This window comes from Loxodonta africana, unplaced genomic scaffold, assembly GCF_030014295.1.
Source record: "Loxodonta africana isolate mLoxAfr1 unplaced genomic scaffold, mLoxAfr1.hap2 scaffold_41, whole genome shotgun sequence".
In the NCBI taxonomy this organism is placed as follows: Eukaryota; Metazoa; Chordata; class Mammalia; order Proboscidea; family Elephantidae; genus Loxodonta; species Loxodonta africana.
This window is the reverse complement of record NW_026975124.1, coordinates 2,250,632-2,322,720: the sequence shown is the minus strand read 5'-3', so window position 1 is coordinate 2,322,720 and position 72,089 is coordinate 2,250,632. Positions and strand designations below refer to the sequence as shown.

The 72,089-nt window shown below is 41.8% G+C and overlaps 1 long non-coding RNA gene across 1 annotated transcript; it reads left to right on the top strand.

Moving 5' to 3' along the window:
• Positions 1-12,742: 12,742 nt before the first annotated feature.
• On the top strand, positions 12,743-55,007 carry LOC135229580 (uncharacterized). The gene is made up of 3 exons (XR_010320268.1): positions 12,743-12,854; positions 45,669-45,816; positions 52,884-55,007. It is a non-coding gene; the product is annotated as an uncharacterized LOC135229580 (long non-coding RNA).
• The last annotated feature ends 17,082 nt before the right edge of the window (positions 55,008-72,089 follow it).

The window sequence follows — 72,089 nt, the reverse complement described above, 5'->3', positions numbered from 1 at the left end:
TCCTTCCAGTCTCTTTTTTGGTGACCATTTTGTAAGCTTCTAACCGTCCCATCTTCCCTCCAAACAGGAGATGCCAACATAGTCTCAGGTGTCCACCTGATACAAGTAGCTCACTCCTCATCATCTCTCTCTCCAATCCATTGTCCAGTCCAATCCATGTCTAATGAGTCCAATGACATTTTTTAATGATAAGTAAAGCATTACTGGAAAAGAAGAATAAAGTGGGAGGCCTCACTCTACCTGATTTTAGAACATATTATACTGCCACAGTAGTCAAAACAGCCTGGTACTCCTACAACAACAGATTCATAGACCACTGGAACAGATTTGAGAATCCAGACATAAATCCATCCACATATGAGCAGTTGATATTTGACTAAGGCACCAAAACAGTTAAATAGGGAAAAGACAGTTTTTTAAACAAATGATGCTGGCATAACTGGATATCCATCTGCAAAAAAATCAAACAAGACCCATAACTCACCCCATGCACAAAAACAAACTCAAAATGGATCAAAGACCTAAATATAAAATCTAAAATGATAAAGATCATGGAAGAAAAAATAGGGACACTGTTCGGAGCCCTAATACATGGCATAAAGAGTATATGAAACATTATTAATAATGCAGAAGAAAAACCAGATAACTGGGGGCTCCTAAAAATCAAACACCTATGCTCATCCAAAGACTTCACCAAAAGAGTTAAAAGATTACCTAGACTGAGGAAAAGTTTTTAGGTATGACATTTCCAATCAGTGCCTGATCCCTAGAATCTACATGATACCGCAAAAATTCAACTACAAAAAGACAAATAACACAATTAAAAAATTGTCAAAAGATATGAACAGACACCTCACTAAAGAAGACATTCAGGTAGCTAACAGATACATGAGGAAATATTCATGGTCGTTAGCCATTAGAGAAATGCAGATCAAAACTACAATGACATTTCATCTCACTCCAACAAGGCTGGCATTAATCCAAAAAACACAAAACAAGAAATGTTGGGGAAGTTGTGGAGAGATTGGAACACTTACACACGGTTGGTGGGAATGTAAAATGGTACAACCACTTTTGAAATCAATTTGGCGCTTCCTTAAAAAGCTACAAATAGAACTACCATAAGATCCAGCAATCCCACTCCTTGGAATATATCCTAGAGAAATAAGAACTTTTACAGGAACAGATATATGCACCCTTATGTTCATTGCAGCACTGTTTAGAATAGCAAAAAGATGGAAGCAACCAAGGTGCCCATCAATGAATGAATGAATAAATAAACTATGGTATATTCACATGACAGAATACTGCGCATTGATAAAGAACAGTGATGAATCTGTGAAACATTTCATAACATGGAGGAACCTGGAAGGCATTATGTTGAGTGAAATTAGTTACAACAGAATAAGTATTGTATAAGACCACTACTATAAAAAAAAAGAAATAGTTTAAACAGAGAAGAAAATATTCTTTGATGGTTAAGAGAGATGGGAGGGAGGGAAGGAGGGAGGGAGGGAAGGAGAGGGATATTCACTAATTAGGTAGTAGAGAAGAACTACTTTAGGTAGTAGATAAGAACTACTTTAGGTGATGGGAAAGACAACACACAATACAGGGGAGGTCAGCACAACTGGACTAAACCAAAAGCAAAGAAGTTTCCTGAATAAACTGAACGCTTCGAAAGCCAGAGTAGCCGGGGCAGGGGTTTGGGGACCATGGTTTCAAGGGACATCTAAGTCAATTGGCATAATAAAATCTATTAAGAAAACCTTCTGCATCCCACTTTGGAGATTGGCATCTGGAGTCTTCGGCCCTAGCAAGCGGCCATCTAAGATGCATCAATTGGTCTCAGTCCACCTGGATCAAAGGAGAATGTAGAACACCAAGGACACAAGGTCATTAAGAGCCCAAGAGACAGAAAGGGCCACATAAACCAGAGACTACATCAGCCTGAGACCAGAAGAACTAGATGGTGCCCAGCTACAACTGATGACTGCCCTGACAGGGAACACAGAGAACCCCTGAGGGAGCAGGAGAGCAGTGGGATGCAGACTCCAAATTCTCGTAAAAAGACCAGACTTAATGGTCTGACTGAGACTAGAAGGACCCTGGTGGTCATGGCCCCCAGACCTTCTGTTGGCCCAGGACAGGAACCAACTCTTCAGACAGGGATTGGACTGGACAATAGGTTGGAGAGGGATGCTGGTGAGGAGTGAGCTTCTTGGATCAGGTGGACACTTGACACTGTGTTGGCATCTCCTGTCTGGAGGGAAGAGGAGAGGGTAGAGAGGGTTAGAAGCTGGAGGAATGGACATGAAAAGAGAGAGTGGAGGGAGGGAGTAGGCTGTCTCATTAGGGAAAGAGCAATTGGGAGTATGTAACAAGGTGTATATAAGTTTTTGTGTGAGAGACTGACTTGATTTGTAAACTTTCGCTTAAAGCACAACAAAAATTAAAAAAAAAAAAAGAAAGAAATCAAAAGACGCGTTGCATTGGGCAAATCTGCTGCAAAGGACTTCTTTAAAGTGTTGAAAAGCAAATATGTCACCTTGAAGACTAAGGTGTGCCTGACCCAAGGCATTGTGTTTTCAATCGCCCAATATGCATGTGAAAACTGGACAATGAATAAGGAAGACCAAACAAGAATTGACGCCTTTGAATTGTGGCGTTGGCAAAGAATATTGAATGCACTGCCAAGAGAAGGAACAAATCTGTCTTGGAAGAAGTACAACCAGAATGCTCCTTAGAAGCAAGGATGGCGAGACTGTGTCTTACATACTTTGGACATGTTGTCAGGAAAGATCAGCTCCTGGAGAAGCACATCATGCTTGGTAAAGTACAGGATCAGCGGAAAAAAAGGAAGACCCTCAAAGAGAGAGATTGACACAGTGGGTGCTACAATGGGCTCCAGGATAGTAACGATTTTAAGAATGGTACAGGACCAGGCAGTGTTTTGTTCTGTGATACATAGGTTGGCTATGAGTCAGAACAGACTTGATGGCACCTAACAACAACAATCAATTTGAAAATGATACCTTCAGTTCTTTTTTACTCCAATTTACTGAACGCTCTGTAATTCTGGTTGACTCATAGTGCCACAGTATTTCAAATTTATTTTCCTAACTTTTTTCAGATTCTTCGAAATCATCCTACTGAGTGATTTGGATAACTTTTATATACAACTTCCATCAACCTAGTTGCATGGTACATTCAAATATTAACAAAAAAAAAAATTAGTCAACCCATTTATTTCAGTCTGATTAGAGCCACTTCATTTCTCACAAAAAGATTTAATAAATATCGAATTATTTTACAAATAGTTGTGTTGACATTTGTAAACATATTCCATTTTCTCATGCTTTACTTGAGTCATATCAAGCCCTGATATCCTCCTTCCTTTTGGGAATGTGAGAGTGGAGAGGCAATTAAGAATAATCCACAGCTGGCTCCAGTCAGGCATCTCCTTTCCATGAACCCTTCCTTTATGATAAAAATCTCACATGAGATGATTCTAGATGATGTAATTATCAAGGAAGAGTAAAATTCCCATGTTTCCATATGAGGTTTCATTTCACTGAGAATTAAGTTACCTTGATTAGTGTTTATTTTCCTCGTGCCACACACAAGCAGTTGCACCTAGAAGATATTGCTTGTTTAAGATATTTCTGTTCATTTGTTTAACTTTAAGAGTCTTCTTTGTGACCCAGTCAAGACAGCCAAATTGCATTTGGTTCTTTTTCTGGTCTTTAGGAGCCAATGATGTAACCACCAGGAAGGTAAGTAGCTATAAAAATGAATGTTTCTGCACAAATGAGTTCAAATGCATGACTGCAGGACATCAGGAATGTTCTGGATGAAATATGATGAATATGTTGTTGCTTCTAAGATTTGGTGGAAACTCTGGTGACATAGTGGTTAAGTGCTATGGCTGCTAACCAAAGGGTCAGCAGTTTGAATCTGCCAGGCGCTCCTTGGAAACTCTATGGGGCAGTTCTACTCTGTCCTATAGGGTCGCCATGAGTAGGAATCACCTCGACGGCACTGGGTTTGGTTTGGTTTTTTGGTTCTAAGATTTTGCAGGTAAGGATAAATTTTCTTAATCTTTTTATTCCCATAAATGATTGTCTAATCAAATATACATTATTCTATTTTAAACACCATTGTAGAAGCAACCTTCTGTATGTTCCTGCTATGAACATATTTTACATTTTGTTTGATTATTACTGTTCTAGTCCTACCCTTCTGAGAACCAATCCTTTTGAAATCCTCACCTGCTCTTCATATTAGGTTTCTAACTTACTCTTCTTACATTAATAACAAAATATTAATATCTATATTTATAAATTTATCACTTCAACATGACAGTTAAATTATCTAGCCTGATGTATGGATTCAATAGATAATAAGTAACATATTTATATTTTCTTACTATTTTAAATAACTTTCGCATGCCATGTGAGGCAGGCAGTGCAGGAATTATCTATATTTTAATTTCAGGAAGGTAAATTGCTTACTTAGATGCATACCCCCAATAGCATATAAACACTGAAATTCAACCTAGCGTTTGTGAATTCACAATGAAACTGAAAGGGAAACAAAAAGAGGTAGCATAGAAAGAAAGAAGACGGGAAGGAAGGAAACGTATCTGAGCAAACTGTCTAGAAGCTTGGAGTGAGTAAAGAAGGCAGGTAGAAGAAATAGCAATATTTGTTAGTATTGGCTTTGTTTCATCCATTGTCAGAAGTAAGTTTCATACGTATGTATATATATATATATATATATATATATGTATGTATGTATATTCTTTCCAGATGAGGGTCATCATCCCATTTTGTGGGTGAGTAAATCAAGGCTACGGAAAGTAAAGAAGCATACTTAAAGTCATCAGCCGATTAAGGGCAGAGTGGGATTACAAATACAAATCTGCGTAATTAAAAAGCCAACATTGTATCAATGATATTTCCCTTAACGTTATAATGGCTCCCACTTTATACTTACAATGTAAGCATTGCTGGACAGTATAAAATACCTATTTGATTCCTGAGTTTCCTATACAAAAAAGTAATGATGAAAGTGGTGAGAAATTTAAAGTATTGAACACTACAAACACTCTGGGCTGTACCATACATAATACGACATCAACAATTGACTTCGTTCTCCAAAAGTAAAAGATAAGAAATATTAGACAGTAAAGATAATTTAAATCTATTAGCCAGCAAAACATGTGAAAATAGTAGCCCAACCACTCCTGACTGTCTACTATGTTAGTATCATAATCACTATTCAGAGACTGATGCTGAGTTTGTGCCATTGAGAATGGGTGAAAACAGGAGCACCAACTGGTCTCAAAGGCATTTAAACCCCTACTGAGAACTGGAGCTAATCATTTGATCTTACTTATTTGGAATTTATTATAATTTTTGATCAATTTACATTTAAAATTTTAAGCATTACATAATTCTCTTTGACATATTTCATGCACTAAATACATAGCTGGAATATAAGCTTATCAATTTATCTGACTTATTACAAGAAAGGAATCCTGGTGATGTAGCGGATTCCAACCTGGCTGCTAACCAAAAGGCCTACAGTTCAAATCCATCAGCCACTCCTTGGAAGCCCTTATGGGGCAGCTCTCCTCTGTCCTATAGAGTCGGTATGAGTTGGAATCAACTTGATGACAACAGGTTTGGTTTAGTTTTTTTTAACACAAGAAAAATCTAAATGTTAACATCATTTTTGGTGAATTTATATTTTGAAATTAAAAAGAAATGTATATATCTAAAAAAAGCATAGATAGATTGTAACCTGTTTTACAAATGTTGAAATTAAGTTTTATAGTCAGTAAGTATTGCCGATATACAGCTAGTCAATGAAGGAAGTAAAACCCAGGTAATTGAAACTTGATTCTAAATCCCATTCTGTCTCCACAAAAATGTAATTACTTTTTAATCATGCCTGAACTCTGAGTGGACAAGAATATAATAAAAGAAAACAACAACAGCAAATAAAATGAAACACTGTTTTAAGTGTTAAGGTAGAGAAATAAGAAAGACATTTAAAAGTAAATAACAAGGCTTCAACAACAGGTAAAGAGCGCAATAAGGCAGTAAACATGTTGAGTCGACAACAGTGACCACAGTGCTATAAAAAAATATATATATATTTAAAAAAAAAAAAAAGACTTCACAGGGACACACAGTGATCAGTATCACATAAAATGGTGGTGGGACTAGAACTTGGGTTTACAGCACTGTGAAGATTTTCACAGCTATTTAGGAAGTGGTAAAGGGAAAAGTAATGCATTCAGAATGGGAAGAGTTGTGAGCAAAGCTATGTTTATGTAATGATTTAAGCATTTTTTCTACAGCATGGGACTTGTAAAATGATTTATTGCATTAAAATAATACGTGAATGACATGGACAACTAGTTTAATTCCAATAAATCAGAAATTGCAATACCTGCTAAAGGGAAAAGCTGCTGGATGCACATTTTGAAGCATCTAGCTGCTTTATTTCGGTGTCAAGATGCTCCTCTCTTTCACATAACGCTGGTAACCTCTGCTGCACTTATTTTTTATTCTTTGTTTTCTGTTTGTATCTGTCATGACAATAGATATCTATTGACTTATTCTGCTGTTTAATGTGTTTTTATTTGTTTTTGTCTTTTTTAACCATCCGAATTATTACATTAAACATTTACCTAATAAAAAAAAAAATTTTTTTTTCACCTATAGTTATGGAACATATTTGTTGTTGAAACTTTCATGTCAAAATATTTTTTGATTCGGTATTCTCTAGCCACAATAGTCCCTCCAACTCTTTAAACCATTGGAACATCACTTTATAATTTGAAATGTAATGATATACACATTATTACACACCTGATTGTTGTCTTAAGCCACATAAAAAAAAAAACATAGTGGTGAAAAATTTATATAGAGACGATGATTTGATGAAATAGTGGTTTGCCTAATAATAAAACTTAACATTTTTATAAGATTTTTCACTGTACTTTTCAAGGAGAGATTTGGAGCCAATTCTTGAACAATGCTCTTGGCAGGCTGAAGAATTTTTACCTTAATAGAAGGTGAAGAGCACTTGCAAATATTGAGACAAAGCTGTCTTTCTTCCTGTGCTGAGTTGAAGGCCCGTGTTGCTGTGTGGAACTGCATCAGGTAGAGAATTTCTAGAGTGAGCCAAGACCCACTATGCAATTTCTTCATCCTTAGAGTTAAATAACCATAAGAATATTTCCTATACTTCAATTTACTCTTGAACACTGAGTGAATGGTCAAAAAAATGAATGACATTGGGTAATATTTGTGAGAAAACTACGTGTAGAATGTTCATTATATGTACACAGAACTCTGGGTATATGGAGCAAGAAAAATATCTACAAAAAATATGAATTAATTAAGAGAATTAGATTCTGGCAACCAGCACAGAACCAATATGCACTTATGTCTTTAGTGATGTTCAATATCCAATGCCTTTATTTTTAACTGACTTGCTTACAGAGCTGTGTTTTGTTCTAGAGATCAGTGTTATGGAGGCAAGTGGGACTTGCTGAGGCACCGCAAATGCAGTCAGTGTGATTGTGTGTATCCAACTGGGGATCCGTCACCAACACTGCTGGGAAACTGCTGGTAAGGAAGCACTTTTATTCTACCTGTTTCTGACTAAAAGAGCCAGTCCCCAAAATATACTAAAAGGTGGATGTCATGGATTGTATTACGTCCCCCCCGAAAAATGTGTGTATCAAGTTGGTGAGGCCATGATTCCCAGCGTTCTGTAGTTGTCCTCCATTTTGTGATTGTAATTTTACGTTAAAGAGGATTAGGGTGGGATTGTGACAAAAACATTACTAACAATGTACAAGTACCCAAAGAGAAATTAGGTAACTCCTAAAAGTCAGACACTTATGCTCATCCAAAGTCTTCACCAGGAGAGTAAACTGATTGCCTACAGACTGGGAAACAGTTTTTAGCTATAACATTTCCGATGATCCTCTGATCTCTAAAATCTACATGATATTGCAAAAACTCAATAACAAAAAGACAAATAATCCATTTAAAAAATGGGCAAAGGATAGGAACAGGCACTTCAACGAAGAAGACATTCGGGCAGGTAACAGATACATGAGGAAATGCTCACAATCATTAGCCATTAGAGAAATGTAAATCAAAACTACAATGAGATACCATCTCACTCCAACAAGGCTGCCATTAATCCCAAATCACAAAATAATAAATGTTGGAGAGGTTGTAGAGAGACTGGAACACTTATTCACTGCTGGTGGGAATTTAAAATGGTGCACCCACTTTGAAAATCAATCTGGCACTTCCTTAAAAAGCTAGAAATACAACTACCATAGGATATGGCAATCCCACTCCTTGGAATATATCTTAGAGAAATAAGAGCCTTTATATGAACAGATACTTGCACAACCATGTTCATTGCAGCACTGTTTACAATAGCAGAAAGATGGAAGTAACCAAGGTGCCCATCAACAGATGAATGGATAAATAAATTGTGGTACATTCACACGATGGAATACTTCACACAGATCAAGAACAATGATGAATCCGTGAAATATTTCATAGCTTGGAGGAATCTGGAGGGCATTATGCTGAGTGAAATTAGTCAGTTGCAAAAGGACGAATATTGTATGAGACCACTATTATAAGAACTCAAGAAATAGTTTAAACAGAGAAGAAAATATTCTTTGATGGTTATGAGGGTGGGGAGAAAGGGAGGGAGAAGGATATTTGCAAATTAGATAGTAGACAAGAACTATTTTAGGTGAAGGGAAAGACAACATACAATAAAGGAGAGGTCAGCATAACTGGACTAAACCAAAAGCAGTTTCCTGAATAAACCAAATGCTCCGAAGGCCAGAGTAGCAGGGGCAGCAGTTGGGGGACCATGTTTTCAGGGGACATCTAGGTCAATTGGCATAATAAAATCTATTAAGAAAACATTCTGCATCCCACTTTGGTGAGTGACATCTGCAGTCTTAAAAACACTATCAAGCGGCCGTCTAAGATGCATCAATTGGTCTCAACCTACCTGGAGCAAAGGAGAATGAAGAACACCAAAGATACAAGGTAATTATGAGTCCAAAAGACAGAAATGGCCACGTAAATCCAAGACTACATCAGCCTGAGACCGGAAGAACTAGATGGTGCCCGTCTACAACCGAAGACTGCCCCGACAGGGAACGAAACAGAGCATCCCTGACGGAGCATGAGAGCAGTGAGATGCAGACCTCAAAGTCTCATAAAAAAATTAGACTTAATGATCTGACTGAGACTAGAGGAACCCTGGAGGTCACGGTCCCCAGACCTTCTGTTGGCCCAAGACTGGAACCATTCCCAAAGCCAACTCTTCAGACAGGGATTGGACTGGATTATAGGATAGAATATGATAGTGGTGAAGAGTGACCTTCTGGTCTCAAGTGGACACATAAGACTATGTGGGCAGCTCCCGTTTGGAGGGGAGATGAGAAGGAAGAGAGAGACAGAAAGTGGCTGAATGGACACGGGGAATACAGGGCTGAGAGAAGGAGTGTGCTGTCTCATTAGTGGGAGAGGAACTAGGAGCACATAGCAAGCTGTATACAAGTTTTTGTATGAGAGATTGACTTGATTTGTAAAGTTTCACTTAAAGCACACACACACAAAAGATGCAAAGAATACACAGAGTCACAGTACCAAAAGAAATGGTCGACTCTCAGTTGCTTCATGAGGTGGCATATGATGAAGAACTGGTAGTAGTGAAGCAAGAAGTCCAAGCTACACTGAAGGCACTGGCGAAAAACAAGGCTCCAGGAGCTGACAGAATACCCACTGAGTTGTTTCAACAAACAGATGCAGCCCTCTACATGCCCACTCCACTATGCAAAGAAATTTGGAAGCTAGCTACCTGGCCAACAGACTGCAAGAGATGCACGTTTGTGTCCATTCCAAAGAAAAGTGATCCAACAGATTGTGGAAGTTATCAAAGGTAAATCATAGTATTAGTAAATATGGTAAACAAACAGACAAACTATCTACTCCACAGTGAATATGACATTCTATCCCCAGGAGATCTAGTGAGTTTATGATGTTGTTGTTAGGTGCTGTTGGGTCAGTTCCAACTCATAGAGACCCTGTGTACAACAGAACGGAACAGTGCCCAGGCCTGGGCCTTTCTCATTGCTATGTCTGAGCCCACTGTTGCAGCCACCGTCTCAATCTGTCTCATTGAGGATCTTTGTCTTTTTCACTGACCCTCTACTTTACCAAGCACGATGTCTTTTTCCAGGGACTGATTCCTCCTGATAATATGACCAGAGTACGTGAGACCAAGTCTTGCCACCCACCTTTCTAAGGAGCATTCTGGCTGTACTTCTTCCAAGACAGGTGTGTTCATTCTTCTAGCAGTCCATGGTATATTCATTATTCTTCACCAACAACATAATTCAAGTTTCAGTTCTTTTGTCTCCGTTATTCATTGTCCAGCTTTAGCTGCATATGAGGTGACTGAAAATATCATGGCTTGGTTCAGGCACACCTTAGTCCTCAAAGTGACATCTTCGATTTTTAACACTTTGAGGTCTTTTGTAGCAGATTTGCCCAATAAAATATGTCATTTGATTTCTCGAAGTCTGCTTCCATGGGTGTTGATTGTGGATCCAAGTAAAATGAAATCCTTGGCGACTTCAGTATTTTCTCTCTTTATTGTGATTTTTTTATTTTTCCAGTTGCGAGGATTTTTGTTTTCTTTATGTTGAAGTGTAATCCATACTGAAGGCTGAAGTCTTTGATCCTCATCAGTAAGTGCTTCAAGTCCTCTTCACTTTCAGTAAGCAAGGTTGTGTCATCTGCATGTCTAGGCTGTTAATGAGTCTTCCTCCAATCCTCGTGCCCCTTCTTCTTCATATGATCCAGCTTCTTGGACTGTATGGATTATATGTTTTTTTAAAGACACTCAGTTTTTGGTAATTTACTATGGCAGCCCTAGAAAATGAATACAGAGCTCTTCACCAAGGACAAGTCAAGTTAGCACCAAAAATGCTCCTGTAAGGGTGGCCACGTAACATGAGACATGGCAGTTTTCAAAAAGTATGAAGTAAAACTTTCAGCTTTGACAAAGAAAGGGCTCCTCTAAGTCCAAGTTCTAAGTCCATTGCTGTTGGGTCAATTCTATCTCATAGCGACCCTAAAGGACAGAGTAGAATTGACCCATAGGGTTTCCAAGGAGTGGCTGGTAGATTCGAACTGCTTGAATAATTATTGTGAAAAAATACAACCCTGACACACAACTTTTCTGAGCTTAGTGTTAAAACAAAACAAAACAAAACAAAAAAGTCGCTATTGAGTGGATTCTCACTCATAGGGACCCTATAGGACAGAGTAGAGCTTCCCCACAGGGTTTCCAAGGAGCGACTGGTAGATTCAAACTGCAGACCTTTTGGTAGCAGCCAAATGCATAACCACTGCACCACCAGTGGCTTTCAAATCAGCTATAGGCTGATGATCTTCAAATTCTTAGAACCCAGAAAACTACTCTACCTCAGAGTGGTATCCACAGCTGGGAACTGTTCTCCACACTTGGATGACCTCAGACATCCAAATCTAACATGTACAGAAAAAAATCTTTTGGTCATTTTCTCAAGCTTGTTCCTCCATGGTTTTCCACATGGTAGAGAATGGCTCTGGTGACCATGCGCTCATGGTAGCCTGAATTCTAGAAGTCACCTTTGATTCTCCATTCCCCTCATCCCATACGTCTGATTGACCAGCAATTCTTGGCAGCTCAAGCTCCAAAGTACACCTCAAGCCTGCCCACTGTTCCCACCTGCACTACCACCATCACTCCTCACCCTGACCACTGCAGACGCATCCTGACCGGTCCTCTGTATTTGCTGTCTTCAAGTTCTCCTGGGCTACAGTTAATTCCTGGGACACATTCTTTCTCAAGACCATTGAACAATAGAAGGAGAAGGGCATTTAGTTGTATGCTACCTCCTCCGCTTGAGCTGCATGCCCCTCAGAAATCACTTTTCAGTGTGCAGTCTATAATGTCTCTATTCCAATTTCCTGTCTTTGGCCACACTGCTTTGATAGCGTGCATGCATGTGTGCTTCAGGGGTCATGTAGGCAGATGCTTGGAGGAATTTTTCTTACTACAATCATGGTTGTGTGCCATCAAGAGATTCTGACTCATATCAACCCTGTATGACAACTTAGAACTGCCTCACAAGGTTTCCTAGGTTGCAGTCTTCATGGCGCAGCCCTGGTGGCACCGTGGTTAAGAGCTCGGCTGCTAACCAAAGGGTGGACAGTTCGAAGCCACCAGTTGGTTCTTTGCAGAAAGACATGGCAGTCTGCTTCTGTAAAGACTTATAGTCTTAGAAACCCTATGGGGCAGTTCTACTCTGCCCTATAGGGTCACTATGAGTCGGAATTGATTCAACAGCAACTGGTTCGGATTTTGTTTGGTTAGAATCTTTATGGGAGCCCATCTCCAGATCTTTTCAACCCCTTCGGTTGGCCAAGCACTTAACCGTTGCATCTCCAATACTTAACTCTGCAGGAGAGAGGGCCCTCTCCTGACGTCTCCCCTCTCCTCACCCCGCACACCTTGGCGTTGTCCTTGCTTCTAGACCCCACCCTCCCCTCTGGAGGCCCAACCCCCCCAAGCCCGCCCCACACCCGGGCCGCTGGGCGGGGCCGGCAGCCATGTTCCTCGCCGTCCAGCCAGTTACTCCCGGAAGCGCTGGGACGGGTGGTGAGGGGCCCATGCCGGATGGCGCGCCTTAGAGCGGACGGTGTTCGTGCTGCTTTCCGTGCCGTGGTTTCTGAAAGGTAGGAAACTGGGGCAGGTGGGTGGAGGGACCCGCTCCCAGACTGAACAAGCCCGGCCCCTCGAAGGTGTCGAGGGAAGGCGCCAGGAGGGCGGTTCCCAGTCCCAGCAGCCCGTGGGCTCCAGAGGTTGGGGAGTCCGGACGTTGGGTTAGCAGCTGGCATCGCCCCCTCCGGCGTACCCCGTCCCGAGTGATCCCCTGGGGCGGACGCGGCACGGGGCCGGGCGGACGCAGCCACTCTAGGGGCTGCGACAGGGAGCCTCTGGCCCGGGAGACGCAGCTGGTCTGCGAAATTTCATCCCCATGGATTTGTGGCGGGGGGGGGGGTCCAGCCGCGGGATCCAGCTGCGGAGTGCCCTCGGGCCTGGGGGCTTGAAGGGCTTGGGGAGAAAGGCCGTGTCCAGGGCTGCGCCCAGGTCCCTCCTCTGCCCGGGGCGGGTTTGCGGGCCAAGCTGGGGGATGGGCTCCTTCCCCCCCCCGCCCGCCACCTGCTCCCTGTGCCAGGGGGGGAAACCAAGGCCCAGAGTTCGCCCGGGGGGGGGGTGAGACTCCAGACTGAGGACGGGGCACTCGCCCCCGTTCGTCGTCCCACCCCCACCAGACTCCGTAGGGTGCCAGGGGCGGGGAGAGAGCGATCCCCCGCCCAAGGCCCCGCTGCCCCTTACTGTTTTGGGCGCTGTGCCTGGGAGGCTGAGGCACCCCGCGCCCGCGCCCGCGCCCGGCTGGTCTACTCTCGGGGCTGGGGCGTCGGCGCGGCCCCGGCCCCACCTGGAAAGGAAGGGGTCCTGGGAATCTGTGGAGCAGCGCGGGGATCCTACTCCTTGTGGAAGCAGCAGCGATTCAGTGTCTGTTAACAGTGTGGGTGCCGGGTCCCGCTCCCCCTCTGGGTGGCGGGGGTGGGGGTAGCAGGAAGGGGTCCTGAGCGCCCATGTTGTTTGTTAACTTAAACGTTTGTGCGGCGCTGTGTACGGGTCGCTGTGGACGCGGTCTCTGGTGCTGAGGGGATTTGAGGGTTCCTCAAACTGGCGGGATTTGGAGCCTCTACCCTGGTGGCAGTGGGTTACCCTGGTGGTGTAGTGGTTAAGTGCTAAGGCTGCTAGCCAAAAGGTTGGCAGTTTGAATCCACCAGGCGCTCCTTGGAAACTCTGTGGGGCAGTTCTACTCTGTCCTATAGGGTCGCTATGAGTCAGAATTGACTCGATGGCAACAGGTGTGGTTTTTTTTTTAGGTTGGAGATTAGGTGTCTCTCGGGCTGACATTTGAAGGTCTGGAGCTGACGGTTTATGAGGGCTTGTAAGGGTTTTAAGCGCTCCGGCCATGGGCACCAACCCAATCTTCCAGCCCCTGCGGACGGACCGCCCCCCCCCGGGGGGGATTGGCTGCTCTGGGACCCTGAGCCCAGAGGGCGGTGAGAAGCTGACAAACGTGAGTGATGCCCTGCAGGCTCCAGTCGGCGGGGCAGCCCTGCTCACACGGTCTCAATATGGGCAGTCAGCTTCGTGCCTGGGGAGTGGTTTCCGAATGTTTCCTCGTGGCCCCCCCCCCGTGCGGGGCGACAACTCTCCCCTGGGCGGGGACCTAGTAGAGGCCTGCAGGGCATCAGGGTGTGGAGGGGCAGAGCTTGGGCGGGGAGGGCGCGGCCCTGCAGGTTCCTGTACATGACCACGGCAGGGGGGTGCGGGTCGTGAAGGCTGGGCCTGGTCAAGGACCCACTAGGTCTCGCAGAAGGAGTGGGTTAGGATAATCATAGCATTAATGGGAGTATTGAGAGAGCGCCCTGGGGCGTTGGGTCCCTCGGGAAGAAAAGCTTCTGCTGTCGCCACTGGAGCGGTACCCAGTTCGTCCCGTCTTAGGTCCAGGAGGTTCCCATGCTCGGAGTGTCTGGTGGGCAGAACAGAACCGGCGGTGCGCACGCCCTCTCGCGGCCTTGCGCCGAATCGCTGAGGTTCAGTGTCAGGTGATTCTAAGCCATGGTTTTGGAACTCAATAGTGAAGCAGAGCAAATAAATGATGCAGTGCCTTGATGGGACCGGTGGAGACAACAAGAAGCAAAGCACAGCTGAAACTTCAAAATTCCACTGAGTGTTAGTAGGATTTGGAGGGAGAAAATAGACGGAGAGTCGAGAGGCCCAGAGATGCAGAAGGGTTAGAGGATTAGGGTTAGGGGTTAGGGTTTGGTGTTAGGGGTTCAGGTTGGGGGGTTAGAGGTTTGGGAGTTAGGTTGAGGGGTATAGGTTTTAGGTGGCTGGGGGTTGGGGTTAGGGCTGGGGTTACTAGGCTAGGGCACAAGTGGTTTAGGGTTATGGTTAGGGTTAGAGTGAGGCTGAGGTTGATTCCCAGTCTTGTGTACCGTCTCTTCCTTCACCAGAGTTACCACGTATCTGTCGTTTGGTTGGAAACCCTGATGGCATAGTGGTTAAGACCCACCAGTGCTAACCAAAGGTCTGCAGTTCGAATCCACCAGGTGCTCCTTGGAAACTCTATGGGGCAGTTCTAATCTGTCCTATAGGGTCTCTATGAGCTGGAATCGACTCGACGGCGGTGGGTTTGTTTTTTTTGGTTATTGTTTAGTTAGCTTTTCTCTACCCACTCTCCGTCTGCCTGGTGAACATCAAGGATTGTTTCTGTGTGTAAATGTTTTCATGAGTTTTTATGATAGTGGTCTCTTAGTGTATATGTCGTTTTGTGATTGACTTAGTCAGCATGATGCGCTCCAGATTCATCCATGGTGTGAGATGTTTCGGAGATTCATCATTGGTCTTCATTGTCGTGTAGTGTTCCACTGTGTGTATGTACCGTAGTTTGTTTATCCATTCCTCTGTGGACGAGCACTTAGGTTGTTTCCATCTTTTTGCTACTGTGAATAATGTCGCAGTGAACACGGGTGTGCATATGTCTATTCCTGTGACTGCTCATGGAAACCCTGGTGGCTAGTGGTTAAGTGCTACGGCTGCTAACAAAAAGGGTTAGGGTTTGAGGTTCGGGATGTTAGGGTTAGGGTTGTTAGAGTTCTGGTTGTTAGGGGTTGGGGTTAGGGTTTTGGGGTTAGGGATGTTAGGGTTAGGGTTGTTAGGGTTTGGGTTAGGGTTTTTCGGTTGGGGTTAGGTGTTAGGGTTAGGTTTAGGGTTTGAGGTTAGAGTTTGGATTTACAGGTTAGGTGTTAGGGGTTGCAGTTTGGGGTTTACAGTTTTGGGGTTTTAGGGTTTTGGGGTTTAGTCGGTAGGGTTTGGGCTAGGTTTTAGGGGTCAGGATTTAGGTTTAGGGTTGGGGTTGGTGTTGGGTTTGTTTGGGATATGTGGTTTGGGGTAAGAGGGTGGGTGTTAGAGGTTTGGGGTTAGAGATTGAGGGAGTTAGAGGGTGAGGGGGTTAGAGGTTGAGAAGATTATAGAGTGAGGGAGTGAGAAGGTGAGGGTGTGAGGGGGTGAAGGTCAGGGTTTAGGGTTAGAGGGTTTAGGCTTAGGGTTCAGAGGCTTAGGGTTAGGGGGTTAGGGTTTCAGGGTTCAGAGGTTGGGGTTGGTGTTGAGGTTAGGGTTAGATAGTTAGGGTTAGAGGGTTAGGGTTGGAGGTTTAGAGTTAGAAGATTAGGGGTATGGTTTAGAGGTTTAGGGTTAGGGGTTAGGGCTAGGGTTTAGGGGTTCAGGTTTAGGGGTGTGGGATGGGTCTGGGGTAAGGTTTTAGGGTTTAGGGTTAGAGGGTTATGTTTAGGGCTTAAGGCTTAGAGTTTAGGGTTTTAGGACTTAGGGTTTAGGGCTTAGGGCTTAGAGCCTAGGGTTTAGGACTTAAGGTTTAGGGTTTAAGGCTTAGAGTGAGGGTTAGGGCTGGGGGCTGGGGTTAGGGTTTAGGGTTTAGTGTTAGGGTACTAGGGTTAGAGGGTTAGATGGTTTAGCGTTTAAGTTTAGGGTTTAGGGGTTGGGGTTAAGGGTGTTAGTGTTTAGGGTTTTGTCATTTAGGGTGTTAGGGTTGAATGTGTTAGGGCTAAGGGTGTTAGGGTTTTGTGTGTTAGGGTTTTAAGTGTTACGGTTTACGGTTTAGGGTTAAGTGATAGGGTTAGGCTTAGACTCATTCTTAGGTTTAGGGCTAGGGATTTGAGGTTTAGGGTTTGGCATTGGGTTTGGGGGTTGGGGTTAGGTTTAGGGCTAGGATTAGAGGGCTAGGGTTAGAGGGTTAGAGTTAGAGGGTTAGGGTTTCAGGTTAGCATTAGAGGGTTAGGGTTTGAGGGTTAGGGTTAGGGTCGTTAAGGTTAGGGTGGTTAGGGGTTAGGTGTTAGGGTTTAGGGTTTAGGGTATAGGGGTTAGAGTTTGGGTTAGGGTTAGAGTTTAGGGCCTTAGGGGTTAGGACCTAAGGGGTTAGGGTCTTAGGGGCTTTGGGACTAGAGTTAGAGGGCTAAGGCCAGAGGGCCAGGGTTATGGTTTGATTCCTGGTTGGCAATTTTTTTCCTTCAATATTTTGTATAAGTCATCCCATTGCCTTCTTGCCTCCATGATTTCTGCTGAGTAGTCCAAGTTTATTATTATCTACTCTCCGTTTTTGGTGACTTCCTTTATCCCTAGCCTCTCTTAAAATTCTCTTTATGTTTGATTTTGGCAAGTTTGATTATTATATGTCTCGGTCACTTTCTTTTGAGATCACCTTATGTGGAATTTGATGAGCATCTTTCATGATATCAGGGAAGTTTTCTGCCAACAAATCTTCAACAGTTCCCTGTGTATTTTCTGTTAGCCCTCCCTGTTCTGGTACTGCAATCACTCATAGTTATTTCTCTTGATAAAGTCCCACATGATTCTTTGGATTTCTTCATTTAAAATTCTTTTATCTTTTATCTTTGGATTTCTTCATTTAAAATTCTTTTCAAATATATTGGTCCCAAGAGTTTTATCTTCTATCTCAGTAATTCTGCCTTCCAGTTCTTCAGTTGTGCTCTTCTTACTTTCTATTGAGTTTTCTAACTCTGTAATTTTATTGTTAATCTTCTGAATTTCTGCTTGCAGTCTCTCTATGGTTTCTTGCAGCTTATTAAATTTTTAATTATGTGCTTGAGTAACCTTTTTAATTTCTTCAGCTGCTTTATCTTTGTGTTCCTTGGCTTGTTCTGTATTTTGCCTCATTTCCTTCCTGATATCTTTGAGAGTTCTGTATATTAATCTTTTGTATTCTGTATCCGGTAATTCCAGGATTGCACCTTCATCGAGAAGATTCCTTGAGTCTTAGTTCTGAGAGCTTGTTGAAGCAATCATGGGTCAGCTTCTTTTTTTTTTTATTTTAATAATTTTTATTGTGTTTTAAGTGAAAGTTTACAAATCAAGCCAGTCTCTCACATAAAAACTTATACACAACTTGTTACATATTCCCAATTACTTTCCCCCCAGTGGGACAGCCCACTACCTCCTTCCACTCTTTCTTTCCGTGACCATTTTGCCAGTTTCTAAGCCCCTCTACCCACCCATCTCCCTTCCAGGCAGGAGATGCCAACATAGTCTCAAGTGTCCACCCAAACCAAGTAGCTCATGCCTCACCAGCATCCCTCTCCAACCCATTGTCTAGTCCAACCCATGTCTGATGAACTGGCTTTGGGGATGGTTCCCGTAGTGGGTAAACGGAAGGTGTGGGGGCCATGATCACTGGGGTCCTTCCAGTCTCAGTCAGACCATTAAGTCTGGTCTTTTTATGAGAATTTGGGGTCTGCATCCCACTGTTCTCCTGCTCCCTCAAGGGATCTCTGTTATGTTCCCCGTCAGGGCAGTCATTGGTTGTGGCCCGGCACTGTCTAGTTCTTCTGATCTCAGGATGATGTAGTCTCTAGTTCATGTAGTCCTTTCTGTTTCTTGGGCTCGTTATTATCTTATGTTCTTGGTGTTCTCCATTCTCCCTTGATCCGGATGGGTTGAGAATCATTGATGCATCTGAGATGGCTGCTTGCTAGCATTTAAGATCCCAGATGCCACTCTTCAAAGTGGGATGCAGAATGTTTTCTTAATAGATTTTATTATGCCAGTTGACTTAGATGTCCCCTAAAACCATGGTCCCCAAACCCCTGCCCCTGCTTTGCTGACCTTCGAAGCATTCAGTTTATTCAGGAAACTTCTTTGCTTTGGTTTAGTCCAGTTGTGCTGACCTCCACTGTGTTGAGTGTTGTTCTTCCATTCACCGAAAGTAGTTCTTGTCTATCTCTTTAGTAAATATCCCTCTCCTACCCTCCCTCCCTCCCCTCCTCATAACAACAAAGGAATATGTTCTTCTTAGTTTAAACTATTTCTCAAGATCTTATAATAGTGATCTTATACAATATTTGACCTTTTGCTACTAATTTCATTCAGCATAATGCCTTCCAGGTTTCTCCATGTTATGAAGTGTTTCACAGATTCGTCACTGTTCTTTGTTGATGTGCAGTATTCCATTGTGTGAATATACCATAATTTATTTATCCATTCATCCATTGATGGGCACCTTGGTTGGTTCCATCTTTTTGCTATTGTAAACAGTGCTGCAGTAAACGTGGAAGTGCATATATCTATTTGTGTAAAGGCTCTTATTTCTCTAGGATATATTCTGAGGAGTGGGATTGCTGGGTTGTATGGTAGTTCTATTTCTAGCTTTTTAAGGAAGCACCAAATTGATTTCCAACGTGGTTGTATACCATTTTACATTCCCACCAGCAGAGTGTAAGTGTTCCAGTCTCTCCACAGCCTCTCCAACATTTATTTTTTTGTGTGTTTTAGATTAATGCCAGCCTTGTTGGAGTGAGATGGAATCTCATTGTAGTTTTGATTTGCATTCCTCTAATGGCTAATGATCGAGAGCATTTCCTTATGTATCTGTTAGCTGCCTGAATGTCTTCTTTAGTGAAGTGCCTGTTCATATCCTTTGCCCATTTTTTAATTGGGTTGTTTGTCTTTTTGTGGTTGAGTTTTAGCAGAGTCATGTAGGTTTTAGAGATCAGGCACCGGGTGGAGATGTCTTAGCTGAAAACTTATTCCTAGTCTGTAGGTGGTCTTTTTACTCTTTTGGCGAAGTCTTTAGATGAGCATAGGTGTTTGATTTTTAGGAGCTCCCAGTTATCTGGTTTCTCTTCGTCATTTTTAGTAATGTTTTGTATTCTGTTTATGCCATGTATTAGGTCTCCTAATGTTGTCCCTATTTTTTCTTCCATGATCTTTATCGTTTTATATTTTATGTTTAGGTCTTTGATCCATTTGGAGTTAGTTTTTGTGCATGGTGTGTGGTAGGGGTCCTGTTTCATTTTTCGGAGGTGGCTATACAGTTACGCCAGCACCTTTTGTTAAAAAGACTGTCTTCTCCCCAATTAACTGACACTGGGCCTTTGTCAAATATCAGCTGCTCATATGTGGATGGATTTATATCTGGATTCTCAATATTGTTCCATTGGTCTATGTGTCTGTTGCTGTACCAGTACCAGGCTGTTTTGACTGCTGTGACAGTATAATTTGTTCTAATATCAGGCAGAGTGAGTCCTCCCACTTTGTTCTTTTTTAGTAATGCTTTACTTATCCGCGACTTCTTTCCCTTCCATATGAAGTTGGTGATTTGTTTCTCCATCTGTTTAAAAAATGTCATTGGAATTTGGATCGGAAGTGCATTGTATCTATAGATGGCTTTTGATAGAATGGACAATTTTACAATGTTGTCTTCCTATCCACGAGCAAGATATGTTTTTCCAATTACGTAGGTCCCTTTTGTTTTTTTTGCAGTAGTACCTTGTAGTTTTCTTGGTATAGCTCTTTTACATTTTTGGTAAGGTTTATTCCTAAGTATTTTATCTTCTTGGGGGCTGCTGTGAATGGTATTCATTTGATGATTTCCTCTTCAATGTTCTTTTTGTTGATATAGAGGAATCCAACTGATTTTGTGTGTTTGTATTGTAATCTGAAACTTTGCTGAACCCTTCTATTAGTTTTCTTGAGGATTCCTCAGGGTTTTCTGTGTATAAGATAATGTCTTTGGAAATAGAGATAATTTTATTTCTTCCTTACCAATCTGGATGCCCTTTATTTCTTTGTCTAGCCCAGTTGCTCTGGCTAGGACCTCTAGCACAATGCTGAATAAGAGCAGTGATAAAGGGGATCCTTGTCTGTTTGCCGTTCTCAAGGGAAATGCTTTCAGGCTCTCTCCATTTAGGATGATGCTGGGTATTGGCTTTGTATCAATACCCTTTATTATGTTGAGGAATTTTCCTTCTATTCCTATTTTGCTGAGAGTTTTTATCATGAGTGGGTGTTGGACTTTGTCAAATGCCTTTTCTGTATCAATTGATAAAATTATGTGGTTCTTGTCCTTTTTTTATGTGGTGGATTACATTAATTGTTTTTCTAATATTGAACCAACCTTGCATACCTGGTATAAATCCTACTTGGTTATGGTGGATTATTTTTTTTTGATATGTTGTTGAATTCTATTGGCTAGAATTTTCTTGAGGATTTTTGCATCTATGTTCATGAGGGATATAGGTCTGTAATTTTCTTTTTTTGTGTTGTCTTTAGCTGGTTTTGGTATCAGGGTTATGCTGGCTTCATAGAAGGAGTTAGGTAGTATTCCGTCCTTTTCTATGCTTTGAAATACCTTCAGCAGTAGTGGTAAGTCTTCCCTGAAAGTTTGGTAGAACTTTGCAGTGAAGCCATCAGGGCCAGGGCTTTTTTTTTGTTGGGAGTGTTTTGATTACCTTTTCAATCTCTTTTTTTGTTATGGGTCTATTTAGTTGTTCTACTTCAGTTTGTGTTAGTTTAGGTAGGTAGTGTGTTTCTAGGAATTCATCCATTTTTTTCTAGGTTTTCAAATTTGTTAGAATACAATTTTTGTAGTAATCTGATATGATTGTTTTAATTTCAGTTGGATCTGTTGTGATATGGCCCATCCCATTTCTTATTTGGGTTATTGGTTTCTTTTCCTGTATTTCTTTAGTCAGTCTGGCCAGTGGTTTATCAATTTTGTTAATTTTTTCAAAGAAGCAGTTTTTGGCCTTGTTAACTCTTTCAATTATTTTTCTGTTCTCTAATTCATTTAATTTTGCTGTAGTTTTCATTTTTTGCTTTCTTCTGGTGCCTGACAGTTCCTTTTGTTGCTCTCTTTCTGTTTGTTCAAGTTGTAGGGACAGTTCTTTCATTTTGGCTCTTCTTTAATATGTGTGCCTTTGTTGATATAAATTGACCTCTGAGCACTGCTTTCACCATGTCCCAAATGTTTTCACAGGAAGTGTTTTCAGTCTTATTGAATTCTGTGAATTTCTTTATTCCCTCCTTAAGGTCTTCCATAACCCAGTCTTTTTTGAGCAGGGTATTGTGCAGTTTCCAAGCATTTGATTTCTTTTCCCTGGTTTTTCTGTTATTGATTTTTACTTTTATGGTCTTTTGTTCAGAGAAGATGTTTTGTAATAATTTCAATGTTTTGGGTTCTGCAAAGGCTTGTTTTATGACCTAATATGTGATCTGTTCTAGAGAATGTTTCATGTGCACTAGAAAAGAAATTATAGTTTGCAGCTGTTGGGTGGAGTGTTCTGTATAAGTCTATGAAGTGAAGTTGTTTAATTGTAGCACTTAGATCTTCCGTGTCTCTGTTGAGCTTCTTACTGCATTTCCTATCCTTCACCAAGAGTGTTGTGTTGAAGTCTCCTGCTACAATTGTGGAGGTGTCTATCTCACTTTTTAATTCTGTTAACATTTGTTTTATGAATGTTGCGGCCCTATCATTGGGTGCATAAATATTTAATACGGTTATATGTACCTGGTAAATTGTCCCTTTAATCTTTATGTAGTGTCCTTCTTTATCCTTTGTGGTGGATTTAATTTTAAAGTCTATTTTGTTGGAAATTAATATTGCCTCACCTGCTCTTTTTTGATTGTTGTTTGCTTGATATATTTTTATCCATCCTTTCAGTTTTGGTTTATTTGTGTCTCTTAACTCTAAAGCGTGTCTCTTTTAGGAAGCATACAGACTGATCGTGTTTTTTATCCAGTCTGCAACTTTCTGTCTCTTTATTGGTGAATTTAGTCCATTTACATTAAGTGTAATTATAGATAAGTATGAGTTTAGTGCTGTGATTTTGATGCCTGTTTTTGACAATTTCATTTTCCATTTACTTTTTTGTGCTGAGTTTTTCTTTGTAGAATGTGTGTTCCTCCTTTTTATAGTAGTTGAATTTATTTTGGTGAGTCGTTATATTTATCTTGGTTTTTATTTTGAAGTATGGAATTGTTAGACCTTGTTGTGGTTACCTTAGTATTTACCCTGGTTTGAGTAAGTAAAAACCTAAGTTGTTTCGCCCTGTATTGCCTTGGTTTCCTCTCCATATGTAATTTCTAAGCCTCCTGTATTTAGTCCCTCTTTTTTCACTATCGTAATCTTTTACATAATCACATCAATGATTCCCTGTTTTGAGCAATTTTTTTAATTAATCTTATTTTGTTTTTGTGATTTCCCTATCTGGGTTGATATCAGGATGTTTTGTTCTGTGACCTTGTGTTGTGTTGGTATCTGATATTATTGATTTTCTGACCAAAGAATTTCCTTTAGTAATTCTTGCAGTTTTGGTTTGGTTTTTGCAAATTCTCTAAGCTTGTGTTTATCTGTAAATATCTTAATTTCACCTTCATGTTTTAGAATTTTGCTGGATATAGGATTGTTCGCTGACAGTTTTTCCTCTTTCAGTGCTCTATATATGTTATCCCATTGTCTTCTTGCCTGCATGGTTTCTGCCGAATAGTGCAAACTTATTGATTCTCCTTTGTAGGTAACTTTTCGTTTATCCTTGGGTGCTTCTGAAATTTCTCTTTATCTTTGGTTTTGGCAGGTTTGATGACATGTCTTGGTGATTTTCTTTTGGGATCTATTTTGTATGAGGTTCGATGAGCATCTTGGGTAGATATCTTTTCATCTTTCACAATGCCAGGGAATTTTTCTGCCATCAGATCTTCCACTGTTCTCTCTGTATTTTCTGTTATCCCTCCCTGTTCTGGAACTCCAATCACACGCAAATTATTCTTGATAGAGTCCCCCATGATTCTTAGGGTTTCTTCATAGTTTTAAATTCTATTTGATTTTTCTTCAACTATATTTGTGTCAATTGCCTTATCCTCCAGCTCCCCCACTCTGCATTCCAGTTCCTCGATTCTGCTCCTCTGACTTCCTATTGAGTTGTCTGATTCTGTGACTTTATTGTTAATCTTTTGGATTTCTGAATGCTGTCTCTCTATGGATTCTTACAGCTTATTAATTTTTTCACTATGTTGTTGAATAATCTTTTGGATATCTTCAACTGCTTTATCCGCGTATTCCTTGGTGTTTTCTGTAGATTGCCTTATTTCATTTGTGAGGTCATTCCTGATGTCTTGAAGCATTCTGTATATAATTTTTTTATATTCTACATTTGGCAATTCTAGGAATGTATCTACATCTGGGAATGATTTTGATTCTTTGATTTGGGGGTTTGTAGAAGCAATCATGGTCTGCTTCTTCATGTGATTTGATGTCGACTGCTGTCTCTGAGCCATCTATAAGATATTGTAATATTTTCTTTTATATTTGCTCACTGAGTCTTATCTTCTTATTTTGTTTTGTTACAATACACCCAGATGGGCTACTAGATTGTGGTATCGTGATTGATGTAGCTTTTGAATCACTTATGTCCTGTTACCAGCTTGCCTGAGCTGTTACCAGGTATATAAGTGTATGAGTCCATTCACTATTCTTGAATAGAATCAGCTCGGGTGTCCTGATAGCTGGTCACCTAGTGTGTGGTGTAGGCTCTCACCTATTATCTTAGAGGAGTAGTGGTGATGGTTGTATGCACCAGTTTCTATTAGTGGCATGGGGTCACATTTCGAGGAGGGCAGGATGCTGACAGTCTTCCTTCAAGTGTCAGTGAGGTAGGTGTGGCTCTATTCTCTAGAGTGCTCTGGTGGGTGGGCTTTGCAGCTGTATCTTAGGCACCCAATGCTTGGGTAGGCGTCACTATTCTCAGACCCCTCTAGCAGGTGGCTAGGTGATGTGGGTGGAGTCTCAGCCCTCAGTTCGCTGGTGCGGATCAGCGAGGGCTCTGTTTAATAGGTAGAGAGGTATCTGACCTCCAAAACTTGCCTTTCCACTGCTGAGCTAAAACAATTATGGTCAGATCTCTATCAGAATTGCCTTTACATTGTAATAGCCACCTAGTTACCTGTAGGGTGAAAGCCAAAGACTATGGGTCTCTTAATGCCTGGATGGAGCTGATTCTGTACTGTTATTTCAGTTTAGGGAAGTCAGGGAAGGATTTTTTCTTTGATGGTTAAATGCTGCTTTTCTCAGGCCAGGAGAATGGGTTAGAAAAGAAAGAAGAAAAAAAATTCAGCAGTGCACTTCACTCTCTGGCACAGAGAATTCCAATGTTAATGAAGCTGGCTGGGGCAATGAGGGGTGGAATCAGATATATAGAAGAGAGTAGCCTGGCAAAATATACAAAGTTACTTATGTTGTTTGGTGAGAACTGTTTTTTCTGAGATTCCAGAGCATTGTGTCGCTCGTGTGTGCTGGCTGGATCCCTGCTGAGACTGTCCCAGAGGGTTAGGGCTGCATCCATGCTCACACCGTCTCAGGAAGCCACAATCTGCTCCCCCACACTTAGTCCAAAGCCCAGCACCAGGGTTTCCTTTCTGAGACGCTGCACTCCAGGCTCCAAAACCAGTTGCTGCTTCCCTATAGATTTTCGTTTCCCTGTCAGCCGCGTCTGTGTGGAGTCTGCGTGTGCTGCCTGGGTCCCCTCTGAGGTTGGTCCTGAGGGTTAGGCCTATATCTGTTCTTCCCTGTCTCAGTAAACCACAATCAGCCCCACCACTCTGACACCAGGAAACCGCGAGGGCTCAAGGCTGCGGCGTGGGACACTGGCTCTGGAAGCGGTCCCTGCTGCAGCGTGGCTTTCGCTCCCCCGTCACTCAGGTCAACTCCTTAGTTCTGTGTTTGATGGTCAGGGTTTGTAGATTGTCCTTTATGTAATCAGTTCACTTGTTTTTTCGAGTCTTTGTTTCAAGAGGGATAAGCGGAATCTTCTACCTAGTCAGCCATCTTGGTCCTGCCCCCGTGTCTGCCTCTTTATGTGATTTGATATTGACTGTTGTCTCTGAGCAATCTATAAGTTATTGTATTAGTTTATTTTATGCTTGCTTTTTGTATCCTAGCTTCTTGCTTTGTTTAGTTTTGGTATTCCCAAATAAGCTGCTTGAGTGTGCTATGTTGATTATTTTCACCTTTGAAGCTCTAATGTACTATCACCAGATGGCTAGCACTGTTACCAGGTATATGAGCCTAGGAGTTCATTTACTTTTCTTGTATGCATTCAACTCAGGTGCCCAGGTAGTTGGTCATAAAGTGTAAGGTACAGGCTCTGTCCTACAGTCTTAGAGGGGCAGGGGTTATTGGTGTAGGCAGAAGTATCTGGCTGCAGTAGGGGGTCAGGCTCTGATCAAGGCAGGGGTCTGACAGCTGTGCTCTGAGTGTCTGTGAGGAAAGTGCATCCCTGTTCTGTAGAGTACACGGGTGGGTTCTGCAGAAGGGCGACGGGTACCCAATGCTTTTGGTTGTAAGTTCTGGGCGGTACTACTTATCCTTGGAGCCCTGTCACAGGTGGCTAGGTATTGTGGGTGGAGCCACCAGTCCTTAGGCCCCTGATGTGGGTAGGTGAAGACCCTGTTTAATAGGCAAAGCAGTGTCATACATCAAACACCCATGTTTCCACCGTTCAGCTGAAACAGTTGCAGTCTGGCAACAAGGGCCTATTCTCCTGAAATGGGCCCACACAGGTCCATGCTGGGGTGAAAGGTATTCAAAGCCCATGGACTGTTTGTGCCTGAACAAGAGCTGCTTCTGTCCTGAGCTCCCCAGCTTAATTGAGCTGGCAGATTATCTTTCCCCCAGTTGTGAACTTATACCTTCTTCAAGGATGGAAAAATGGCTCAGAGTGGTACCAGGGCCTATCTCAGGCCCAGGGAAGTTGACAGCCACTGAAGCCGGCTTGGGGGTTGGGGGCGTAGTAAAATAAACACAAGTAATTAGCTTTTGCTGAGAGTGCTGTTCTTCTCTTGTTCTGGAGGTGTGAGTAGTCTGTGCAACTTGCTGTCCTTCCCCGAGCTAAACGCCTGTGGAGCGCTACTGCCAGCCCCACTGCAGTCGCTCCAGGGAACGGTGCCTGAGGGTTCCTGGCTATTCAGGTCCAGTAACTCCTCTCCACTTCTGAATAGTCTCTCCCTCCCCCTGCCTCTGAGTCCATTTTCTAACTTTACCTTTGATGTTCAGGGCTCCTAGCTTGTCATAAATATAATCGCTTCACTTGTTTTTTCTGGTCTTTTTTGTAAGAGGGATCACTGGCGGTGTCTCAATACTCAAAACTTCATCATTTCTTCCTTTCACTTTAGCTACTCGACATTCAAGAGCAACGTTCAGAGTTTCTTCCGACATCCGTTTTGGTCTTTTCTTTCTTTCCTGTCTTTTAAAGGATCTCTTGCTTTCTTCATGTGTGATGTCCTTGATGTCATTCCACAACTCGTCTGGTCTTCAGTCGTTAGTGTTCAACACGTAAAATGTGTTCTTGAGGTGGTCTCTAAATACAGGTGAGATATACTCAAGGTCATACTTTGGCCCCTATTGACTTATTCTAATTTTCTTCAGTTTCAACTTGAACTCCCATATGAGCAATTGACAGTCTGTTTCACTATCGATCCCTGGCCTTGTTCTGACTGATGATATGAGTTTTCCCATCTTCTCTTTCCACAGATGTAGTCAGTTTGATTCCTGTGTATTCCATCTGGTAAAGTCCACGTGTATAGCTGCCGTTTATGTTGGTGAAAAAAAATATTTGCAGTGGATGAGTCACTGGTCTTGCAAAATTCTTTCGTGAGATTTCTGGCGTCATTTATTTCAGCGATGCTGTATTTTCCAACTACTTTTCCTTCTTTGTTTCCAACTTTAACATTCTAATGACCAGTAATTATCAATGCATCTTGATTGCATGTTTGATCAATTTCAGGCTGCAGAAGTTGTTTAAAATCTTCAATTTCTTTATTTTTGGCATTAGTGGTTGGTACATAAATTTGAATAGTCGTATAAACTAGTCTTCCTTGTAAGTGTATGGATTTTAGCCTATCAGTGGCAACATTGTACTTCAGGCTAGATCTTGAAATGTTCTCTTTGATGATATGTAACGTCATTCTTTTGACTCTGGTGGAATATCCATGTTTGTAAGACTGCTCAGAGACTGTTTCACCAGAGAGTTTTCTGGTACTGCAACATCTACCACTAATCTCTGTGATCCCTTTGAATTGGCAAAATAAGAATAGTGCTATAGATTTCTTCCAAATACAGAAAACATAAGTATGAAAATGTTCTTGCTGTTGATTATATTCTTTACCAATCTGTTTGTATGGGATTTTTGGTACTTCACTTGAAAAATGAGTCCAAGGTACTGTGATGTGATTGTTTACTTTGTGTGGCCTTTCTAGCCATGGTCTTATAACATCCACCCTCGTGCTTGGGCAGGACTGTGTCATAGGGTAATTGTGGCTCACCAAGGGGATTGTTTATTTTCCCTTCAAAGAGAACCAGTTCCAGAGCAAAGAGGAGGATTCAACTCCCATCAAGGAAGAACAGCCAAGAGCCGAGCGTATATTATGGACCTGAGATCCCTGCACTGAGAAGCTCCTAGAAGCAGGAGACTGAGATAGAGAGAGGAAGCTGTAACCGTGAAGATGGTAAGATGCCATGGCAGGAGAGACCGAGCAACAGGGACCTGGCTATAGGAGATGATGGCCCATGGAGAAGGAAAGCTGAGTGCCTTTGGAGAGAGGCCGGCCCAAGGCCAGGCAGAGGCACGCCTATGAGCACAGGAGGGAAGAGGCTGTCCTGATAGAAGAACTGTATTCTGAGTGTCGTTGAGCCTGAGCTATAACTGTTACTTCCCTAATAAACCCCATAATCATGAATATGGACTATGAGTTCTGTGTGGCCATTGCAATGAGTTATTGAACCCAGCAGAGAAGTAGGGAGTGCTGTGTGAGGGACAGTTGGTGTCAGAGTTAGTGAAGATGGTGGAGAGAGGATAGTTTCTCACCAATGCCTTCAATGCAGCTTCGATTTCTTCCTTTTATACCATCAGTTCTTGATCTTATGCTACCTATTGAAATGGTTGAAAATTATCCAGTTCTACTGCAGTGGCTGTATTAATATCAGACAAATTATACTTCAGAAAAAGGAGTATTATTGGGAATAAGTAGGGACATAACATAATAAAGGTTCAATTCTCCAAAAAGATACAACACTCCTAAATGTGTACGTGTCTAACAACAGCGCTCCAAAATACAAAAACTAATAAATCTGAAAGGGGAAATGGACAAATACGCATTTATAACTGGTATCAGTACTTTTCTATCAATAATTAATAGAGCCCTGCTAGTCTAAGTCCAAAGCATCTGTATGAACCACTCATGGATGTCTATGTGTGTGTGTAGGTATGTGTGTGTATGTGTGTATGTATGTATATAGTATAAAGAGAAGTAATACAGAAATAAACATAGATACATGTTGTAGTCCTTGGGAGGTACAAACGGTTAATGCATTCAGCTGCTAACCAAAATGTTGGAGGTTTGAGTCCACCCAGAGGCACTTTGGAAGAAAGGCTTGGTGATCTACTTTTGAAAAATTAGCCATTGAACTGACACACTTGTGTGTCAGTACTACTCTGACACACATGAGGGGAGGGGTCACCATGAGTCAGATCAGCTTGATAGCAATCGAATGATTTTTTTATGCATTCTGCCAATGTTTGTCTTTTAATTGGTATCTTAGGCTGGGTTCTCTAGAGAAACAAAACCAGTGAGGTGTGTGTATATATATATATATATATATATATATATATATATATATATATTTATATATAAATAGCTTTATATCAAGAAAATGGCTCACGAGGCTGTAGAGGCTGGTAAATCTCAAGTCCATGGGTCAGGGTGGTGGCTTCTCCTGACTCACATAGATGCAGGGACTGCAGAACTCAAGATCTGCAGGTCATACAACAGGTCTGTGGCTCACAGGCTGCAAAGGCTGACAGATCTCAAAATCGGCAGGTAAGCTGGCAGGCCGCGGCTCACAGACTGCGGAGGCTGGTGAATCCCAAAATTGGAAGGTAAGCTGAGAGTTCAAGTCCCAAAAACTTGAGATCAGATGAAGAGGAGCCAGCTGCAGGATTCCGAGTGAGCAAAAGCTCAAGAGCCTTGCCAGAAAGTCCACCTATATTGGATGCAGTCCACACTCCCGAGGAAACTCCCTTAGATCTGATTGGCTACTCACAGCAGATCCCATCATGGAGGTAATCACATTATATCACATCTCATCATGGAAATGATTGCATCGTTATACGACTGCTAAACTACATCATAACTGCCAAAGCACTGAGAATCATGGTCCAACAAAGTTGACACACAACTTTAATGATCCCAATTGTGAATTTAATCTATTTAAATTTAAAGCGATTAATGATAAGGAAGGACTTATGTCTTCTACTTTGTAGTAGGTCATATATGTATTTTGTTTCTCATTTTCTTCACTACCGTCCACTTTTGTGTTTGACTGATTTTTTTCAAGTGTACAATTTTGATCCTCTCCTTATTTCCTTTCCTTATATTTTTTAACTTCTTAGTGGTGACCATGAGGATTACAATTAATATCTTATGTTTATAACAATCTTCTTTTAATTAATACAAATTTAGCTTCAACAGTATACAACATTCTGCTTTTATTCAGCTCAGTTGCCTCCCCTACTTACGTTGCTGTTACAAAAATTGCATCTTTATACATTGTGTGTCCATTAAGAGAGATGTGTAAGTATTTTTATGCATTTGTGCTTTAAATCATATATGAAAAAAAGAGAGGCGTGATATAAAAATATTACTGACTTTGTTTTATCTAAGTAGTTACCTTTACGGAGTCTTCGTTTCTTTTTATGGCTTCAAGTTACTGTCTAGTGTCCTTCCGTGCCAGCCAGGATGATTCCCTGTAGCATTTCTCATAAGGCAGTTCTGCTGCTAACATACTCCCTCAGGTTTTGTGTATCTGGGCATGTCTTAATTTCACCTTCATTTTTGAAAGATAGTTTTGCTAGATATTGACATCTTGGTTCATAGTTTTGTTTCTGTATTTTTTTTCCAGTACCTTAAATACATCATTCGACTATTTTCTTGTCTCAATGGTTTCTGATGAAAAATCAACAGTTAAACTTGTTGAGACTCTCTTGTACATTAGGGGTCACTTATCTGTTGCTGCTTTCAAGCTTCTGTCTTCGTCTTTTGACATTTTGATTATGTCTGTCTGTGGATATCTATGTATTTACTGTCCTTTGAGTTTATTGAGCTTCTTGGATATCTAGATGACATTTGGGAAACTTCCAGTCATTATGCTTTCAAATATTCTTTCTGTCCTTTCATCTTTCTTTCCTTTCTGGGACTCCCTTAATGAGTATATTGGTATGCTTGATGTTGTCCCGCAGGTCCCTTAGGCTCTATTCATTTTCTTCATTCTTTTTCCTTTATGCTCCTCAGTTAGAACAATTTCAGTTGTGCTTTTTCAAGTTTACATTTTCCTGTTTTCTTGCTTAAATCTGCTGTTGAGCTCCTCTAATGAAATTTTTATTTCAGCTATTCAACTTTTCAGCTCTATAATTTCTATTTGGTTCTTTTGTATAATATTTCTTTATTAATGTTTTCTACTTGTTCATACATTCTTCTCTTGGTTTCCTTTTTTTGTGTGTGTGTCTATGGTTTGTTTAGCTCTTTGAGGAAATTTAAGACAATTGGTTTAAAATCTTTGTCTAGTAATCCCAATATCTGTGTTTCCTTAGGGATGCTTTCTGTTCATTTCTCTTCTTTCTTTCTTCTTAACAAATGAACCATCCTTTTCTTTTTTCTTTTTATGACTTAGAATAGTGTGTTGCAAACTGGATATCTTAAATATTATAATGTAACTCTGGAAATCAGATTCCCTCCTGTCATTAGGGTTTGCTTTTTTTTTTTTTTTAATTGTTGAGGGCCAGTCATCCATTTGCTTAGTGATGTTTCCAAACTATTTCTGCAAAGATTGTATGTCTTCTCATGTGTGGACACTGAAGTTCTGTTCTGTTATCTCAGCAGTCAGTTCATGACCTGACAGTGCTTTCTTTAAATGCTTGTAGCCAAAAAGAAAAAGTAACATTATCCCAGTCTTTGCAGATTGGCTCTGAACTGGCACGTTCTTTCAATGCTAAGCAAGAGTGCCTAAAACTCTGCCCTAGCCTTCACTTCCTGCCCCCATGGAGCCCAAAGATCAGCCAGAGGTGCAAGCCTAAAGCTTTGTCAGGATCTTTATGAGCATGTCTTCATCCTTAGGCAAGAACATTGCACTTCAGATTCCTCAGTATATATGGTAGCCCTTCAAAGCCCTTAAACCACCAACCATTGTCCTCTCAGCCCTTTTTCCAAGCTTTTGGATGTCTCTGCTGTTTTCTCTGTCCTTCATCCTTTGACCCTGGAGGTAGGACCAATTCTTTTTAGCTTCGTACTTCTGAGTTTCCATCACATCATACATTTTTTCTTGTGTGCTGTTGAGTCAATTCTGACTCATAGTGACTATAGGGTGGAGTAGAACTTCTCCAAAGGTTTCCAAGGCTGTAATCTTTATGGAAGGGAACGGTCATATCTTTCTCCTGTGGAGTAGTTGGTGGATCAAATCAAAAGGTTTAAGAGCTGAGTGCTTAACCACTGCACTACTGGGGCTCCTTTTGACATCATGCATCATAATAGATTTTTAACACACCCCTCAGAAACATAGAAGTCCATAAATTATCAAGGATACAGAAGATTTAACATGTAAAAAAATACCAAATTGATATATGTGTATGTGTGTGTATTATCTAACCATGAAAGAATATACATTCATCTCATGCACATACATAGTGTGTATAAAAATTAACTGTATACTGTGTTATAAAGCAAGTCTCAACAAATTTCAAGAGTCTGCAATAATATAGAGGATACTATGTAAGTACACCATAATTAAAAAAGAAAAAACCATCTTAGAAAATGAAAATACAAAATCTCCATTTTTTTATGTAAGTACACCATAATTAAAAAAAAAAAAACCATCTTAGAAAATTAAAATACAAAATCTCCATGTGCTCAGATATTTTAAAATACTATGAGTCAAAAAAGACATCATAATGAAAATTAGAATACATTTTGAAGTGAACAATTATGAACATAGTGCATATAAAAATTTGTGCAGTACAGACAATATAATATAGGAAACTTATAGCCTTAAAAATATAATTGGAAAGAACAAATCTTGAAAAATAAGTGAGTTAAACATCCATTCAAAATGTTGGGAAAAAACCAGAAACAAACATTCATAGGAATTTTTGTTTCTATTAATGATTGAATACATGCAACAGACGAGCAACAAAGACTAAAGTTGATTCTTAGAAAATGCTAGTAAAATTGACAAACTTTAGGCAAGATTGATCAAGTGAAAAAGAATGAAGATATAAAAAACGAATATCAGGAATTAGAAAGAAAATGACTACAGATCTTGCGGAACATAAAGATAATGTGAGAATGTTATGAACCGTATTAGCCAATAAATTTGCAAATTTAGGTAAAGTAGGCAAACGTATCATACCATGTAAGTTAATAACAACGATTCAAGAAGAAACAGGAAGCAAAAGTAATTCCACAACTGTTAATAGAATTGAATTAGAGCTCAAACTATTCTCAAAAAGAAAACTTCATATCAGATGGCTTTTCCTGCAAATTCTGCCAAATATTCAAGAAATATTTCACAAATTCTTCAATATAAAAGGAAATATATACCCAAACTCATTTTATAAAGCTTCTAGGATGAATATTGATACCAAAACCTGACAAGAGCAGCAGAAGATGGGAAAATTACAGGCCAATGTCACTGATGAACATAGATGCAAAATATAAAAATAAATAGGCAAAACAAATGCAGCAATACTCTAAAGAAGAATATATTATGACCAAGTTGGGTCTATCCCAAGAATTCAAGGTTAGTTTAACATTCGAAAATGAATCAGTATAATTTACCATATGTACAGGAAAAATAAATGTGATTATATTAATAGGTGTAATAAAATAAGTATTTGATAACCTTCAGCATCCACTCATGTTTTTTAAAAGAACATCTAGCATGCCATGAGACCAGAAGAACCAGAAGGTTCCCGGCTACTGTCGCTGAACATTTTGATCAAAGAGTCCATAGAAAAGCCCTGATCAAAAGGGGGAAAATGCAGAACAGAATTTCAAATGAACCCTAGACTTTTTGGAGCCACTGAGGGTGAATGAACTCCTGAAACTATTGCCGTGAGATAATCTTTAAACATTACACCAAAAGCATTCCCTTGAATCATCTTAAAACCGAAGTATGAAAAAGAAAAAACGAAACTGTTGCTGTTGATTCCAACTCAGAGACTCTGTAAGACAGAATAGCACTGCCCCATAGAGTTTCCAAGGTGCAGGTGGTGGATTCAAACTGCTCTTCTTTAGCTTGGCTACCGTATCACTTAACCACTGTGCCATGAGGGCTCCAGAACATTAGCTTACTTAACTAATAAAAATGGTCTACCTTGAGCATATGCTCTTTTAAGAACTGTCTACATGGCATCAGATTGACAACAGCTACTGAAAAGATTAGATAGGAACCTTAAGGAGCAGTGGGTTTATGTTAATGACAGAGGAACAACTCAGAAAAGGAGGGTAAGAATGGTTGCACAACTTCAAGAATGTAGCCAGTGTTATTAAATTGTACGGGTAGAAACTGTTGAGTTGGTGTATGTTTTGCTGCATATATTCTCAACCAGAAAAAATACAGGTAATAATTAACAAAAAATGTCAAGGAGAGCTAAATATTTTGAAAATAAGACAGAGTTGCATGTGAGGGAATGAGTGGGGTGAGCTGTTTTAGATTAATAGTAAAGGCTTATGGGAGCAGGATATTTGAGGAGATAACTGACCTATATCAAAGGAGAGAATAGCTGTATGAAGTTCTGGAGGGAGGATATTGCCAATAAAGGAAAGAGTTGTTTCTGAGGCCCTTAAATAACCAAGTGTTTTGGCATGTTTGAGGAAGCTCAGGAAATAAGTCATGGCTAGTGTGGAGTGAACCGAGGGAAGACTGTTAGGAAATGAGGTTAGTATAGTGAGCAAGCCCCGCATCATGAAAGACCATGGGAAGGATTTGGGAATTTTTCCTAATTGCCATGAGAAGCCACTGAAATGATGCTGTTATGTAGATTGTAAGAGGGAAGATCGGTGCATGGAGTCCAGTTTTAACCAAGAGATGATGGTGGAGGTAGTGAGAAGTGGATAGAGTCAGGATTTATGTTAAGGTAGTGCCAAGAGTCCAGAATATGTCAATGGATTGGATGCAAGATTTGAATAAAGGAGAGAAATCAAGGATGATTTCTAGGTTTTTGTCCTGAACAACCCAGAGGATAGTGAGAACATTTGCTGAGATAAGGAAGACTGGGAGGTAGATAAGACACTTGGACGAAGAATTTTTATTTGAACCACATTAAGTTTGAGATGCCTAGTAGACATTCAGGGGGAGATGTGAGGTCAGCCATTGGTGAAGGAACAGGGCAGAGTATGTAAATGAGGGTATCCTAGGGCTCAGGTGGAATTGACTGCCATGAATTGGCTCAGATAACCTAGACAGTGAGAAGTGATGAGTGATGTTACTTAAACAGGGCATGGAAATCAATGAAAAAGGTGTGGGAGTGGCAGGGAAGCTAAGGTAGAGAAGTTTCTCTCTCCCTAAACCTGATTAGCTGGATTTGAAGACATCATAAGTTCCTGTATGAGAAATATCCAGCAAATTACCAGTTGATTTAATAAATTGATAACAAAGTCCACCTTTCAGCCAAAGATTGAAAAGCAAACAAACCAGTTGCCATCCAGTGAATTCTAACTCTTAGCAACCCTATAGGACTGAGTAGAACTACCCCATACGGTTTCTAAGGAGCAGCTGGTGAATTCAAACAGCAGACCTTTTGGTTAGCAGCTTAGCTCTTACCCACTGCACCACCAGGACTCAGACCAAGAATAACACATGTGAGGAACTTACTCCTTAGTTCAATCAAGTATGTAGAAATTGAAATTTGTAATTTTGGAGATTCCCCTCTTTTTTTTTCGAAATTGGGGGCATTGAGATGGAGGATTTTCCTATGCCCACCATCCTAAGGGATTTAATTAACCCATAGTTGAGACATTGTAAACATCTGAAGAAATTATTACCTTTGAGAAATTTGAGGATGAGTAGGCATATCACCTGGCACCTCTTAAACTCCTTTTAAAAACCTGACTTGAAGACTCACCTGCCTTTTTGAATAAGTGCCAGCTTGAATAGGCAGGGTTCAGGGAATTGCCAACCAAAGGTATGGTTTGTCCAGAGGCCTCCAAGGGGTGTAAAAGAAGAGCGGAGCCAGACCCCGTGCTTGGGACATACCCTTGGTATGAAATATTTGAGTGTGTGTGTGGTGAGGGGAGCACTGGGTGTGGGAGAGTGGGGTGGGTGAGTAATGGGGAAATGCCTGGTTTTTTTTTTTTTAGAAACAGTTTTTTACTTTTTTTTTTTTTTTTTTAATTACAATGAACAGTTCAGTGGAGACACATTCCTTATCTGCAGGGGCTAGTGGAAGTGCTGACAGCTGAGAATGTAGCCTGCTCCCCAAGTGTGAGTTGGCATTTTGGAGAGAAAACTTGATGTTTGGAGCACTGACTGGCCCTGCCTTTTCTAAATAATTAAGGGTGGTGGGTAAGAGAAAGAGGATGGTCTATGAACACTGACCCTGGAAAATTAACCCGAGTGTGTGGGTTGTGGATAGCAGGAAAAGAACATCACCCGCAAATGACAGCAGTGCCTTTATTTATTTATTTATGCTTCTTTTTAGTTCTGAGTTGTTTTTAAGCCAGAAATTAATGGGGCCACCATGAGTTTTCAGAGAATGAGTTTTACAAAAATCTAAGTGTTTTAAATATTGCCAGGATTTACTTATATATGCTGTATATGAGAAAAGTCCTTCCAGTTATAGGGAGGAGAAAGAAAGTATATTCAGGAATTAAATTTTCACAGTTCTCTGAATTCTTATATTTCTCTTGTTGTCCATTTTTCTTTTTTTGTCCTTCATCCACCCCTTCCACCTTGACCCACTGTCTTCATCATCTAGTGCTGCCGTAACAGAAATACCATGAGTGGATGGCTTTAACCAAGAGAAATGTAATACCTCACATTGAAGTAGGCTAATAGTCCACATTCAAGGCATCAGCTCTAAGGGAAAGCTTTCTCTCTCTTTCGGCTCTGGAAGAAGGTCCTTGTCCTTAACCTTCCCATGGTCAAGGAGCTTTTCAGGTGCAGGGACCTTGGGTCCAGAGGACATGCTCTGCTCCTCGTGCTGCTTTCTTGATAGTCTGAGGCCCCCAACTCTCTGCTTGCTTCCCTTTCGTTTTATCTCTGGAGAGATAAAAGGTGGTGCAGGCCACACCCCAGGGAAAGGTGACCTGAGTGAGGGTGGTGTTACAATCAATCCCACCCTAATCCTCTTAAAGTAAAATTACAATCACAAAATGGAGGACAACTACACAATAGTGGGAATCATGGCCTAACCAAGTTGAGACACACATTTTTTAGGGTCATAATTCAATCCATGACACCCACCAAACCAAACTTGTCACCATCAAGTTGATTCCAACTCATAGAGACCCTAGTTGATTCGAACTCATAGAGACCCTATAGCATAGAATAGAACTATTCCATAGAGTTTCCAAGGACTAGTTGGTGGATTCGAACTGCTGACCTTTTGGTTAGCAGCTGAGCTCTTAACCACTATGCCACCAGAGCTCCTCTTGATCCACAGTCCACCCTAATTCACCACTGTGTTAGAAACTAAGGTTTTGCTACTCTGAAATAAGAACCTTTTACTATACTTTTGTGTTAGTGGTTGCTTTTGGTACGTCTTTAAGCACTGAACAGTTACCTCATACCCGTTAAAAACCCATTGCCACTGTGTCTATTCCAACTCATAGTGGCCCTATAGGGCAGAGCAGAACTGTGCCATAGACTTTCCAAGGAGCGCCTGGTGGATTTGAACTGATGACCTTTTGGTTAGCAGCCGTAGCTCTTAAACAGTACACCACCAGCGTGGGAGGGGTTTAATTGATAACATGATGTCTGGGCTCCAAGGGAGATGGAATGGATGTGCAGGAGAAGGGCATGCAGAGTCTGCCTGTATAGTCCCCAGAACTCTGTTCAAGATCATAACACACCTCAGTAATCACTTGAATCTAAACATACAACTTTAACAGTTGATGTAAATGACTTTACACATGAATTTTGGAACTCAACTCTTTCTCAATGGAAGTTCCTTCAACCTAGCCGTTTGTTTGTATTCCCTTAATAATTATGAAAGCTAACAATTATTGTGTTCATTCTGTGCGTAAGGCCTTTTTCTAAGTGCCTTGTGTGTTTTATTTAACCTGCGTAACAACCTTTTGAATAAGACCCATTTTAGAAATGGGAAACTGAGGCAGTGAGAGGTAAAGTAACGTGCCCAGATCACCCAGCTGATAAATTGAGTTAGGATTTAAACCCAGGCAGGTTGTTTCAGAATTTGCTTATGTAATCACTGTACATGACAGCAGTGAGCCCTAGTGGCTCTGTGGTTAAAGCACTTGTCTGCTAACTGAAAGGTCAGTGGTTCGAACCCACCAGCCTCTCTGTAGGAGACAGATGTGGCAGTCTGCTTCAGTGAAAACCCTATGGGGCAGTTTTACTCTGTCCTTTGGGGTCACTGTGAGTTAGAATCGACTTGATGACAGTGGGTTTTGGCACATAATACTAATGTGCAGTGTATTCTGTATGCCGTGTATATGTTCAGAAACTAATTTTCCCAACATTTATGCCATATATAGATTACCAATCCAGTTGCCGTTGAGGAGATTTTCACTCATGACGACCCCGTGAGTTTTCAGAGTAGGACTGCCCTCCATACGGTTTTCAATAGCTGTGACTATTTGGAGGTAGATTGCCAGGCCTTTCTTCCAAGGCAACTCTGAGTGGATTTAAACTGCCAACCTTTCAGTTAGTAGCTGAGCACTTAACTCTTTGTGCCACCTAATACATATATATACTAGGAGGTTTTCCTCCTTATTTGTACTTTAACGTTTTTTAGAGTCTTACGAATACTTGTTCCTGGCAGTGAACTGGATGCTAAAGAACAGAATAGGCACATGTAACCCTCTCTCACCTTCTCCCTCCCCTCTTTCACAGAGATGAAATGAAAAGGAATTAATGAAGACAGATCACTGGGGCCCATACTCAGGGCTATAACAGCATGGGGGGTTTCTCCTATCACTTCAGTTCTTGTTCAGGAATTGGCACCTGCTTTTTGTGAATCACAAAGACCAGTGCTGTATATCAAGCCATTTAGATTTGGGGTATGGAGCAGTGATTTAAAAAAATTAAATTTTATTTTCAGAGATTTTTTCTAATAATTGTTTACATTTATTTATTTATTTTTAAAGTTAGACCCTGCTTTATTTTAGAGAGGAACAAACTTTCAAAGTTTTTAAGCAAACATTGGTCAGGGCTGGGCTTTTTTTTTATATTAACTTTTATTGAGCTTCAAGTGAACGTTTACAAATGAAGTCAGTCTGTCACATATAAGTTTGCATACACCTTACTCTGTACTCCCACTTGCTCTCCCCCTAATGAGTCAGCCCTTCCAGTCTCTCCTTTCGTGACAATTTTGCCAGCTTCCAACTCTCTCTATCCTCCCATCCCCCCTCCAGGAATTGGCACCTCCTTTTTGTGAATCACAAAGACCAGTGCTTTATATCAAGCCATTTAGATCTGGGGTATGGAGCAGTGATTTAAAAAAATTAAATTTTATTTTCAGAGATTTTTTCTATTAATTGTTTACATTTATTTTAATTGTATATTCTAAAACCCCTACAAAAAGGCATGAAATAATTGTTTAAATTTTAATTCATATGTGTCAAAATGTATGTTAAACTACCTATCGTCACCTTCACAGTCGTCGTTATTTTTGAGCCAATTGTTGTGGCCACTTGTTACCAAGTATGACCTGCTTCTCCAGGGACTGATCTCTCCTGACAACGTGTCCAAAATATGTGAGATGAAGCCTCGCCATTCTTGCTTCTAAGGAATATTCTGGCTGTACTTCTTTCAAGACAGATTTGTTCATTCTTTTGGCAGTCCATGGTATATTCAGTATTCTTTGCAAACACCGTAATTCAATGCCTTCAATTTTTCTTTGGTCTTCCTTATTCATTGCCCACCTTTCGTGTGCGTATGAGGCGACTGAAAGCACCATGGCTTGAGTCAGGCGCACATTAGTTTTCAAGGTGACATCTGTACTTTTGAGCACTTTAAGAGGCCTCTGGCAGCAGATTTGCCCAATGCAATGTGTCGTTTGATTTCTTGACTGCTGTTTCCGTGGGTGTTTATTGTGGATCCAAGTAAAAATGAAGCCCTTAATGACGTGAACATTTTCTCCGTTTATCATGATGTTGCTTATTGGTCCAGTTGTTAGGCTGTTAGTCTGTAGTCTTTGATCTTCAGCAGTAAATGCTTTAAGGTCTCTTCACTTTCAGCAAGGGAGATTGTATCATCTGCATATCTCAGGTTATTAATGAGTCTTCCTCCAATCCTGATGCCTTATTCTTCTTCGGACCAGCTTCTCAGATTATTTGCTCAGCATACAGGTTAAATACATATGGTGAAAGGATACAACGGTGATGCACACCTTTCTTGACTTTAAACCATGCTGTATTCCTTGTTCTGTTTAGATGACTGCCTCTTGTTCTATGTACAGGTTTCTCATAAAAACAGTTAAGTGTCCTGGAAATCTCATTCTTCCCCATGTTATCCATAATTTGTTATGAGCTGGAGTAGGTCTCAGAAATAATGTACCATTTCTTCCAGTTGGTTGTGCATGGCTGCCTACTTCCCTAGGTGGTAGCAGCTAAGGCCTGTCTCAGAAACACTCTCCTCCCCACATAGCATGATTCTTCACACTGCTCCATCTTCTTTCCCGTGTGTGTTTCCTGCCCTCCTCAGTGGCTGGGGAAAATGATAGTAGTCCACTGATGAGATTTATTCTTTTATTATACTTTATTTTATTATTTGTTTTTATAACATAGTTCTGTTAAAATCAAGGGTAATAAAAATGTTTGTATGATGGAAGTGGATAATCCCACCCACTGTGTCCATCTAAAGTTTCATGAGAAAACTGTGCCCACAACAGAGGGCTCCCACTCCTCTGGCTCACTGTATTTTCACCTTGTTTATTTGCTCTTCCCTCTTTCCTGATGGATGCATGGAACCACTGAGCTTCAGGACTCCACAATTCTGCTTTTCATACCAGTGTTACTGTAATCTTGGGTTCATGGGCTGCCTTGCCACAGATTTACTCATTCTGTTTCTGTTGATTATTTCATTACTTAAAAATCTCTCATGAATTTTTCCAGAAGTACATTCTATTCCTCAAAAACTTGGAAGCAATGGGAAAGTATGCAAAAAAAAAACAAGAAAACATACGTAATGCATAGAATAAATTATTAACGTTCCGATATGTCTATTTTCTTGCTTATATTGGCGTGTATGTGTATTAGAGTCTCTGGTTGATGCAAATGGTTAATATCTTGAGCTGCTGACAGAAAGTTGGAGTTCAGGTCCACCCAGAATTGCTATGAAAGAGAGGTCTGGCAGCCTACTTCCGAAAACTCAGCCATTGGAACCCCTATGGAGTACAGTTCTACTCTGGCACACTGGTGTCATCATGAATCAGAACTGACTCAATGGCAACTGGTTTTATGTGTGTATTAGCACACACATTTATGTATATTAACACAGATATTATATCCTGATATTTTCATTCAACATTAGTCTTTTCATGGTAATTTTTTTTTGTTTTTTTTTAATGAGGGCATTAAATTACTTTGTAATATTCTGTGTGCATGTACTATATGGTTTTTAGCGATTTGCCTATAGTTGCAATAATTTGCATGTTTCTAGTAATCTTTAAGCTATACTTACATCTTTTTAACATACATCTCTGCCATTAAATCTCTTTGTTTAAGTGTTGTTTAACACTCATTACGCCTAAGGGATGGTCTCAGAAGCAGCCCTGATCAATTTTTCTCCCTCTTACTCATGAAGCCCCTTAATGTATCCCAAGGTATCAACTACGAAGGATTTTACGTCCTTATCGTTTGTTTATTTTTCATTCAGTCAGTATATTCCATGGGCCAGAAGTAGTCTATGTTATGCAGATACAGTGGTGAAAGGTACACACTGTCCCTGTCCTCATGAAGGGGACAACCCAGTGCAGGTGGGAGGAGCACTGGGGAAATGCAGCTGAGAGCAAGGACAGACAACCCTCCAGGAACCACACTGGACTTCAGAGAGGCTTGTTGGCTGCTGTTCACCTGGCAGGCTTCTAGATACCCGAGTACCCTTGGCCTTGGTGCCTGCTCCTCTCTCTATTGACACCCTCCCTCTAGGATGCCTCAGTGAGTTTACTGCTGTCTATTTGTAGCTAAGGACGTGAGGTTTATACCTCCATCCATTCAAACTCCTCCTGGGTCCAGACTCATATATTCAAATGTGAGCGTAACTCTCTGTATTGACCTCTTTATGCATTATAATGCTACATTCCTCATATGGCCATCATGAAAAGCAAACATGAAAGGAAAAGCACAGGAGTGCCTGGCACCAGTGTAGGTACTCAATGAACATTAGCTGTTGGTATTATTCTTGACATCTCCGTGTGGGGTGAAGTTTTATTACCGGACATCTCCATGTGGATATCTAACAGCTGCACCATGTTATCTAGGCTATGAAACAATTCTTGGTTCCAACCACCATTCCGTTCTTATCGATGAATTTCTCAAGGCTTCGGTGATGGGAGTGTGTGTTTTTCCACACAATGGACATGATTAGGAATGGTAGGCCAGGTCCTGCACAATAAATTGCTCCAACATTCCTATGGGTGACCATTGAGACAAGTTTCAGCCACTGAATGTAGCAAAGAATTGGAACTACTCTCAGCTGTTCATGTGAGTACTCTCAATCCAGAATATCTGGTAAATCAACTGTTAGGGATTGAATTGTGTCCCTCCAAAATGTATGTGGAAATCCTAACCCCTGTACCTGTAATTCTGACCTTGTTTGGAAATAAGGGGCCTGCTTTTATTATGTGAATGAGGTCATACCAATGTAGGGTGGGTCCTAAGCCTAACTCTTCTTAGTTATAAAAGGAGCAGAATACACACAGACACAAACAGGTGAAAAGGAAGACAGACAAAGAAGACAGATGCTTCTAGAAGGCCAGGAACACAAATGATTGCTGGCATCTACTAGAAGCTGAGGTAGACAAGGAAGGACCTCCCACTACAGCCATGCCCTGAATTCAAACTACTACCTGCTAAACTGTGAGAAAATAAATTTCTGTCCTTTAAAAGCCATCCAGTTGTGTTATTTTTTGTTATGGAGGGACTAGGTAACTAACACACATACCCGTGCTTATAAGTTCAGCCCAGTGCAGAATAATTTTCTTCCCTCCTTGGTCTAGCCCACCCGAACCTGCTCTTTCCTTATCAGTGTCCTTTGGTTTCACCTAAGAGCTATGACAGAGTCCGCTTGATGCTGACGCATTGAAATTTCAATTTATTTTTTATTTATGATTACTATTAATTCCCATATTTTCTACGGTTTTCAATGGAGACAGTCCTATAATCTATGAATAGCAGTTATACTTTTTTTGTACTAGCTTACACTTCCAGTGTTAAATGTTTAATAAAAATAATGATAGAAGCATCCTTATTTTATTTTTTATTAATTTTAAAGAGAATGTCCCACACGTCACCATGAACTATCATGCTAGTTGTAGTTTTCCACGTTCGGGAACTCCTTTTCTGTTCCATGTTTGCTCCCAGTCCTTATCTCTCCGTGTGATTGGATTTTATCAACCTGCTTTGCCCCCATCTCTTGAGGTGAGCATGTGTCTTCCCTTCTTTCACCTATGCATGTGGTGAATGAAATTACTAAATCTTTAATGTTCACTCAAATTTGTATGCCTACAATAAACCGCCTTGATCATGGCATGTTACGTGGTTTACCCTTTGCTGGATTTCCTTTGCTGGCATCTTATGTAGGGTTTTGCATCTCAGTTACTGAGTGTGCTTGTCCTCTAACTCTTCTTCTACCTTCCTTCTCTAATTTGTTATCATTTTTAAACTAGCCATAAGGATCAAGTTAGGGGAGTGTCTCATGGTTTTCTAATCTCTGTTGACTATGTACAAGATTAAAATGACTGTTTCTTGCATGTTTGCTGGAACCTGACTGGAAACGATCTAGGTCTGCCATTTTCTTTGTAGGGAGATCTTGAACTACTGACTCATTTTATTTAGTGGTTAAAGGCCTCTTCTGGTGCTAATTTACTTGTAAAAAATTCTGATGCATGTTCTAGATTGCTCGAATCTCATCTTTAAATATTGATTATCAGGGCTTGTAGCCTCATGCAAGCCAATTCATCAATCCCAGATTTCCCCAAAGTCAGGCTCTGCAACTATTCCCGGTACCAAATTCCCTCATCTAAGTCTTATTCGCAAAGAAAGAGACAACAGTATGCTATCTACGCAGTTGTGTATCCGCAGCCTTCTTGAGTCCATAACGTGAGGTTACAGTCTTCTAATACTTTTTTTGTAATTGTTCTCTTTCTTATTTTTTTTTCCTTTTTTCACTGCCAATACCGCCCCCCCCCAGTCTAGTAGTTTTAAAGTTGTGCGTTTCAGGTTCAAGTATGTAATCCAGCTGGGATTCTGTGTGTGCTGCATGTGTGCATCAAAAGAACACGCTTCTAGAAGCAGAAAGCAGGCAGTGCGACTGTTGGATGGTTGGCGGGGCGGGGGGAGGGGAGCTGCTGCCCAGAGAGGGCACCCGAGGGAGGCAGGAGATGCCGGGCTGCCCGCCGCAAGCCCGCAGACTCCAAGGAGGGGGAACCTGCGTGCGCCATGAGCCTTTTGAGACAGGCCCAAGCCCGCCCAGCCGGGTGCTAACCTCGCACCCGCCAGGCTTGCGGGTTCCCCCAGGACTAGGGGAAGCCTAAGGCCAAGGAGGGCAAGACCTAGGGTCTGGACCTGGGAACTGGTTCTGCCACGTGTGATCGCAGCACTTATGCTGGGAAGGGGGGCAGGAAGCATATCGCAACGTGCGTCCGGACGATGACCCAGAAGGGCAGGAGTTGTGGTCACCCACGGACTCTGCGTCTGCATATGGATGCCCCCAGGGCGCAATTCCAGGAGCAGAAGGCAAAGCCACAGAGGCCACAGTGCACCTCGCCGATGCTCCCCAGGGGCATTGCCCCAAATTTGGGGAACAGTCCCTCCTCTGGGCTAGGGACTTTGTTTCCTCCATTGTCATCACTGACTGTGAGCAGACTCTTGTCTAGGCAGACTAATGAGGAGTTATCAAAATGAGCTTCAAAGTCCGGATTTGAGTTAAGGATCATAAATTAACACAGAGAAATACGACTTTAGCAATAAGTGCCTGCTTGAAGCCCAAGTTGCCTGAAAACACGGAATTTCAGTCTTTCAGCTCCTCTGCTAATCTAGGGACTAAGAACAGGATCTCACTGGAGCTCAAAGATGTGGGGCACTGGGAATACTCCTGGGTCTGTCTGCTCAGGGCTGATTGCCTGATTCCCAGTTTTATTATACAGCTTAAATACAGACCAGAAGAGGAGTTTGGGGCTTGACACCTGACATCTTAACACCTGTTCCTGTTTCTTGAGGAAGGAAGAGGTAAAATAAATCAGCGTTTACTGTTTCCTTCTCCATCCCCGGAAGTCCTGATGAAGACCCTCTCAGGTAAGGATTGACAGGGAGTGGCTTGGTTTACTATTTGACTTTGTCCTTCAGTAACTTTGTTTATGTCCTGCATGTAAACTGTTGTGCATTGAGAAGCATTCTAATTCTTGTGCAGAAGGACTAGACCTCCTGCAGAATGACTATATTGTGCCTCCCTCGGGCACCCCTGTCTGCGCAGCACCCCCCACCCCCAACTGCCCAACCGCCTCTCTCCTGGCATTCTGCTTCTAGAAGCATGTTCTTTTGATGCAGAGTTGCAGCACACACAGAATCCCAGCTGGATTACAGACTTGAACCTGAAGACCTTATGCAGAATGACAATTTATGAACCACTAAGCTCAGTACTAAAGCAGGTACTTACCCCTCAGAGAAGGCCCTGGGGGAGGTTGACACCTGCATTCCCCAGCGCTCCTGCTGCTCTAGAAGTGCCTGAAATGCCTCTCTGGGAAAGGCCTTCAGAGTAGTAGGCTCATGGCCCACGTGGGAATTCAGGCCTATTTTTCTGTTAGAACATCTCATTTCTCTCTGAAAATATTATTATCCAGTTTATTCACCAGGCATGAGTACAGACATCTCATATTTTCAAAATTAACCCCATTCTCTAATACTAATTTGCCACCAAGAGTATATTCCAAAGTTTTTCCAATAGGCTAGAAAGTCTTTGCAAAGAGGGGAGTCCTGCGCCATGTTGTGCAGTGACAACAGGGTTGGCATAATATGTTTACCGAGATACCTACCACTTTTTTTTATTTTTTATTGTGCTTTATTTGAAACTTTACAGAGCAAATTACTTTCTTGTTCAACCATTTATACACAATTGTTTTGTGACATTGGTTGCAATATTCATGATGTGTCAATATTGTCCTCTCCTATGCTCCAGTTCCCCGTTTCCATCGGCCATGATTCCTGTTCCGTCCTGCCCTCTTTTCAGTGCTTTTGGGCTGGTTTTGTACTTTTGGTCTCATACACATGATTGAACTAAGAAACACTTTCTTCACGTGTGTTGTTGTTTGTTTTATAGACCTGTCTAATCTTTGGTGGAGGGCGAACTTCCGAAGATACTTTCCACTTTGTTGCTTTCCATAATTCCTGAAATTCCAAGCCTGCCACCTGAAGAACTTCCTTTAGTGTTTCATTTAGAGCAAGTCTGGTGGCGATGAATTCTCTTAAGCGTCTTTCACCTGAGAATGTCAATATTTTTCCTTTACTCATGAAGGAAATAACAGCCTATAGAACACTGGGTTAATGTTTTTTTTCTTTCAGTGTTGAAAAAATGTTGTTTTCACAGCCTTTTGGCCTCCATGGCTTCTGATGATGAATACAGAGTCATTCCAATTGTTTCTCCTGTGTGAGATGAGTTGTTTTCTCTCTAGCTTCTTTGAAGATATTTTCTTGGTCCTTGTTATTCCACAATTGACAATGAGGCATTTGGGCATAAAATTATGTGAGTTTAACTTGTTGGAGTTTGCATAGCTTCTTGAATCTGTAAGTTTATGTCTTTCAACAAATTGGGAAAGTTTTGAGCCAGTATTTCTTCAGATACTTTTTTCTACACCACATATTTTCTCTACACCGTATGGAATTCCAATAAATAAATGTTAGATATTTTTGAATTTTTTTGAGGCTCTGTTCATTTTTTTTCAATATTTGTTCTCTGTTTTCGGATTGGATATTTTCAATTGAACTGTTTTCATCTCATCGATCCTTTTGTCTGTCAACAGCATTCCGCTGTAGAGCTGATCAAGTGAATTTTTTATCTCTATTTTTCTGTTTTTCCTGTCTAAAATTTTCATTTGTGAATGGTTTCTATGTATTTTTCTATTTTTCTAAGTTGTGCCTGTTACTTCTTTGAGCATGGTTAAAGTAGCTTTTTAAAGTTTTTGTCTGTGATTCCAAGACTGTGTCTTACTTCAATCTTACAGAAAATGTCGATGTTGTTTGTTTTAGGAATCACTTGACCCAGTTATGTTCAGGCTGCAGGTTCTTTCCCAACTTCTGTGTGCTGTGGCTCAGATGTCAGTTCAGATTTTGAAGACTTTGCAGTGATATTTGGATGTAACCTATGGGAGTGTCACTCAGTCTGGGACCTTGTTGGTGTTCTAACCCATAATGCAGTTCTCAAAGTATTGATCTACTTCTTAGGGTCAGAGCAAAGCCTATGCAACTGTGGGAGTGGGGAGGGGTATGAAAAACAACTTTATGGTATCCCTCTCTTGAGCCGCCTGGTCTCTGTCTCTCTGAGGCTCTCTGATGTCTGAGCAGCTACCTTCCTGGTCCACTGGCAAGAATGTTGGGGCTTTAATCTCTTCATTCTGCTGCACAATTAAGTGAGTGGGTCTGCGTATGAGGCCAAATAATGGTAAGATGGAGAAAATGTAACAGAGATTCCTGTACATTATTTGGTCCTTATATACTTAGGTCAGAGAGAAGGCACACTGTTTCGGGTGATACTTCGAAACAGGTATGGAGAAAAAGGCATTAACAGGTCGATAGCTGCATACTAGGTGTTACGGATTAAATTCTGTCTTCCCAAAATGTATATATCAGCTTGACTAGGCCATGCTTCTCAGTATTGTGCGATTATCCACCATTTTGTCAGCTGATGTGATTTTCCAATGTATTGTAAATCATACCTCTAGGATGTTAATGATCGAGGATTTGAAGCAGTTATGTTAAGGAGGCAGGGCTCAGTCTACAAGATTAAGTTGTGTTTTAAGTCAATCTCTTTTGAGATATAAAAGAGAAAAGAGCAGAGAGACAGGGGGACCTCAGTACCACCAAGAAAGAAGTGTCAGGAGCAGTGCATCCTTTGGACCTAGGATCCCTGTGCTGAGAACCTTCTTGTCCAGGGGAAGATTGGTGACAAAGACCTTCTCGTAGGAGTGACAGAGAGAAAAAGCCTTCCCCTGGAGTTGGCACCCTGAATTTGGACTTATAGCCTCCTAGACTGCGAGGGAATAATTTTCTTTGTTAAAGTCATCCGTTTGTGGTATTTCTGTTACAGGAGCACTGGATATCTAAGACGCTAGGTACCAGGAGATGTACATTTCCCAGCTCTTTCACTCCCAGGGACACTATGACTAAGTAGCCAATGCCATAAATCCATGCGAGCAGACTGTTCTGATTACTGCTTTGAGTCTACTGTCTGTTATGGTAACCACACCCACCTTGTCTTTGTTGATTGAGTGCCACCACTTGGCTGCTACCACCATGGGGTCCAGTCAACTGCATTGTAGTCAGGTGTCTTCATTCAGTTAGGGTAGTTCTCACTGTGGACTCTTACTTACATAAAATAGCAACCACAGAAGTCTTCAATAATGCTGGGGCTTGCTTCCCAAATTTGTACCTCACTGCTATGGTACAAAGAGAGCCCTCTGGGCGCTCCGTGTGTGGGTCTGTGGGTCCAGCCTAATAAATCCATTCTAGCATTCCAATTTCCCTCAGCCTTTGGATACCTTCTCCTACAGTATACAATGGCAGATCTGCCATTTCCACTTGATTTATTTTAGGCCACCACTTAATCCATGCTTCAGTAAACCAGCCAAATAAACTATGAGATCCTTTTCTAACCTCTCAAGCTGAAACACTGAATGAAGAATCTATGCTTCCTGGGCCTATATCAATAAACTCAGACTAATCCACCTTTATGTTGCTTGCACCGTTATCCCACACCCATAATAGCCATTCCCACACATATTCGACCAGGTTTCTGTATGTATATATTAGAAAAATCAAGCAGTTCTTTTGGAGTTTAGCATAGCTTTTCCTGGGTCACACTTCATAGCTCACCTTTTGGGGCTTGTTGGGACTGAAGTCTAGGTATAGGTCTAGAAGCAAAAATGGGCAGTGGCAGTGGGATGTTCAGCCGTGTCTTATAAGGCATCTGCCTAAGGTGATGCCCCAGGCAATGCCCCAGATACCACCCCAGGAGACAACTCAAACAAGACACTTCAGGCACAGCTGGGGTAATCTCATCAGATGGAGGTGGAAGGGATAATTGTTTTACTGGGAAGGGTGGCTTAGCCGGCAAAGTTAGAGAATCTCTTCAGATGGGAGTAAGAGGTCTGGTTCTGTTAGGAAGAGCGATTCAACAGAAATTGGAGGTTCATTGTCCCCCGCTTCCTGACTGTCTGCCCATATGTCCTCATCCCAAGTTTCAGGATCCCATTTCTTCCCAATCAGTGCCCTTACTTTAACTTCAGAAACCATTTGAGGTTGGATATTCAACTGGCGCTTTAATTCAGTCACTCTTATGATAAGAATCTGAGTTTATTTTTGGCAGCATTAGCCTTGTTACTATAAGAAATATGGTTTTCTTTCTGGGCACAAGTGGCAGCTTTCAGATCTTGTATGTGGTGCTTGAGCTTTGAGTCCATTTCTTTCATTCACCAGTGTGGCTAGCAAAAGCAGGACCAACCAAGCAGCTTCCTTTTTATTCTTATTCTGACAAAATTATAGAAAAGTATCAAATATGTAATCAGGCAGAGCCTTGTCTCTCACAAATATTTGATCCAGTTGTAGTAGTATTTTGCATATTTCTATTGTCACCTCCCACCATGGATTAGCAATAGCCTATTTACTACTGGAGACAGTCATCAGTGTCTTTAAGATTAGCCAGACTTGAGAATCAAGTCAGAAAACTCGTCCTTAAGATTTGGTTCCTCTGGAACCACTGTAGGTACCAAATGTCTTAGCCTGGGATCTCTAGAGATGCAAAACAGGTGAACAGAATACATATATACACACATATATATGAAAAAAAAAAAGAGTGTATATATATATATATTAAAAAAAATTTTTTTTTTTATATGGAAACCCTAGTCGCATAATGGTTAATAGCTATAGCTGCTAACCAAAAGGTTAGCATTTCGAATCCACCAGGCGCTCCTTGGGAACTCTGTGGGGCAGTTCTGCTCTGTCCTGTAGGGTCACTATGAGTTGGAACCGACTCGACGGCAATGGGTATACACACACACACACACACCCATATATGCTTACATATGTTAGTTGTGGCTGTTAGAGGCCATCGATCCTGTGTAAAACAGAATGAAACACTGCCTGATCCTGAACCATCCTCACAATCATTGCTATGTTTGAGCCCATTCTTGCAGCCATTGTGTCAGTTCATGTTGTTGAGCACCTTCCTCTTTTTTTCTGACCCTCAGCTTTTCCAAGCATGATGAGACTTTCCTGGGACAGGTCCCTCCTGAAAATATGTCCAAGGCACGTGAGACGAAGTCTCGCCATCCTTGCTTCTAAGGTGCATTCTTGGTGTACTTCTTCCCAGATGGATTTGTTTATTCTTCTGGCAGTCCATGGTATATTCAGTATTCTTTGCCAACACCATATTTTAAATGAATCAGTTCTTCGGTTTTCCGTATTCATTGTCTAACTTGCTCAAGCATGTGAGGTGATAGAAAATATCATGGCTTTGCTCAGGCACACCTTAGTCCTCAAAGTGACATCTTTACTTCACAACACTTTAAGGAGGTCTTTTGCAATAGATTTGCCCAATGAAATACATTGTTTGAATTCTTGACTGCTGCTTCTGTGGGCATTGATTATGGATTCAAGTTAAATGAAATGCTTGATGACTTCAGTATTTTCTCTATTTACCATGGTGTTGCTTACTGGTCCAGTTGTGAGAATTTTTGTTTTCTTTATGTTGAGGTGTAATCCATACTGAAGGCTGTAGTGGTTGCTCTTCATCAGTAACTGCTTCAAGTCCTCTTTACTTTCAGCAAGCAAGGTCGTATCAGCTGCGTATCATAGGTTGTTAGTGAATCTTTCTCCAAAACTGATGCCATGTTCTTCTTCTTACAGACCAGCTTCTCAGATTATTTGCTCAGCATACAGATTGAGTAAGTATGGTGAAAGGATACCACCATGACACATAACTTTCTGATTTTAAACCACACGGTATCCCCTTGCCCTACTCAAATGACTGCCTCTTGGTCTACGTAGATATTCCGCATGACTACAGTTAAGTGTTCTGGAATTCCCATTCTTTGGTAAGCTATCCATAATTTGTCATGAGCCACACAGTTGAGTGTGCTTGTATAGTAAACAAAAATAGGTAAACATCTTAGTGATAGTCTCTACTTTCAGCCAAGATCCATCAGACATCAGAAATGATATCCCACATTCCATGTCTTCCTCTGAATCCAGCTTGAATTTTTGGTAGTTCCCTGTCTGTGTACTGTTTTTAAATTAAATTCAGCAAAATTTTTCTTGCATGTAATGTTAATGACATTGCTCGATAATTTCCGCATTGCGTTGGACCACTTCTCTTTGGAATGGGCACACATATAGATCTCTTTCAGTCATTTGGTCAGGTAGCTGTCTTCCAAATATATTGGAATAGACAAGTGAGCACCTCCAGCACTGTGTCCCTGTGTTGAAACATCTCATTTGGTACGCCATCAATCCTGGAGCCATGTTTTTTGCCAATGTCTTCAGTGCAGCTTGGAGTTCTTCCTTCAGTACCATCAGCTCTTGATCCTATGCTACCTCCTGATATGGTTGAACGTCGACCAATTGTTTTTGGTGTATTGAGTCTTTGTATTCCTTCCATCTACTTTTGATGTTTCCTCTGTTGTTTGATATTTTGCCCATAGAATCCTTCAGTATTGCACCTAGAGGCTTGAATATTTCCTTCAGTTCTTTTAGCTTGAGAAATGCCAGGTGTTTTCTTCCCTTTTGGTTTTCTAACTCCAGATCTGTTCACATTATATTATCATACTTTGTCTTCTCCAGCTTCCCTTTCAGGTATTCTATTGAGCTCTTTTACTTTATTTTTCCTTCCATTCTCTTTAGCTACTGTACATTCAAGAGCAAGATTCAGAGTCTCTTGTGACATCCTCCTTCGTGTTTGCTTTCTTTCCTGTCTTTCTAATGATTTTTTGTTTTTTTCATATATGATGTCCTTGCTATCATCCCACAACTAATCTGGTCTTCGATCATTAGTGTGCAGTGCATCAAATCTATTCTTGAGATGGTCTCTAAATTCAGGTTTGATATACTCAAAGGCATACTTTGACTCATGGACTTGTTTTAATTTTCTTCAGCTTCAACTTGAACGTGAATATGAGCAACTGATCATCTGTTCTGCAGTCAGCCTCTGGCCTGATTCTGACTCATGATATTGACCAAGTGAAGAGTGATTCAGAGAAAAACATGGGTAGAGTGTGACCTAATTTTCTTAAAAACAAACAAATGAATGTACTTACATGTGTCCCGGCAAAAAGAAGTGTGTAAAAGGGTACATATGTATCTTTGGACACTGGACACTTCAGGGGAGCAGGTACAATATACTTATGTGGGGATGGCTCTTATTATAACTTCTGTATACAAATCTCTATTGCTAAATGTGTTATAAGAATGTAAAAGCTTTTAAAGTTTAATAACATCATACGTGTATGTGTGTGTATTTGAAACTTTTTTTCTTTTGACTATTTTATGTATGTGTTTTTTAGTTATCTAGTTTTTTTTTTTAGTGTGGCTATAGCAGAGATACCACAAGTGGATGGCTTTAACAAACAGAAACTTATTCTCTCACAGTTTAAGAAGCAACAGGTTTGAAGTCAGGGCACCAGGTCTAGGAGAAAGCTTTCTCTCTTTGTGGCTCTGGGGAAGGTCCTTGTCATCTATCTTCCCCTGGCCTAGGAAATTCTCAGCGCGTGGACACTGGGTCAAAAAGACCTGCTCCACTCCAGGCACTTCTTCCTTGGTGGTATGAGGTCCCTCTCATTTCCGCTCACTCTTCTCTTTGTATCTCAAAAGAGACTGACTCAAGACTCACCCTAATCCTGTAGATTGTGTCCTCCCTCATTAACCTAACTGCCTCTAATCCCGCCTTATTAACCTCACAGAGGTTAGAATTTACAACACATAAGTAAGTAATCACATCAGATCACAAAATGCAGGACAACCACACAATACTGGGAATCATGGTCTGGCCAGGTTGGCACACATTTTGGGGGACACTATTCAATCCATAACAATAGAGAAAACACTGTCTTCAATGCCACATTCAGAGACTTTTATCAATCTATGAAGGGCAAACACAGAAACTGAACAAAATTCAGACCAGCGAATTATTGCTTGCTCTTGTAACTAATGACTTCTTCTGGTCTCTGTACCTGGAAATGGCCAAAAAGAATTCTGTGAGGATTAATTCAGTTATTGCTAAAACATCTACTGCATTTACATGTCTACAGGTAAGGAAGAATGCTGGACACCATGTGTGATTCATTAAGTAACACAGGGACTATTAGACTGTTGTTCTCCTTCTCTGATATGCCACTATCACCTTCTCCCCTTGTTGCTCTCCTGAAAAACCCACACTTGTATATTCTAGGCTTTTTTCCAGGATTGAATTTGCAGGAAGTTGAAGATATATCTTTGAAAGATAAAGAAGACTTTGGCCACATTGTCTTTAGATAGTCGAACTTCCCAGCCAGCCTCTGTGCAGGATGGGAATTCACAATCCTTCCTACTCAGTACCTCTGAGCAGGACGGGATTTCTGTTTCATTATCAGGAGACTGTGGAATTCACCCCTCTTCAGAAAACTTACTTTCCTTTGCCTCAAACTCTCCCTCTCAGGATCTGTCACGGTCACTCTGAGAAATTCACATGGGCAGCCTGTATGGAAGTGCCCATCCTAGAGGCCCTGCCCTCCCTTCCTTGCTCCGTAGGGCTTCCTCTGACACTTGGGGTCGCATCTCCCAGGGAGTACACACCTCTGGCACTTCCAGGGATTCCCAGGCCCTGGGATACTGTGGATGGGACTTGGAACTCAATCTCTTTCTTCCCATCCTCACCTTTGGTTATCTGTGTTCTGTCTTCACCAGATTTAGGAGGCCTTGTCTTCTCTTTGCTCATTTCATTTCAGTCAGGCTTTTCTATTCCAACTCTGATCTCAGGACAGATCAGGTTAGACCACATAAAAGAGAAAGACCAAGCAAACATCACTGATCTGTGCAGAAGCTGCTGGGAAGGGATTCGATTCTCATTGGTTTAGGGTTTTAAGCCCACTGCTCACCGGCAGGCAGGTTCCCCCCAGAGTCTGGCTTCTGTTTGGTACCTTGTACTACAAAGAACTCAGTGACCAGCCCACCTTCACAATCACACCTCCCTTAGAGCTATCTTTGCAGAGGCTCTTTCTCAGACTTCCATGTCCCACTGAAATCCCATTTCTCTTTCCTTACAGACATTGTGCTCATTCTCAGGGCCCTGAGACCTCATCTGCAGGTGAGTCTTGTCCTCTTCTCTCCTTGGCGGGGGGAGCTTTGGAGTGGACCTCATGTCTTTGGACAGCTATCCTGGGGCTTCTTCCACGCTGGTGCTCTAGGGCTGGATCTCTCCATGTACTTGAGGGGTCGTGGAAGGGGCACAAGGCTAAAAGAGTGGATCTTCCAGGTGAGGTGGGTTTAAGAAGCCTGAATGAAGTTCTTCCCTGAAGGGTGCATATTTTGCAGTCCAGACATCCTGCTCCTCTCAGTCTAAGAGTCCTAGCACGTCTTCAGGCGCTTTCTCCTTTGACCTTGAGGCCATGCCTGCACCCTCTGCAGCCAGGTCTCCCACATGTGTAGCAGCACCAGTAGGTGTGGTAGCCTCTTCAGCCCCTGTCTCCTCCTCCAGATGCTCCTGGAGGTGCCTGGCTCTTCTTGCCAGGACTCCAGGATGCTGACCAGGGACTCAGTGTTGGTTAGACTGAGGGCAGACCTGATGGCACTCACTTTCTTCAAAAACTCGGCCTCAAGACCAGGGGCCTTTTGCCGACAGGGGTGTGAGATGTTTTGGTCTGGTCTGCCAGACCATGGCTAACCCCTTGACCTTACACACTTGGGTAGAATACTCATACTTGACCTATGGATCTCTGGAGTAATTTGATGAGTGGGAATTCTGCCTAGTGGAAGCTGATGCAAAAGGCCTCGCTGATACTTGGGGAATCCTCCTGGGCTTGGAACTTGGGCTTTTTGTTCTCATGTTCTACCCTGAGTGACACTTTCCTCTTGGGTTGAGACTTGCAATAATGGAGAGTTAATTTACTTGAGCCCTCTGGGCTCTGGTGTCTCAACTGTGACCTAAGTCTCTGGTCTAGGGATCCCTGGAGGCCTCTCCATCACCACCATCCTCCACTTCCACAGTCCCTGTGGTTTCTTTCTTCTTCCCCAGGCGCAGACCATACTTTAGGGAATTTACTCTGGGCAATAAAGTCTCCTCCAGAAAATTTCAGTGATGGTACTACCTTATAGCAAAAGTCTATCGTTTTTCCAAAAATTATAATACATTGATTTAAAAATAAAACTTCCAGTTTTCTTTTAGTAGATTCCAATTCATAGCAACCCTATAGGACAGAGTAGAACTCCCCTTAGGGTTTCCAAGGAGCAGCTGGTGGATTCCAACTGCCAAACCTTTTAGTTAGCAGGCGAAGGTTTATCCTGTGATAGTTTATAATATAAACAGAGGATCGCCACATTAAAAAAAAATTTTTTTTTTTTGCGTTTGTTGGATGGAAGTGAATTTGCTCCTGTGGAATATGGAAGTTACCTCATCCTCTGCACCTTCATGATAATACATGGTTTCTCTAAAAACTGTTTTGTATGAAAGTTATTTTTTTTAGTAAATTTAGAGTGTAAACATTGAAACAGGAGAATCGGTCTCCTCTTTGTAACTTGTTTTCATCCTCCTTTTAAGGGAAGGATTTTCACAGAAGGAATTATACTTAAAGAGACAGCGTAATTTGTACTTTTCTGTGTGATTTAAAACTTCTCCTCGTACCCTTAACTAGCCTACACCAGGAGATTAAAATTGCTTTTCTCTGAACAGAAGCCCATTACCATGTCCTTCAGCGTGAGGCAGAAACAGATGTCCGTATTTGAGAGTCTGATGGCACAAACCTTAGTAGCTGAATCACAACCATGCCTCCTGTGTGGGCGAGTGGGGCTTGTATATGTCAGCTTAAGGGTCAGTTTTTTTCTGAGTTTGAGGGAAGGATTGGCGAGTTAAGGAAGAAAGAGAAGGAGTTTGGGAGGGGAGTGTAAGCTCCAGTGACAGACAGAAGATGGGGTGGAGGATCTCTCAAAGGGTATTAGAGGCCAGTCAGAAAACCAGGAAGCAGCAGGAAGCAGGGCCAGTGGAGGGCAGCACTGGGTGGAGGAGGACAGCAGAGGTAATAGTAGTGGGGAGGGCAACAAAACTGGCCTGAAAAGAGTGATACATGACTGATCCTAGATGAAGCTCAGGTTGAGAAAAGTAGGAAAATAAAAAATTCTATCCTGTAGCCATGTTTGTGGTTAGGGGTTGTTAGGCTCTTGAGGGAGGTGGGCAGGAGACACAGGAGGGGAAGGGGAGTTCCTGGATCTAGGGAGGAGTCTACAGCCCTTCTTCTGCCCTCAATGATGTGGGTTCTGGACTCTTCAACCTACCACTCCCAGAACCTCCTGAGAAATTTCCTTGGTTCTTCACATGGTATATTAATTCCATCTCATTAGAAAATATAATAATGAAGTATGCTTCTTGCAACCCACCCTTTCCACCATCCTATACTCTCTGCCCCAGTTGCCCACTGGCTTCCTTCCTTTTCACCATGTTCAGATCCAGAACAAAAGAGTGGCTTTTCTGCAGCTATTCTGGAAAGCTCTCAAACTTACAATTGAATTCTTTCATTTCATCCCTCATTTATTCCTACATTTCTTATTGACAAACTAAACTTTGGTTAATTATCTACTAAATGACAGAATGTGCTTTCTCAGGAGAATCTTCCTTATGACCTTATCCATTCATCCCAAATCCTTCATCTTGTCCTACCATGGCTCTCTTTTCTGGTGGAAGTCAGACCTTTTGTTCTGTAGCACTCATCAATCGGGGACAACTTTTCCTCACCTTTATCTAGAGTCTTAGAGAAAGGCCTTTTCCTCGTGTGTCACTGTTTCATCCTGCTTGGGTGAAGATGTCCAAACATAATGGTCTGAAGGACCTTTATCCCTTCTCCCAGCAGGAAGCTTTAATAACCTGGGGACTCTGGCTTGCTCCTGAATTTCCTTGATTCAGTAGCTACAGTTTCTCTCCCACAAGACCTGAGGTTGGCACCCTTTTCAAAAAGCAGCTGAGATCTGAGTTAGCACCAAGGCTTCCGTAATCCTGTGTGACATCATTGCTGACAGTGCTGAGTTCCATGGGCCCAGTTTGAAGCTAAACACGGCAACCAGAAAAACATGAAACTGTCAGGTAGGCGCTTGAGAAGTGCTAGTGCCAATGTCGGAAGAAGGAGATTAGATACTAAAAATGAATTGAAACTTTTCGGTGCTGTGTAAGGGGTTACTATCCCTTGGTGGGTAAAGAGAGCACAGGGAATGATAACAGTATCATGGGCAGCTGCTTTCTCCCAGTCCTCTCATTTGACTCTGTTGGAATCATGTCTCTCCAGCTCTGGTTATAAAATGTCCACTCTGAGCCCCTCTTAGGTCTCCTTAGCCTTTGAGTCTTCACACAGGCTCTGCTCTGTGACTAGGAGATGTTCTCTCCCTTCCCATCTGCTGGCCTACTCTCCCTGGTGAAGCGTGGAGGTGAAGAAAACTGACCCCACTGGAACAGATGAGGTTTATGACTTACCAAAAAGCCCTAAGACTCAGGAATTTTGTGGTCAGCCAGAATGGGAAGTTTGGGAGTTGACTTGGGGAAATCCCATGACAGACTCTGTTTTTGTTTAGGAGGCCATTTAGAAGAGAAACCAGCAAATGGGGAGACCATTTGAGGAAGAAATTAAGAAGGTTGGGATGGTGATGAGGAAGGAGGAGACTTCTCCAAGGAAAATAGAAGTTCCAACATGGGGATGGTAGGGGCTTGTTTTGTGTGACCCCAAAGGACAGAAGAGGCAGGAATGGTAGGGAAACAATAGAACAAAAGATAATCTGTGCCTGTTCACAAATGTAACAAATCCCCCAGTGCTTTTACCCTGTTTCCTCAGACTTTTCTCATCAAGCCATCCTTCCCCTTTTACTGAAGCCTGTGGAAAATACCTGGGGCTTCCTGGATGCTCGGCCTTTTTTCATCCCTTAACTATTCAGTCATATTCCCAACTTGGTTCAGGCATCACTTCCTGGTTGTAGTCTTCCCTGAATCTTCTCCTGGTAGATAAGTCCACTTCTTGCTCTGTACTCCATTGTACCCAGGAAACCCTTTACCACAGCATAAAACACAGTTGCATTTACTACACATTCTTCCTCTCTCTGTGCCCATGCCTTCTATGAGACTCCAGAACACCTTTCATTAGCAGTAGGAGTCTTCTTCTACCTGTTGAAGGCCGACCTTACGGTTGCTTCAGCCATTGAAATAGTAGCAGAGATGATACAAGGAGAGAATTGAAAAGATTTTACATTGAGTCTTGCCCTTTTGTTGCTCTTAAACCCTGAGAACCTATGGGAATGACCCCAGGCCAGCCTGCTGAATGATGAGGGACCATTGGAAAGAGGATCCAGCGGTTTCCCTGAGTTGATTTTATGAAACTGGCTCGCAGGTGACCTGGAATCAAATTGTAGACACATGAATAAGCCCTGCTGCGAGCCACTGTGGCTGGCCCAGATCAGAAGAACCCCAAAGTGACAACCTGAAAAATTGTGAGCTTAGTAAATGGTTGTTTTTTTAAGACACTACCTTTTGGAGTCATTTGTTACACAGCAATACGTGACTGATACACCTGTTAACTTGGCCGTTTCTCTCACCAGGCAGTGAGGCAACTTCTCTAAGTCATTTCATCACCAAGAGCATCTGGCCTAGGGTCTGACATGTAGCTGTTCATACAGGAAATCTTTGTTGACTTAATGCATGAATGAGTAATACGAATTTTATGTGCGAGTCTGCACAAAATCATGTATGAAAAAAAGCATGATTTTTTAAAAAATAAAATGAATTGAGGCTCAGAACTACCTGCTTACAAAATTGAGGGGAGTTTTTAACCTCACTTACTTTTAGGGTACTCCCTCCTCCAGATATGCAATAATTCCCAGGGTCTAATGAAGGACCAGTGCTTGGAGAAGACCTTCAACACACCCATTGCCTCAGCCTATGTGGGTGATCTCTCTAGAAGCATTCGTTCTGCTGTTTCCATTCTCAGCTGGATCATGAGAACCTTGGTGGGGCTGTCAACAGCATAACAGGGTTTGTCTACTTATGTGCCTGCATCAGCCTTTGAGGTGCTGTAACCTATTCCAGGGCACTATCAAGAAGGAGCTCCTACTCCTCCCAATGTCTAGGACCCTACTATCTGACTGTCACTCTTCCCCTGGGCTCCAGTTCACTCAGTGTGATCACCTCAGTGAGCTGAGGCTTTTACCACAGACTCTTCAGAGTCTTGAAGTTTCAGGGCTTCAACACTGTGAGTCCAGCTATCTCCTTGAAATGAGGTAGGGAAGGAGGAAAAATGTAGGAAGACTTTATTTTCCATTTAATGTTGCAATAAAATTTCTTGCCCTGCATTTTCAAAGGGTCCTGCCTAACAATTCCCTCTGTTCTCTTCCAAGATGTAGGACGATGAAGAGTGAATGTTTGTTGTGTCATAATCTGCAGAAGGCTGCAAAGTGCACATGGGGTCCATTCCCCCGATGCTCACGCTAGAGCACCCCACCCATGTGGAAATCTCTGCAAGTGTTACTGAGTCCCTCCCACATCCACAGTGAACAGCTTTCAGATTCTTGTAAGAGGGAATTGTGTCCTAACACCAGCTGCTCCCTGGAAACCCTATGGGGCAGTTCTACTCTGTCGTATAGGGTCTCTGAGTCAGAATTGACTAGATGGCTACAGGTTTGGTTTTTTCTTTCAGCCAAGTGGTGAGAGTTTGATGTCAGCTCCATAATCGTGTTATTAAAAAATGATGACAAAGTACCAGGTGAAAGTAACAAAACAAAACTGAAATGTAATGGCTTTTTCACATTTATTGGCCCCACAGAGTTCCTTCGAGGTGTTTACTTTTCACTAGATTCGGAGAAATCTTTGTGAGAGAGACAACAGCTTGAGATAGCTCCAAAATTACGTTTCCCTCCTTAATGTTAGGTTACATTAAGAGCTGGTTGGCTGGTTTGTGATCTGCCTGCTTCACAAAAATAGAAGGCCCATGCAGGCAGGAACTTGTCTGTTGTGTTTGTCAGAGTATCCTGGTACCTGGCACCTAAGAAGTGCTAAAAAATGATTTGAGTGAATGTGGGTGGGTTTTTATAAAAAAACACTGTGTTGCTGTCTTTATTTAGTTAAATAGTGAAAACAGGGATAAGGAAAATGGAGACAATTATTTGTATAATTTAGAGTTACATAAGATGAGAATAGAAGTTGAATAATGAAGAGATAAAAAAATAAGCTGTACGGATGGAATGTACTCCCTTCCCTTTGCTTTGGAGGGAGACATTTTAAAATTGGATTGTTTTTTCCCTACTGATTTATAGGTTCTATATGTTAATTGAAAAGTTAGTCTTTTAGGAATCACAAATACTTGTATTGAGATACAATTCACCTGCCGTAACACTGCCTTTGAAAATATGCACAATACCTTGGCTTTTAGTATATGGGCAGACTTGGCACAACAGTCACCACTGTCTAGCTTCAGAATATTTTCAGTGCCCCGTAAATAAAGGCCCTTGTTAATAAAGGCGTATTAACAGTCATCCTCATTACTCCTTTCCTCCAAGCCGTAGCAACCACTAATCTACTTCTGTCTGTGTTGGTTTGTTCTGGACATTTCATGTAAATGGAATCATACACGATGCGGTCATTTGTGTTTGGCTTTTTTCATTTAGCGTAATGTTCTCAAGGTTCGTCCATGTTGTGGCATGTATCAGTACTTGGTGCCTTTTTGTGGCTGAGTAATATTCCAGTCTATGAATATACCACATCCTGTCTATCAGGTCATGACATGTGGGTTCTCTCCACATTTTGGCTGTTACGAATAACACTACTAGGAATCCTCTGTGTGAGTTTGTATGTGAACATGCTTTTGATTCTCCGGGCTACAGACCTAGGAGTGCAAGTGCAGTGTTGTATGGTAATTCTCTGTTTAACTTTCTGCAGAATTGCCAAACCATTTTCCAAAACAATTGGATCATTTTACATTTCCACCAGGGTATTCCAGCTTCTCCACATCGTCACCGACACTTGTCCATCCTGTTGAGTTTAGCCATCTTACTGCTTTTGAAATAATAGTGCACTTTAGTTTGCATTTCCCTGATGACTAATGAGGTTACGCTTCTTTTCCTGTGCTTGTTGAGAGTTTCTGTATCTGCTTTTGAGAAATCTCTATTCAAATCCTTAGCCTGCAAACTTTTTTTCAGCTTTTTGCCTGTATTTTTACTCTCTTCATATACTTTTTGATATGCCAAAGATCTATAGATCTTAACAGTTTTAGCCTTCATATTTTGGGATTTTTAAAAAGTCTTTCTCTTTTATCAATAAAAAGAAAATAAAAACTTCTAAAATTTTTATGGTTGCATATTTTAATTTTCAATATTCTATCCATCTGGAATTTTGTTTTGTGTAAGGTATGAGAAAAAGGATGAAAACATTTTTACAGGTGGTCTGAGTGATTACCAAATTGCTACAAACGCTCCTTTTCCCATGACCCATATCTTAACTGCATTTTCCCGTAGTCTGTACAGAGACGCCTTTTTACAAAGGGAGGCCACCATTCCCAGCCATTTCATTTTAAGGTTTGTTTTCTGCAATTAAATCCCTTGTGTATCTTATCTACACACCTTTTCTTTTAAGCTAATACAAATTTTGTGTGAGTAGGACCTTGGCGAGTGTAAGATGGGCTTGAATTTCATAACTGGTTCCGTGTGGTGCAGCCCAGCAGACGGACAGACAGAAGCAAGGGCTGCAGAGGCGACAGAAGCTATGAGAACATGAGCCTCTAGAGATTTGCTGTGGAATTTCAGATAAAGATTCCATGTGCCAGGAATAGTCTACATCATGTGGACGCAGTGGTGAAAGTACACATTGTCCCTGCCATTGTGAAGGGGACACCCAGTGCGGGTGGGAGGGGGACTGGTAAAATGCAGTCCAGAGAAAGGACAGACCATGCTCCAGGAACCACACTGGACTTCAGAGAGCTTTGTTGGCTGCCGTTCATCTGTCCGGCTTCTAGATGTCAGAGTGCCCCCAGGCTCAGTGCTTAGTCCTCTCTCTCTATTGACACCCTCTCTCTAGGATGCCTCAGTGAGTCGGTTGCTGTCTGTCTGTAGCTGAGGATGTGATGTTTACACCTCCATCCATTTCAACTCCTCCTGGTTCATGACTTCTATTCAAATGCCAGCGTAACTCTGTGTACCGAGTTCTTCATCTGTAAAATGTGCCTTATAATGATACATTCCTCACATGGGTATCATGCAGAGCAAGTATCTTAAGAGAGGAGAAGCCCTCACAAGAGTCCTGGCACCAGTAAGTGTTAGCTGTCAGTATTATTACCTGCCATCTCCACGTAGATGTCTGACAGCTATGCCATGTTACCAACGCCATGAAACAATTCTTGGTCCCAACCCCGTTCCACCCTTATCAATGAATTTCTCAGGGCTTCAGTGATGGGAATGTGTGTGTTTTTCCACATAATGGACATGGCTAATAAAGGTTGGCCTGGTCCTTCATAATAAGTTGCTCCAAAGTTTATGTGGGTGGACTCAGACAAGTGATAGCCAACTAATATAGACAAAAAATAGAACTCTCAGCTGCTCATATTTGTACTCTCAGCCTAGAATATCTGGTGAGGGTACTATATGGACTGAATTGTGTAACCCCCCCCCAAAAAAAAAAAAAGTATGTTGAAATCCTAACTACTGTACCTATAAATGTGACCTGATTTGGAAATAGGGGATTTTTAAAATTATTTTAATGAGGCCATACCAGTGTAGGGTGAGTCCTAAACCTAATCCCTTCTGAGTTACAAAAAGAACAGAATAGACACAGACACAAACAGGGGAAGAGGGAGACAGACAAAGGGGTAGATAATCTACAAGGCCAGGAACGCAAAGGGTGGCTGGAAGCTGCTAGAAGCTGAAGTAGACACGAGCCATGCCCTGAATTCCTACTTCTAGCCTCCCGAACTGTGAGAAAATAAATATCTGTTCTTTAAAGCCACCCAATTGTGTTATTTTTTTCTTATGGCAGCACTAGATGACTAACACATACCCATGGTTATACATGAAGCCTGGTGTAAAATAGTGTTCTCCCCTCCTTGTCTAGCCCACCCGAATCCTGCTATTTCCTTATCAGTGTCCTCTGCTTTCACTAAGAGCTACAACAGAGTCGGCTTGATGCTGATGCATAGAAATGCAGTTTATTTTTTAGTTTATATTTATGATTGACTAGCATTAATTTTAATGGTTTGTTAATTTTCCTGTGGAGGCATTTCTGTAATCTATGAATAATAGCAGTTGCAGCTTTTCCTTCTTTTTGTTGTCATTTTGTTGTAGCTTGGACCTCCAGTGTTAAATATTTAATATAAATAATGATAGAAAGCATCCTTATTTTTTTAATATTTTTTTGTGTGCTTTAAGTGAAAGTTTTCAAATCAAGTCAGTCTCTCACACAAAAACGCATATACACCTTGCTACACACTCCCAATTACTCTCCCCCTAATGAGGCAGCCTGCTCTCTTCCTCCACTCTCTCTTTTCATGTCCTTTTCGCCAGCTTCTAGACCCCCTCCACCCTCTCATCTCCCTTCCAGGCAGGAGATGCCAACATAGTCTCAAGTGTCCACCTGATCCAAGAAGCTCACTCCTCACCAGCATCCCTCTCCAACCCATTGTCCAGTCCAATCCATGTCTGAAGAGTTGGCTTCGGGAATGTTTCCTGTCCTGGGGCAACGGAAGGTCTGGGGGCATGAGCACTGGGATCCTTCCAGTCTCAGTAAGACCATTAAGTATGAATTTATGAGAATTTTGGGTGTGCATCCCACTGTTCTCCTGCTCCCTCAGGGTTTCTCTGTTGTGTTCCCTGTCAGGGCAGTCATTGGTAGTAGTCGGGCACCATCTAGTTCTTCTGGTCTCAGGATGATATAGTAGCTGATTCACGTGGCCCTTTCTGTGTCTTGGGCTTGTAATCACCTCGTGTCCTTGGTGTTCTTCGTTCTCCTTTGATCCAGGTGGGTTGAGACCAATTGATGCACCTTAGATGGCTGCTTTCTAATGTTTAAGACGCGAGACGCCAGTCTTCAAATTGGGAAAGCATCCTTATTTTAATGCTAATTAATTTTAAAGAGAATGTCCCACATTTCACCATGAACTATCATGCCAGTTGTATTTTTCCAACTTAAGGAACTCCTTTTCTGGTCCATGATTGCTCAGAGTCCTTATCTCTCAGTGTGATTGGATTTTATCAACTGCTTTGTCCCCATCTCTTGAGGTGAGCATGTCTTTTCTTCTTCCATCTATGCTTATGGTGAATTAAATTATTAAATCTTTAATGTTCACTCAAGCTTGCATGCTGACGATAAACCTCCTTGATGATGGCGTATTACATGGTTTATACTTTGCTGGATTTCCTTTGCCAGTATTTTATGTAGGTTTTTGCATTTCAGTTACTTAGTGTGCTTGCCCTGTAACTCTTCTTCTACCATCCCTGTCTAATTTGGTGTCAATATTAAACTAGCCTTAGGGATGAAGTAGAGGAGCATCTCATCTTTTTCTCTTCTTTTCTGACTTTGCACAAGATTAAAATGCTCTGTTTCTTGCCTGTTTGCTGCAACCTGAATGAAAGTGGTCTTGGCCTCCTATTTTCTTAGGGAGATCTTGAACTACTGACCCATTTTGTGTAGTGATTAAAGGTCTTTTCTGGTGCTACTTAGAAAAATTTCCACTGCATGTTCTAGGCTGCTAGGATTTCATCTTTAAATGTTATGTTGTTATCACTATTTTCAGTCTCATCCACGTCAATTACTCAATCCCAGATTTTCCCTCATTTTTCCAAAGTCAGACTCTACATCTATTCCTGGCACCAATTCCCTTATCTAAGACTTATTTGCAAACAAAAATACAACCCAGCATCTTTGAGTCCATGATGTGAGAATACAGTCCCATATAACTTTTTTTGTAACTGTTGTTAAGTGTTTGTCCTCTTTTTTTTTTGTTGTTCATTTCCCACCTATCTAGCAGTTTCAAAGTTGTGCACTTCAGGTTGAGGTCATTAGCTGGATTGACTCTGTGCAGGGCCATGGGGTGCCAGTTGCAAATGCGCATCAAAAGAGCACTCCTCTAGAACTAGGAGGCAGGAGGAGGTGGTTGGGCTGTTGCGGGGGGTTGGGGGAGGGAACTGGGCAGGGCTGTGTGGAGAGGGGCGCCCAGGGGAGGTGCCAGGTCGGAGGCTGCCCCACCACAATCTCACGTGCATCAGGAAGGAGCTGGCTGCAGGAGCCTTTCGTGAGAGTCCCAGCCCACCCAGCCTTGCCCTGAACTCAGACCCGCTAGGCTCACAGGTCCCACCAGAACTAGGGGAAGCCTGAGGCTACCGATGTCAAGTCCCAGGGTACACCCCTGAGCCCAGTAACAGTGCTTATGCTGGGATAGGAGGGCAGAGGAGGCGTATGGGGACTTGGGTCCGGAGGGTGACCCAGAAAGGGTGGGAGAGTTGTGGTCACCCTAGGACTCTGGCTCCGCACGTGAAGGGCCACAGGTTGCACTTCCAGGAGGAGAAGGCGAAGCCACAGAGGCCACACTGCTCACACAAACAATCCCCCACCCCCTCTGCCCTTTCTCCAGGCTGGACGCCCCTCCTGTGCTGTCCTCAGAAGGGCTCTTCAGGGACCGCACCCCTAGTTTGCGGAGCAGCAGAGCCTGCCCCAGTCTGGACTAGGGACTTTATTTCTTCCACTCTCACCACTGGCTGAAGGCAGACTCCTGTCTCCACAGACTAAAGAGGAATTATCAAAATGAGCTCGAAACTCTAGATTTGAGTTAAGGATCATAAATTAACACAGAGAAATACAACTTTAACAACAAAGACCTGTTTGGAGCCCCAGTTGCAATTAAAAAAAAAAAAAACTTGAACAGAGGGAGTGATAAAGTCTTCCTTCTTTTGCCACCCTCTCTCGGTGGTCCCAAGCTTTCTCGTCTCCCACCTCACAAGACTGTATCAACTGCTTTGAGACTTTTAGAATAAAGATCCCCAGGCATATCACTGCTGTTACCCTGTGAGGATTTCCCCAGTGCTGGGTTAGACTAAGACAGAATCCTTCCAAGGCTTCCAGGGCCTGTGTACTGGACGGTCAGCACACGGAGCCTCAGAGCCCACTTCGTTTTTCCTGCAGTTGGGCACGACCCCAGGGACATGACCCTTGAGAGTGCTGACACTTCCTGAAGGCAGTGACCCTCCCCCTGGGCTTCTCTCTGCCTGGGTCTCAGAATCTCTGAGGCCAACTTGTACCCTCGGAAGTGTTTCTGCTGAAGGACACGTGAACAGCACTGTGGATCTGTGTCCTGCAGTCTGCAAAACTGCCTCCCCTGAGTGGGGTGAGGAGCTAGTGAAATACCGAAATCATTGAAACTAGCAGAAGCCACAGCTCATGGTGCTGGGAGAAAACTGGGAAGGACGGAGAGGTGAAGAGGCTATAAAGGCCCAGTCGTGAAGGCGACCATGGGCCAGGATGTCCGGAAGTTGCAAAGCTGACCAATGCTGAGTGCCCTAAAACCTGCCACTCCTGTACCCATCTTTTCTTTCAATGGACAAAGTCTTCCCCTGCTCTTATGTGCCTGGCCTGGAAGGGCCTTTGACTTATAACATGAAGCAGCCTCCAGAGCCTCTTGGGGCAAGTGATGGTCAAGGAGGCTCTGCCTAACCCCACCCTGCCCTTCCCACTTGTCAGAGGACGAGGAATTTCAATCTTCCAGCTCCTGGGCTGATCTAGTGACTTGTAACAGGATTTCGCTGGAACTGGAAGATGTTGAAGACAGGAAGTACTCCTGGGTTTCTTCACCCAGCTGAATGCCTAGTTCCTGGTCTTATTACACGGCTTACATTCAGGATAAGAAGAGGCGTTTGGAGCTTTACGCATGACCTCTTAGCAGAGGTTTCTGTTCAGGAGCGAAGAGGTAAAAAGAAGCAGTATCTACTAAGTCCTTTTCCAAGAGTCTCAGGAAATTCTCACGAAGACCCTCTCAGGTAAGGACTAACGGGAAATGCCTTGGTTTAATATTAAACTTTGCCCTTGACACATTTTGTTTATGGAGGGCATATACATATTGTCCGCTCAAGAAAGCACTGTAGTTCTTATCTAGACTTTATGTAGAATGAGTATATATAAAACCTAAACTTGGTCCTTAAGCAAGGGGTTACCTCTCAGAGAAGGCCTATGGGAAGGTTTCTACCAAATTCTGTGGTGCTGCCATTGCTCCAAGGAGCCCAGGTGGTGCCAAATTTGAGCACTCGGCTGTTAACCGAAGGTTAGTTTTTTGAACCCACCAAAAGGCTCTAAGGAGTAAAGACCTGGGGAACTGCTTCCGTTAAGATTACAAACCAGGAAACCCTATCGGGGCAGTTCTCCTTTTACACTGGGCCACAATGACTCAGAAACCCACTCAATGGCACCTAGCAATAACAACAGGAAGCCGTTGCCCCCCATGTGCTTGAAGTGCCTCTCTGGGGAAGGTTGGCCTTCAGAGCCAGCTCATGGCCACACGAGAACTGAGGCTCATGTTTTGTTACCACACCTTAGTTTCAGTCAGTAAATTTATTTTCCAGTTTATTCACGAGACTTGACTGCAGACATCTCTCAGGTATTGTAAAAATTAATTCCATTCTCTAATAATGATTTGCCAGGACGTATTTCCAAGCGTTTCCAAGAGACTGGAAAAACTTTCCAAAGAGGCTTGTCCAGCGACATGTTGTGCAGTAACTACAGTGTTGACGTGGTATATTAACCACATAGTTTCCACGTTTTCTGCTTTCCATAAATACAACTGAAATTCCAAGTCTACCACCTGAAGTACTTCCTTTAGTGTTTCACTTAGAAGTCTGGTGGTGATGAATTCTCTCAGGTTTCTTTCCCCTAAGAATGGCATTATTTGTGCTTCTGAAGGTAATGATACATAGATACATGATACATAGAATTCTGGGTTAATATTTCCATCTTTCAGGGTTGAAAAAATGATGTTTCACAATCTATTTTTTTGGCTTCCATGGCTTCTGATAGTGAATACAGAGTCATTCAAATTATTTTTCTCAGGTGAAATGTGTTGTTTTCTCTCTACCTCCTTCCTGAGTATTTTCTTGACCTTTGTTATTCTGCAGTTGATTATGATGTATGGTATTTTTATGCAAGTAACCCATGTTCTATATATATATATATGTGTGTCAACTGTTTTTCCCCTCCCGGGTGTGTCTGTGAGTACAGTATACTGTTTTTTTCTTTTTACATGCTGCTGTTAAAAAGAAAAAAAAAAATTAGAGTAATGCACTTACAAATATACTTGGGATGTGGGGTAAGGCCCACTGGGTTGGCAAAAAACCCCATAGAGAGATAGTATTTTTGTGCAAATACGGTATTGGGGCATGGAATTCTTTAACTTGCTGTGGTTTGCTGAACTTCTTGAATCTGTAAGTTTATGTCTTTCACCACATTTGGAAAGTGTTCAGCCAGTATTTTTTCAAATACTATTTTCTTCACCACACATTTTGTCCACTTCTTCTGGAGTTCCAATAAATAAGCTTTTTGTCTAGTTCTTGAGGCACTGTCCATTTTTTTTACATATTTTCCTCTCTGTTTGCAGAATGGATATTTTCTACTGATCTTATTTCAAGTATTTAGTTTTTTTCTATGTCATCACCATTCTGCTATTGTGAAAATATCAACTGAATTTTTGATTTCTACAATTGTACTTTTAACATGTAAAATTTTCATTTGCAAATAGCACCTATTATCTTTCCATTTATTTAAAAAGTGTCCCTGTTATTTCTTGGATTAGAATAGCATTTTAAAATCTGTTTCTTATGATTTTGAGAGTACAAGTCCTGCTTAAATTTTATGGAGAATTTTTTTGTTTTTAGCAGTCAATTGACCCAGTTATGTTCAGGCTCCAAGTTCTGTCCCATCTTCTGTATTCTATGGTTCAAATGTGAGTTCAATTTTTGAAGGCTTTGCAGCTGTATTAAAGTCTAATCTATGTGAGCGCCACTCAGTATGGAACCTTGATGGCATTCTAACCCATAGTGCGGGTCTTAAAGGATTTGATAATGCTTCTTTGCGTCAGGGCAATGGATACGCACCTGGGGGGGTGAACCAGGAGTTCATAGCAAGTCTGCAGAATCTCTTTCTTGCACAGCCTCCTCTCTCTCTTTCTCTTCTGCTCTCTGAGTTCAGAAGGAGTGCTTTCCTGGCCCACTGGCGGGAATGCTGGGGCTTTAATCTCCTCATTCTGTTGTGCACATCAGTGACTGGTTCTGCCTATGGGGGCCAAAGCACTGGACAACCAGCCAAAAGGCTGGCAGTTTGAACGTGTCAAGAAGCACCTCAGAAGACAAGCCTGGCAATCAGCTTTTGAAAAGTCTCACCCTTTGAGGTAGAATTGACTAGGTGTCAGTTAACAGCAGAGAGAGAGAAAATGTAATGGAGCTTTCTCTACAATATTTGGTTCTTCCATACTCTGGTCAGAGAGAAGGATTCTCCTCTGCCAGAGTTTCAGGTGTCTGCCCACCTACCCAGCTGCCTGTCTCTCTCCTTTGCGGACCTTCTATCCCATTTATATGAGAGAGGGCTTCTCTCAGAGCTGTTTCTGTCCACAACGGGTGTGCAGCTGTGAGATTTGGGGTCATTTAATTTCAGCCTCTGGAATGTTCATACTTTATGTTCTGGCTCCGCCCTGCCCCCATCCACCTTCAACACTTTCCTTTGCAGAGTCCTGAGATAGTGTCCCATGCATTTGTCCAGATACTTAGTTGTCAGATACCAGCATAGCCACTGGGGGCAGTGCTGTTGTGGTTGGTGGGGGAGGGACTGTACACTGAAGGAGCTGCAAGACCTGGCTGCCTTGTGTGAGCAGGACGGGGGTGTGCTGAGGAGTGGGTGCTGAAGGTGCTGAGTCAAGGGGTGTTTAATATAAAGTTGGGTCAAGGATAGTTTGTTGACAAGGATTTATTGCCGTAGCAAGGGTTCTGGAAATGGGTTTAATATGCTGTGGGATTGCTTTTGGAAGCTTAGAAAAGGCAATGGCCCACATTCTCTGAAATCGAAATGCCAGATCTGCTAGGTCAGATGTTGGAAGAGGGATTAAAAGCCTCCAATATGTGGGCATGTCTGAGTTAGTCTTCTGTAAGACCATTTCTTGGAAGTCCTGAAGGATACCCATTTCATCAAAAGAATAAGGAATGCGGAGATGAGGGGAGCACCAGCAACATAGAGCTTACCAATATGTATACTTTGTAGGGAGTCCCTGGACGCCACAAACAGTTAAGTGCTTGACTATTATCCGAAAGTCTGGCAGTTTGGCAGTTTGAACGTACTCAGAGGGTCCTTGGAAGACAGTCCTGGCCATCAACTACTAAAGGATGAAAGCCTTAAAAACACTATTGAACAGTTAGTTCTACTACGCCCACATGGGGTGGTCATGAGTCAGAAATGACTTGATGACAACTAACAGCAACAATCGTCTATAGGCTCAGGTTGTTAGTGGGAGCTGGGCTGCCTAGTAGCAATGCAAATCATGGGATCCCAGCTCCACAGAGGCCAGGTGGAAGTACTTAACTGTCAGAAACAAGTTGTGTGTGATTACAATAATGGTCAGCAGGTCAGAGTAGTAGTTATCTATTGGGGCATAATAGATTTCCCCAAACTTAGCAGGTGTGAGATAAATGGAAAATTAATATTCAACTCATTCTGATAAATTTGGAACTAGACAAAAATTTTGGCATCACTCAACATAGTTTTAAGGTGAAGGAATAAACTAGAAAATTTAAATAACTAGTATAAGTATAATAAGAGATTTTTCAAATAATGATGATATAATTGCATACCTGAATAAAAGACAAATACATCAAAATCAATAGTTTGTCTCCAGTATAGACATGAGGGTCTCAAATTGGCAAGGGTGAGAAGGGCAGACCGTTCTCTTTCCCCTACTACTTGACTGGATCATACTGTGTTCAAAACTGTAAAATATTTAGGAAAACATTGTTTTGACCAGAGCAGCAAAGGACTTCTATGACGAAAACTAATGTACTAAAATACATAAAATGAAACCTGGATATATGCAAAAAATATGCCATATTTTCAAATGAGAAGTCTTGTCAATCAAATGGAG